The 72,089-nt window shown below is 42.3% G+C and overlaps 2 protein-coding genes across 10 annotated transcripts; one reads left to right on the forward strand and one right to left on the reverse strand.

Moving 5' to 3' along the window:
• The first annotated feature begins 6,054 nt into the window (after positions 1–6,054).
• LOC110533598 (ras-related protein Rab-24) lies at positions 6,055–13,909 on the forward strand. Of its 2 annotated transcripts, none has more exons than XM_021617967.3 (9): positions 6,055–6,489; positions 6,999–7,179; positions 7,296–7,364; positions 7,565–7,643; positions 9,004–9,071; positions 12,092–12,191; positions 12,295–12,345; positions 12,471–12,530; positions 12,684–13,909. In XM_021617967.3, the coding sequence occupies exons 2-9, from the start codon at positions 7,066–7,068 to the stop codon at positions 12,746–12,748; spliced, it is 606 nt and encodes a 201-aa protein (XP_021473642.1). In that variant the 5' UTR covers positions 6,055–6,489; positions 6,999–7,065; the 3' UTR covers positions 12,749–13,909. The 2 variants fall into 2 exon arrangements, with proteins under 2 accessions (XP_021473642.1, XP_021473643.1); XM_021617968.3 differs by having other exon boundaries at positions 6,056–6,236.
• A 1,186-nt stretch (positions 13,910–15,095) lies between these two features.
• On the reverse strand, positions 15,096–59,532 carry LOC110533599 (histone-lysine N-methyltransferase, H3 lysine-36 specific). 8 transcript variants are annotated; one of them, XM_036990007.2, is made up of 23 exons: positions 59,422–59,532; positions 54,812–55,638; positions 52,707–52,848; positions 52,311–52,483; positions 49,935–52,194; positions 49,592–49,704; positions 49,249–49,504; positions 48,978–49,066; positions 48,805–48,850; positions 48,381–48,583; positions 48,044–48,181; positions 47,757–47,880; positions 46,628–46,828; positions 46,174–46,353; positions 45,823–45,979; positions 45,287–45,492; positions 27,564–27,676; positions 27,173–27,442; positions 25,534–25,650; positions 19,874–20,015; positions 19,464–19,570; positions 18,995–19,196; positions 15,096–18,714 (listed from the first exon to the last, which is right to left on the reverse strand). In XM_036990007.2, exons 2-23 carry the CDS (start codon positions 55,619–55,621, stop codon positions 18,092–18,094), a joined length of 6,672 nt encoding a protein of 2,223 aa, XP_036845902.2. In that variant the 5' UTR covers positions 55,622–55,638; positions 59,422–59,532; the 3' UTR covers positions 15,096–18,091. The 8 variants fall into 8 exon arrangements, with proteins under 8 accessions (XP_036845902.2, XP_090042424.1, XP_090042421.1 ...); XM_090186298.1 differs by having other exon boundaries at positions 54,965–55,638; positions 59,422–59,491; XM_090186295.1 differs by lacking the exon at positions 59,422–59,532 and adding an exon at positions 56,920–57,980.
• Between the last annotated feature and the right edge of the window lie 12,557 nt (positions 59,533–72,089).

Raw genomic sequence — 72,089 nt, forward strand, 5'->3', positions numbered from 1 at the left:
AATGACTACAGCTCAGCGCTCAACACACTAAGCTAAGGACCCTGGGACTAAACACCTCCCTCTGCAACTGGATTCTGACGGGCCGCCCCCAGGTGGTAAGGGTAAATAACACATCTGCCACTCTGATCCTCAACACAGGGGCTCCTCAGGGGTGCGTGCTCAGTCCCCTCCTCATGACTGCATGGCCAAGCACGACTCCAACACCATCATTAAGTTTGCCGACGACAACAGTGCTTGACAACACCTATTCCCACCTCAGAAGACTGAAAAGATTTGGCATGGGTGCCCTCGCACATTGTTTCGGTACCGGTACCCCCTGTATATAGCCTTTCTACTGTTATGTTTTTGTTGATCCTGAAATTAAAACAAGGGACCGGTTTCCCAATAGAGATGGAAATTAGGCTTACAAGTGTTTGAACGATGCAGCTTTCCTACAACAGCCGAAGATGTAACATGCGTTTCCAAAAACACCACGCGGAAAGAACTTTCGCTAAGTGCGTCATCGGCGCATGTGTCGTTACTGATCAGATCGAAAGAAAAGCAGCGCTGCTGTCTGATCAGCTTCATCCATTAAAATCTTAAATTAACATTAGAATTATTACACAATACTGATGACGGATCAGCTCGTTCAGAGATAATACCACCTACGGTTACAAATATTGAGGCAGTTTTTATTAGTTATTTTTCTGTCTTATTCTTTTTTATAACTTTTTTTTTATGGTCTTTTATGTCCAACAATTTTGTCTCAGAAAACTTGGGAGGTCAGGGTTGGGGAACCCTGCAGTAGGCTATAGGCCTATGTTAAGTTAAATACACTTAATGTTCAATTAATTAATTTCTATTTTTCTATTTGTAATTTGTCACATTTGAGCAATGACGTGACAAATCTTTGATTTAGTGCATTTTCATTGGGCAAGCATTATAAAAACTGCCTCAATATTTGTAGCCATAGGTGGTAGTAGGTGGTAATATCTCTTCTGATCCATATCATGCTGGCTCCATAGTGTGTTAACAGGAAAACGGTTCCAAATGTTTTTCCACCATTCCCATAGGACATTTTAGAAACACTTAAATAATGGCTGTGCTTCGTGTAGACTTACCCTGGTGTGACGATAACCATGTAAATCTCTTGGACAAGGTGACTTTTACCAATATATTCAGCTCTATTTATTCTCGGATTCAAACATGTTAATTAGCATTCAAGTAGACATCATGCAAGACTACAAATCCCTGCCAGCTCCTACACATCATCTCTAGCTGACAACTTTGCTAACAGTTATTGTGTCATAATAAAACTTGCACAAGACAGTTCACAGAATTGTCAATTTAAAGACATTTAGCCAATTTATTAATGACAAAATGTAACTAACATTAGATAGTTAATCCAGAGATTCTTAACTGGCGCCTCCAGAGATGCAACCTCTCTCATCTTCACTCTAATGCCTATGTTTACCCCACTGTACCTGAATCTATCCTACCACGCCCAGAAATCTGCTCCTTTTATTCTCTGTTCCCAAAGCACTAGATGACTAGATTGCCTTTAAATATCCTTTAGCCATACCCTCCTCCTACTCCTCCTCTGTTCTTCTGGTGATGTAGAGGTTAACCCCGGCCCTGTGTCCCCCCAGGCGCTCTCATTTGTTGACTTCTGCAACCGTAAAAAGCCTTGGGTTCATGCATGTTAACATCAGAAGCCTCCTCCCTAAGTTTGCTTTATTCACTGCTTTAGCACACTCCGCCAACCCTGATGTCTTAGCCGTGTCTGAATCCGGGCTTAGGAAGGCCACCAAAAATTTGGAAATCCCCAATTACAACATTTTCCGTCAATTGAAAACTGCTAAAGGGGGCGGAATTGCAATCTACTGTAGAGAGAGCCTGCAGAGTTCTGTCATACTATCCAGGTCGATGCCCAAACAGTTCGAGCTTCTACTTTTAAAGATCCATCTCTCCAGAAATAAGTCCCTCATTGTTGCCGTTTTTATAGACCCCCCTCAGCTCCCAGCTGTGCCGTGGACACCTTATGTGAATTGATTGCCCCCCATCTACCACCAGAGTTTGTATTGCTAGGTGACCTAAATTGGGATATGCTTAACACCCTGGCCGTCCTACAAGCTAAGCTAGATGCCCTAAATCGCACACAAATTATGAAGGAACCTACCATGTACAACCCCAAATCCTTAAACATGGGCACCCTCATACAGTTGAAGTCAGAAGTTTACATACACTTAGGTTGGACTCATTAAAACTAGTTTTTCAACCACTCCACAAATTTCTTGTTAACAAACTATAGTTTTGGCAAGTCGGTTAGGACATCTACTTTGTGCACGACACAAGTCATTTTTCCAAAAATTGTTTACAGACAGATTATTTCACTGTATCACAATTCCAGTGGGTCAGAGGTTTACATACACTAAGTTGACTGTGCCTTGAAACAGCTTTGAAAATTCCAGAAAATGATGTCAATTGGAGGTGTACCTGTGGATGTATTTCAAGGCCTACCTTCAAACTCAGTGCCCCTCTGCTTGTTATCATGGGAAAATCAAATGAAATCAGCCAAGACCTCAGTTAATTTTTTGTTGACCTCCACATGTCTGGTTCATCCTTGGGAGCAATTTCCAAACGCCTGAAGGTACCACATTCATCTGTACAAACAATAGTACGCAAGTATAAACACCATGGGACCACGCAGCCGTTATACCGCTCAGGAAGGAGACGCGTTCTGTCTCCTAGAGATGATTGTAATTTGGTGAGAAAAGTGTAAATCAATCCCAGAACAGCAAAGGACCTTGTGAAGATGCTGGAGGAAACAGGTACAAAAGTATCTATATCCACAGTCAAACGAGTCCTATATCGACATAACCTGGAAGGCCGCTCAGCAAGGAAGAAGCCACTGCTCCAAAACCGCCATAAAAAGCCAGACTACGGTTTGCAACTGCACATGGGGACAAAGATGGTACTTTTTGGAGAAATGTCCTCTGGTCTGATGAAACAAAAATAGAACTGTTTGGCCATAATGACCATTGTTATATTTGGAGGAAAAGGGGGAAGCTTGCAAGCTGAAGAACACCCTCCCAACCATGAAGCACGGGGTAGCAGCAACATGTTGTGTTGGTGCTTTGCTGCAGGAGGGACTGGTGCACTTCACAAAATAGATGGCATCATGAGGTAGGACAATTATGTAGATATGTTGAAGCAACATCTCATGACATCAGTCAGGAAGTTAAAGCTTGGTTGCAAATGGGTCTTCTAAAAGGACAATGACCACAAGCATACTTCCAAAGTTGTGGCAAAATAGCTTAAGGACAACAAAGTCACGGTATTGCCTTTAAATTATTTCACTTGGGTCAAACGTTTCGGGAAGCCTTCCACAAGCTTCCCACAAGTTGGGTGAATTTTGGACCATTCCTCCTGACAGAGTTGGGGTAACTGAGTCAGGTTTATAGGCCTCCTTGCTCGCACACGCTTTTTCAGTTCTGCCCACAAATGCTCTATAGGCTTAAGGTCATCACAAAGCCCTGACCTCAATCCTATAGAAAATTTGTGGGCAGAACTGCTAAAGCAGCTCATAGCCTGTGGCAAAAATGAGGGGACACGAACAACAGGTATAGGCCAATCAAAAAGGTTATTTATTGTAAACCAAAACTATTAACTTTAAACAAAGAAAAAGGAATGAGGTGTGAAAGTATCATAATGTAAGGTGTATGTAAAGTGCAGGTATGTGTGAATCTGTGTGTGTGAATGACTGCGTGAAAACTATGCAAAATGACAACGGAACAAACAAAACAGGTTCATACCTGGAGGAGCAGAGATAGAGAGCGAGAGCGAGAGACAAGTGATTAGTGAAGCCGTTTAAATGCCCTGAGCCCTGGTGACTCCAATCACTAACGACCCTCCTCTGCCTGCAGGAGGAACCGCCCCTGCACTGCAGAAGAGGAGCCGTGACAGTATGTAAACTTTTGACCCACTGGGAATGTGATGAAAGACATAAAAGCTGAAATAAATAAAACTGACTTTAAATGTATTTGGCTGAGGTGTATGCAAACTCCCGACTTCAACTGTAGATATCATCCTGACCAACCTGTCCTCTAAATACACCTCTGCTGTTTTCAACCAGGATCTCAGCGATCACTGCCTCATTGCATGTGTCCGTTATGGGTCCGTGGTCAAACGACCACCCTTCATCACTGTCAAATGCTCCCTAAAACACTCCTGCGAGCAGGCCTTTCTAATCGACCTGGCCCGGGTATCCTGGAAAGATATTGACCTCATCCCGTCAGTAGTGGATGCCTGGTTGTTCTTTAAAAGTGCTTTCCTCATCATCTTAAATAAGCATGCCCCTTTCAAAAAATGTAGAACTAATAACATATATAGCCCATGGTTCACCCCAGACTTGACTGTCCTTGACCAGAACAAGAACACCCGGTGGCGTACTGGATTAGCATCGAATAGCCCCCGCAATGTGTAACTTTTCAGGGAAGTCAGGAACCAATATACTCAGTCAGTTAGGAAAGCTAAGGCTAGCTTTTTCAATCAGAAATTTGTAACCTGCAGCACTATTTCCAAAAGGTTTTGGGACAGTAAAGTCCTTGGAGAATAAGAATACCTCCTCCCAGCTGCCCACTGCACTGAGACTAGGAAACACTGTCACCACTGATAAATCCACGATAATCGAGAATTTCAATAAGCATTTTTCTACGGCTGGCCATGCTTCCACCTGGCTACCCCAACCCCGGCCAACAACCCCTCGCAGCAACTGGCCCAAGCGCCTCCCCCCCGCTTCTCCTTCACCCAAATCCAGGCAGCTGATGTTCTGAAAGAGCTGCAAAACCTGGACCCGTACAAATCAGCTGGGCTAGATAATCTGGATCCTCTCTTCCTAAAATCATCCGCCGCCATTGTTGCAACCCCTATTACTAGTCTGTTCAACCTCTCTTTCTTAACGTCTGAGACTCCTAAAGTTTGGAAAGCAGCCACTGTCATCCCCCTCTTCCCCTATGCAAAAAATGTATGGTGGAAAAACGACTGGAACCATTTCCTTGATTAGTGCTAGGTTGTAAGGGAATTATGATTCATACTGTGGTAGTCTATTGCATTCCGGTTCCAGTGCAGCGTAGTGTAAACAAGCGTAATGGCAGGGTTGGTATCTTCTGGCAACTAGTTCACCATTCCCAATTCCCCAGAGTGCCCGGTTAGGGTAAAGGAGTATGGAGTGGCAAAGGTCAGGACTATTGAGCAGGTCTCTTACACAGAGGCACGTGAACTAGTTGAAGGAGCGAGGTGAGCTGAAGGTATGGTGATGGATACTCCGTAGACTGTGGAGATTCAGGGTGTTGTTCAACAGTTGAGGGAAACTGATATGCTGGTTGTGAAGAAGGTGGATTTCATTGTGTTTATCACAGATGTGATTAATTGTACTGCACAAATGAACAAAATGTCCAAGAAACCGGACATAATAGTTTATGCGGCTGAAACGTTTTTGGGGTTTCCAGGATTTCACTGACGAAACATTGCAAAGAATACTGTCCAAAGATCAGATCAAATCAAACTTTATTTGTCACCTGCACTGAATACAACATGTGTAGGCCTTACCGTGAAATGCTTACTTACAAGCTCTTAACCAACAGTGCAATTCAAGAAAGAGTTAAGAAAATATTTACCAAATAAATTCAAGTAAAGAATAATTAAAAGTAACACAATAAAATAACAATAACGAAGCTATATACAAGGGGTACCGGTACAGAGACAATGTGCGGGGGTACAGGTTAGTCGAGGTCATTTGTACATGTAGGTTGGGGTGAAGTGACTATGCATAGACAATAAACAGCGAGCAGCAGCAGTGCAAAAAACAACTGGGGGGGTCCAATGTAAATAATCCGGTGGCCATTTGATTAATTGTTCAGTTCTTCCTTGTCAGGCCCCAGAGCCTGTAGGGATGGGCATTGGCAGTAGAATCTGAATAAAGGAGTGCATTGAGTTTTGTTTAGTTCATTTTTTATTTTGTTATTTCTTTGGGCTGATGTACAGCCAAAACACTAGGTGGCGGCATGCACTACTAGCATTTGTTGGCGGACCGCAATAATATCAAAGAAGACCCCGTACAGTAGGTGGCGGCCATACACCATAGGTGTAGTCTGCCCTAAAACTTTAAAGACGAAGTAGTGGCCTCATAACAAAGCCTCTTGGATTTTTGTATTTAGCTTGATTGCTAACAAATGAGGTCTAGAAGTTCAAGTCGAGTAAGCTTTGCCATATGACATAGCAATGGCATAGGCTATATAAATGTTAGGGATGTTTCTGTAGCTTGTCATTTTAGTTTTTAGCTAAAATGTATGTTGCTGACTACACCAAGTGGCTCAAACATTGGCTGGCTAGCTAACTCTTAACGAAATGTTCATATTTTAAGAGCTATTCGACCATTTACCTATACTGTTAATCTGACTCGGCTCTGATTCTTCAATTTGAACACATTTAGCTGAGTTTATCAAGCCGGTAAGTGTTTTAGCTCGCTAGCTAGCTATCAAGTCATCATTAGCTAACGTTAGATGGCTAGCTAGCTAATAAATGCTACTGTGAAGCTAGCTAACGAAACGTTATTTTTTATTTCGTGTAATCGTTCAGGTCTGCTAATTGTGTGTACCATTTGTTGATGGTTAAGCTAATGGCAGCATTAACTATTTTTCTAGCTACACACCCATGCCCATTTTAATTTAGCTAAAGTCCACTTCTTAGAATTGTTGACATTGCCACAAATGTCATGACATGTCTTGAAATGTATCCTGCCAACTGCTCTCTTCAGACAAATTCTGCTGTGGCAACTTCGAGTGCAGTGTCTCAAACTCATTCTGTGTTATTGGTACCGTTGGTGGCTGCCAAGTCATGCTGCATCGAAGTCATGATGTCATGCCATGGACAAAGTAGAAGGAATACAGTAACTGTTTTATCGTGCCCAACTTCTTAATCATACTATCTATTATGTTTTTGTCTCATCTGTTACACAGCAATTCAGCATCCTGGTCTACCCCTCTCCAGCTCCTCCTCTCCTTTCTTGTCCTGGTCCTGTGCACTATGACCATGCGTGTGGATGCAAAAGTTGTTATGCTTGGTAAAGAGAGTGTGGGCAAGACCAGCCTTGTGGAGAGATATGTTCACCACCGGTTTCTTGTCGGCCCCTACCAGAACGTGAGTATCCGTTGATTGCCTAGGGCGGTGTTTAGGAAGTTCTCTGCTTTTGTGTGACTCTTTCTCAAAATTGTACATGCTACATATTTTTCTCGCAATCATTCTTTTTTCGATAGACTATTGGGGCTGCATTTGTTGCCAAACCAATCCAGGTTGGAGACAAGGTGGTTACACTGGGAATATGGGTGAGTGAGGATGACTGCTGGCATCCTTTATAAAATGGAAAGAAGATTTGCATAAGTCTTTATACTCCGTAGGGAGCTGTCTGGTTTATTATTATCGTTGCATAATAATTAAATTAATAAATCCATTGTAGCCCGATATGAGGCTATGTGTGGATAGACTGTGTGGATAGACTATAAGTGATTCCTTCTCTGTAACCCAGGACACGGCTGGATCAGAGCGCTACGAGGCTATGAGTAGAATCTACTACAGAGGAGCAAGGGCTGCCATTGTCTGCTATGGTAAGTTCTTATCCCTTTGGAATGACACTCAATATCACGCTACATTTTTGTTTTGCTACTATGGTGTTTAGTGATTGGGGGGAATTTATAGTTACATATTGAAATGTTATTTTTGGACTATATTATTATCGATATTTGACTCCAAGTATCAACACTGTAGGTAGCATTAGCTAGTGGTTGTCGTCTGTACCTGCTCCAAAACTACTCCTTTCATCCGATAGCTTGTTCTACATCTTCTTTAAGTAGTGAGAACCTGTTTTCAGCACTTATTTACCTGACTGATCAAAACAAATTGTCTCTTGTCTCACTGCAGCAGACATACACTGAGTATACCAAACATTAGGAACACCTTTCTAATATTGATTTGAGGCCCCCGGTTTGCTCTCAGAACTGCCTCAATTCATCGGGGCATGGACTCATCAAGGTGTCAAGCCTTCCACAGGGATGCTGGCCCATGTTTAATCCAAGCTTCCCACAGCTGTGTCAAGTTGGCCAGAGGTCCTTTGGGTGGTGGACCATTCTTGATACACATGGGAAACTGTTGAGTGTGAAAAACCCAGCAGTGTTGCAGTTCGACACAATCCGGTGCGCCTGGCACCTACTACCATTGCAGTTCATTGCAATTACTACCATTGCAATTCACCCTCTGAATGGCACACGTACACAATCAATGTCTGTTGTCTCCAGGTTTAAAAATTATTCTTTAACCTGTCTCCTCCCCTTCATTTACACTGATTTTGAAGTGGATTCAACAAGTGACATCGATAAGGGATCATAGCTTTCACCTGGATTCACCTGGTCAGTCTGTCATGGAAAGAGCAGGTGTTCTTAATGTTTGTATACTCAGTGTCGAGCAATAAGTTTTGCACATCAAATCACAGTAAAATTGCATTATCGAATCGCAATACATATAGAATCATGAGAATCACTATACATAACATATTAGCACCGAAGTATCATGATAATGTCGTATCGTGAGGTCCCTGGCAAGCACTAATGGCTTCGTTATATCCTAAATGTTTAATTGTAGAAATGATTGTTGAGTGCAATGGATGTTTCTGCATATATGAGTGTCCTCCCCTCTTATTTCCCTCATTGGGGGATTTTTTTTTACAGTTTGGAAAATAGCCACTGAGGCATTTCCCCAGTTGATGACTCATTTAAGTGTCTTTTTTTATTGTTTTTATCTGGTTCTGTTTTTAGTGTTGTTTTTATGGGCTGATTTTACATTGCAATAGTAATATTAGTACTACAAAATATTCTAGGTCAAATACACTTTCATAACTGTGAAAACATACATTGTTTTGGTTAAGTTTTATGTTGTCATTCACCTTAATTTGTGTGACTTTTTCTCCTGTAGATTTGACGGACACCAGCAGTTTCCAGCGAGCTAGATTCTGGGTGAAGGAGCTGCAAAACTGTGACAAGGTTACAGACTATCTCATAAAAACTCAACTCACTTGCCAATGGGAATTGTATGATGGGTATTGTCATATACAGTGCATTTGGAAAGTATTCAGACCCCTTGACTTTAATTATTATTATTTTTTAAACATTACAGCCTTATTCAAAACTGTATTACATACATTTTCCCCCTCATCAATCTACATACAATACCCCATAAAAACAGGTTTTTAGAAATGTGTTCAAATGGATTAAAAAGAAAAAAGATGCCTTATTTAAATTAGTATTCTGATCCTTTGCTATGAGACTAGAAATTGAGCACAGGTGCATCATGTTTCCATTGATCATCTTTGAAATGTTTCTACAGCTTGATTGGAGTCCATCTGTGGTAAATTCAATTGATTGGACATGAATTGGAACGGCACACACCTGTCTATATAAGGTCCCACAGTTGACAGTGCATGTCAGAGCAAAAACCAAGCCATGAGGTCAAAGGAATTGTCCGTAGAGCTCTGAGACAGGATTGTGTCGAGGCACAGATCTGAGTAAGGGTACCAAAAAATTTCTGCAGCATTGAAGGTCCCCAAGAATACAGTGGCCTCCATCATTCTTAAATGGAAAAAGTTTGGAACCACAAAGACTTTCTGGTGCTGGCTGCCTGTCCAAACTGAGCAATCGGGGGAGAAGCGCCTTGGTCAGGGAGGTGACACGAGAACCTGATGGTTACTCTGACAGAGATCCAGAGTTCCTCTGTGGAGATGGGAGAACCTTCCAGAAGGACAACCATCTCTGCAGCACTCCACAAATCAGGCCTTTATGGTAGAGTGGCCAGACGGAAGCCACTTCTCAGTAAAAGGAACATGACAGCCCGATTGGAGTTTGACAAAAGACACCTAAAGGACTCTCAGACCATGAGAAACAAAATTCACTGGTCTGATGAAACCAAGATTGAACCCTCTGGCCTGAATGCCAAGCGTCACATCTAGAAGAAATCTGGCAGCATCCCTATGTTGAAGCATGGTGGTGGCAGCATCATGGTGTGGGGATGTTTTTCAGCGGCAGGGAATGGGAGACTTGCCAGGATCGAGAGAAAGATGAACGGAACGAAGTACAGAGAGATCGTTGATGAAAACCTGCTCAGAACCTCAGACGGGGGTGAAGGCTCACCTTCCAACAGGACAACGACCCTAAGCACACAGCCAAGACAACGCAGTAGTGGCTTCGGGACAAGTCTCTGAATGTCCTTGAGTGGCCCGGACTTGAACCCGATCAAACATCTCTGGAGACACTTGAAAATAGCTAGGCAACCACGCTCCCCATCCAACCTGACAGAGCTTGAGAGGATCTGCAGAGAAGAATGGGAGAAACTCCCCAAATACAGGTGTGCCAAGCGTCATACCCAAGAACTTGAGGCTGTAATCGCTGCCAAAGGTGCTTCAACAAACTACTGTGTTAAATGGTCTCAATACTTTTGTAAATGTGATATTTCCCAATTTCTTAACCTGTTTTTTTTTTCTTTGTCCTTGTGGGGTATTGTGTGTAGATTTAAGGGGGGGTAATTTAATCGATAAGGCTGTAACGTAACAAAAGGTGGAAAAAGTCAAAGGGTCTGAATACTTTCCTAATGCACCGTACTAGTTTATTAGGTACACCATCTAGTACCAGGTTGGACCCCCCTTTGCCAGGTCCCGTGTGGCTTGCAATGCCAGGGTTGTGGGTTCAATTCCCACAGGGGACCAGTATGGGAAAAAAGTATGTATGCACTCTACCGTAAGTCGCTCTGGATAAGAGTTTCTGCTAAATGACTAACATGTAGATGTAGAACAGCCTAAATTCTTTAGCGCATTCTTCAAGTTGACGGAAGCATTCAACAGGTATGTTGGTCCATGCTGACGCGATGGCATCATGCAGTTGCTTCAGATTGGAGGGCAGTACATTTATGTTGTGAATAGCCTGTTCCATCTCATATTGGGTTGAGGTCTGGGGACTGACCAGGCCACTCAAGTAAACTGAACTCGCTGTCATGTTCCAGGCAATGTTTTTCCGCTCCTCAATTGTCCAGTGTTGGTGATCACGTGCCCACTGGAGCCGCTTCTTGTTCATAGTGTTGTCATCTGCTGCAATAGCCCATCCGTGAAAAGGATTGAGGAGTTTTGCATTCCGAGATGCCGTTCTGCACACCACTGTTTTACTGCACCGTTATTTGCCTGTTTGTGGCCCTCCTGTTAGCTTACACCAGGGTCCCCCAACTGTCTGCTCGCGGGCTAAATTTGGCCTACAGGTGGTTTTATTTGGCCCCCCAAGTTTCCTGTTGGAGATAAAACTGTAAAAACACAAGGAAATCAGCTCCAAGCAATTTTAGATTGGGAAATCAATTCCCAAGTATTTCTATTCATACTGGAGATGTGATCATATACAAATGTAAGCAAGGTTTGAAATTATTGTTTTAGTTAAATGTTATATCTATTTGGGATTCTTGCGGTCAATTTGCAGCCTAGAAATGATTTGTAATTATGTTCCGGCCACCCAACCATCCCCTCAAGAAAAAATCGGCACGCAGCTGAATCTAGTTGATGATCCCTGGCGTACACAATTCTTGCCATTCTCCTTCGACCTCTCATCAAGCTGTTGTCAATCCTGTGGGCGAAACTCACTGGATGTTTGTCGCACCATTCTCGGTAAACCTTAGACACTGTTGTGCGTGAAAATCCCAGGAGGGTCGGCCGTTTCTTAGATACCTGAACCGGCGCGCCTGGCACCAACGATCATACCACGCTCGAAGTCGCTTAGGTCACACGTTTTGGCCATTCTAACGTTCAATCCAACAGTAACTGAATGCCTCAATGCCTGTCTGCCTGCTTTATATAGGAAGTCATGGCCACGTAATGCACTGTCTTTAGGAGCGATCTGTGAATGAATGAGATGGTGTACCTAATAAACTGTCCGATGAGCGTATGTTATCCTATGTATGTATGTGTTATCCTATGTATGTAACTGCCCACAATGACACAGATTAGATTTTTTTTCTATGATCTCAATTGAAGCACTGCAAGATATACCTGTGTGGCACAAAGATTGACCTGATTGAGAGTGACCGGGGCCTGCGGCAAGTAGACTACCATGACGTTCAGGACTTTGCTGACGGTAAATTGCTAATGATAATCACAGACATCCTCTTGATTAGTATAAGGAAGACTGGCTGCTTTAAAGAGGCTCATGTGTCGTTTTTTTCCATTCTCGTCTACAGAGATTGGGGCTAAACATTTTGAAACATCCAGTAAAACAGGAAACAACGTGGGTAAGTGACACCTCATGGTCAGTTAATTTAAAATATAGTGTAACCTTATTTATAACCCATTCTCATAAGACAACATTTCCAAAAATGCAGATGTAGACTCATACTGTCTTTTAACCACATTCTAGATGAGCTGTTCCAAAAGGTTGCAGAGGACTACAACAGCATCTCCTTTCAATTATTGACCGGTGAGACTTTGGCTCCAATAGCTTAGCTGTCAGTGTACATTTTGTCTGCAATGGTAGTATTACTAGCATGAGTTGTCAATTTAATCTCCACTGTAGTGAATCAATGCATTCCTGAATGGGTCTGATTGACAATTCTCTGCTTTCTCTTTACAGAAGAGACCGGTGTTGACTTGGGTCAGAAGAAGGACTCTTATTTCTCTTCCTGCTGCCACAGTTAAGCCTTTACTGGATGGACAGCGATCACTTGCTGTAAAACCAACCTGGAAATGCAGGATGGATGCTACACATCCCACCTGGAGCCTGTCCATTTAAAACAGAGAAAGAAAGAGAGGAGTCCAAACAGTGTTGCTGTTTTTTTTGGTAGCTTTTTTCAGTTGTCCCATAGACGATTACATGCTCACTGCATTTAAAGGAGTCATCACAATAGTTTGATGCGACCCCTCTCCCATGACAAAGGACCTGCCAAGAGCGATATCTGAATGAAGCATACGAGGAACTAGCACCTCAACCCCACTAATTCTTTTTTGATTTCCTCAGTGTCTATCAACCCACCTTATATAAATGAATTATGCTGATGACACAAATGGCCTTCATCACTCAGTCAAATGCCTTGAGTGAGTGTGCTTCTTAATGACTTGATTTGAATAAGCATTCTGTGAACACTGTTTTCATTGTCTACTCTTCATGGTGAAATGTACTTGCCAAACTATGTACCTGAACATTTATTGTCATCTAATGTGTTTTTCTTTGCGTCATAAGTTCTGATACAGTTGAAAGTATGGAATGCAACTAGAAAGATTGCACCAACACAGGAAAAAGCTTGTGGGTAAATGTAATATGATAGTTATGTCGCCATGGCTAAAAGTACAAGATATAGCTTATGTGGTCCTCTGTAAGTCAGTTGGTAGAGCATGGCCCTTACACCGCCAGGGTTGAGGGTTTGATTCCCTGGGCCACCCATATGTAAAATATATGAACGCCTTACTGTAAGTCACTTTGGATAAAACTGTCTGCTAAATGGCTTATTTATATATATATATACTATATATATATATATATATATATATATATTGTATATACACTCAAAGAAACCCTACATACAGCTATGTTAACTAATGTTCAATGTAATCTCCAAGTCACTATTTCAATGTTACGGACGCCTCATCACCGTGGCTGACCATTGTCGTTACTCCACACAAGTTGCAATTTTCTGTGAATGTGTTGTTACTGTTTACACTTTTCAAGAAACCTTTGACCTTTTGAGACAGTCTAGCCAATGGCAGATTTTTACTTGATTTTACCAATGTGTGTGAAAATGTAGCTTAGTTAGAGCTGTTATTGCATTTGAGTACAAATATAATTGAAAGAGAATTCTGAAACCTCTGAGGGTTTATCTCAGTCCCACTGAAGTTGTGCCTGTAGGGTACTAGAAGTAAGCAGCATCAATGGGCCCACAGGCATGAATCACATATCCATCATTAGCTGTGTATAGAAGGCTCCATTCAAGTGTACATACACTTCATCAAACATGTTATTGTTTACACACACACACACAGCACCTTCTAGTGGTGCCACTCCCCAGGACGCAGACCTGGTGCCTGAGAAAGAGGACTAGTTCACACACACAGCACCTTCTAGTGGTACCACTCCCCAGGACGCAGACCTGGTGCCTGAGAAAGAGGACTAGTTCACACACACAGCACCTTCTAGTGGTACCACTCCCCAGGACGCAGACCTGGTGCCTGAGAAAGAGGACTAGTTCACACACACAGCACCTTCTAGTGGTACCACTCCCCAGGACGCAGACCTGGTGCCTGAGAAAGAGGACTAGTTCACACACACAGCACCTTCTAGTGGTACCACTCCCCAGGACGCAGACCTGGTGCCTGAGAAAGAGGACTAGTTCACACACACAGCACCTTCTAGTGGTACCACTCCCCAGGACGCAGACCTGGTGCCTGAGAAAGAGGACTAGTTCACACACACAGCTCATTTGTATGAATGGTTTACAGGACTGTTATTGCAAGGGGCACAGGCACAAAGCAAGAGGTTGTTTGCAGTCCCACGTCTATTTGATGCCTTGAAGATATTATAACATGTATATAGTCCCAACACCATTACAGGTCCACAGAGAGTCAGTCGGCTGATATGATCATTCATTGTGTGGACTGTTTTGTAGCATGTTGTAAATTGAAAAAATAAAGACTAGATTTCTGCAAGTCTGTCTGTTAGTGTGTGTCTGTGTGACACCTACACTACATTAGCCTGGTCAACCAGACTGACTGCTGCACTCACCATTGTTTTCCTTCACTTTATTGTATAGTATGTGAAGTGAAACAGTGGTTAGCACAGTTATTAACAAGGCTTATAGTACACTGAGCTATGGATGTGTTAAAGCCAGTTGCTATATCATGAGCACCTCTATAGTGGCTTATGGTAACAAATCTACCCCTGATCAATGCAATCGTGAACTGTTAATACAGTAATATGCCTACGAACTTGATTATTCAGTCGGGAAAGGTAACAATCAAACCTCTGGCCCAAATCAAAATGGCAAAAACAGAGTTGCAACGTACATTTTTTTCTTTATTATGTACAAAGGACTCCAGCACATTTCAATATCCTCACAAGGCAGCAGGATATTATTGAACTCTTCAACAGTTACAATTTGAACAGATGAATTACACAAGGCTTAATAAGGCAGAGAGGGAAGAGAGTCAGAAGCTAAGAAGCATGACAGCAACAAAAACAGCAGTAGCATGTATAAAAACATTTTACAGCCTCCCAACTCTTCCTTTGTGCCACATCAAAGAACCCTCCAAAGAGGAGGGAGGGGTAAACTGACAATGTAGAAACAGAAAATATTAAAGCAAAAAGATATACAGCTCATTATCATACCAAGTCCCAAAGGTACTGTAGTGATAGTTGAGCCTTCAATCTCCCGACTCTTCCGATTCCCAGCTCATGTCGTGACCAGAAATGACCCTCGACCTCCTCATACTGTATACTTTCATAGCCTACTATTATCTGTTTGATGACTGTGATACTGTTACATCAATATAAAGTGTTATTAACCCCGTCTGTTGACAGCAACTCAACCGTAAACAACAAATATGTATCAAAGTTGAAGTGATCCTGTTTGTGGGAATGGTTGATGACAAAGCTGAGACCAGAGAATGCATGATATCCACTGGCTCTAGACTCATTATTAGCTCTTGTTTTTTTTAATCATTCATCATATATAGCTTTCATATACAAAATGTATATACATATTATATAAGATTTTGGAAGGACAGGCTAGGCCAATCTAAAATGTACAAATACTCTTCCAACAGATCAGTTAAAACCTATCTGTGTTGTTAAAATTCGTAGGCGTTTTAGTGCTATAAATATGTTCAAGTCAGATAAATATTTACTATGGCCATGACGGTGGGTGCCTGTATCTGTATATCGGAACAACAGCAGGGGGCACCATGGCAACCTTTACAGTACAGTATATGGACAAGAAGGGACCCTTTGAACCGGTTTACTCATTTTTCAAGTCATTAAAAAAACAGGTTGGTTTTCTATTAAAATATAAGAAATTGCACATATCTTTTCATGCGCCTCATCTAACACTAAGCCAGTTAAGTTTTAATACATAAAGGCTGCTAGAGATACTTCGACATGACTAAAGTGACCAAATTGGGAGACATTAAGCAGTAAAAATAATGCTTATTATGCAGATTTGGAGTAAAGGTGTGTTATAAACTTCAGAAATGGAAACACAACATTCCCACAACTGGAAAGTGGCAAATCCACTTCATTCTGTTCTCTGGCCCTCTAGAATCAACTTCACATCCCTTCATTCACAAAAACCCAACACTGATTGACTCAATTGGAAAGGCATAAGCAGAGAAGAAAAACGGACACAACAAAGACAGTGATGTAGAGACAAGCTTCAAGAGGGAGAAAACACATAGCTGAGACAAATACATACGGTAGTGAAAACATTTTAGCAGGGGAGTGGACCAGTGTACTTTTTAGTGCTAAACTAATGGCAAGGAGTATAGCCTAGCAAACAGAAAGTATGGATTATATAAAGCGACATACAGCAATGTCACTACTAGAAGTCAGTCCCATCTTCATTTGTGCGTTATAAAAGTCAATATAAATATGTCATAGAGAATATAATACACACAAGTGAGCTAGCTGTCGTCAAGGTTACGTCAAGTAGCTTACTCAACTGCTGAGTACACTCTGGCACTTTCACATTGAAGGTTCAGTTTAGTTTGAAGGGGAAGCTAGACCATGTAAGGAAGCTTCCCACTGGGCAAAAACTGCTTGAATCAATGTTGTTTCCAAGTCAATTCAACGCAAAAAATGAAATGTGATGATGTTGAATCAATGTGGAAAACTGATTGGGTTTTGAAAAAGTCATCAACGTAAGGGAATTTCATTTTTCCCCCACCCAACTGTTAAACTAAACCCTGACATGGTGACATTTGTGGTTGATTTGACATTGAATTTACGTTAGTTGACCACTCAATCAGATTTCAGTTGTGTTCAAAGACCTACAGTACAACCAACCGCACCCCAAACAGATATCAGTACAGAGGAGCAATGCAATGCCAGGGTTAGGGGAAAACACAAAGTGCTGTCATGGATTAGGATATAGGCATGTTCAATATCAATATCACCTTGATGTACTACCCACATTTACTAACTAAGCCATTTGATTTCATGTGTATTGTCTAGGTGTCTGTATCATTTGGTGTGGTAAGGCAGATGCCAGCAGAGACGATAGATTCATCATCATCAAATAGGTATGGATATAAACTGTACACCAATGATAAGGTTGAAATGACTGATTGTATGACTAATAATTTCCATTGCTGACGCACTAATTTCACAGCATTACTCATTTGTGCCATGTAGGAGCATTGCTACAGAGAGAACCAGCTTGACAGGCCCATCTAACACACCATAGGCTACTTTCTCACGAGGGGATTTCTGTGCCTTTGACAGTACTGCTCCTCCTCTCTTCAGTCTCCCCTTTGATAAAGGTGAAGCTTCAGAAACATTAGTTGCCGTGTTCTCCAAGAGGAGGTGCAGAAATGTAAACATGTTATTAAAACCACAAACCAACAACTATGACAACGAACAAAGAAGAGATTCAAATGGACTTATCTATATGACTAGAGTTACCATCATACCCATTGTGCCCTTAGGCACAGATCTAGGATCAGTATACCTATCACAAACCCTAACTGGGACTATTAGGGGGAAAATTGACCATAAATCTGTGTCCAGGGAAAACTCCCTCCTACTCCATTTCGACCCTCCAGCTCCAGGCCACATTGTTTCATCCTGCTATTTCTCAGGGGTCTGTCTTAACAAGGCGGTGTTCAAATTCACAGATCTATAAATCATCTGTACATGGATCCTTATATACAAAGATGAGTGAATCTACATGATGCTGAGCACAGTCCCACCCTCAAGAACAAGCAGGTAGCCCTTCTCCCCACCCCCCCATGAATGATTAGCCAGGATGCAGAGTTGTTGAAAAAGGACATTGGTCTTTACTCCTCTTCTTCCTCACCCTCCTCTTCTTCTTCCTCCTCCTCTTCATCTTTCAACTTTAAGCCTGCCATCTCTCCATCCTCCAACTCTCCCTCAATCCCCTCTCCATCCCCGTCTTCATTACCAAAAGGATCCTCAACTTCTTCCTTTTCATCTCCGTAGGAAGAGATGGGTGAGTATTGGGGAAGGAATAGGTGAGAGCTATCAAGGGCCTTCGAGCTGGGTAGAGGGGTGCTGATGGGGTCAGAGAAGGGGCCAGAGATGGGGCAAGAGATGGGGAGACGGGGGAAAGACTCAGGGCCAGGGCTAGGTTGGGGGTCCCCTGTCCCCGTTGTAGTAGCAGCAGCACCAGCCACAGCAGCAGCAGGAGGGGGTACAATACCAGCCCCCGGGCCTGTTGAGAGAGCCCCAGTGTCAGGTAGGTACTCCCTGATCTCCCCTGGCTCCAGGGGGTCTGGTCCACAGGGGTCATGTTCGCTGCAGGACAGCCGTCCGTCCAGCTTTGAGATGAAGAGCATCCCGTCGCGGTGCAGTGTGCAGTAAGAGCTGGGACACATCTCACAGAAAGAGGCCGCCTCCTTACCACACAGGTCACACTGGTGCCACGGGCACTCCCACCGACCTGCAGCACAGAAAAGGCAGTCAGACGCAGTATATCAGACAGAAGCAGTCAGACACAGCCCTGCATCAACCGTAACAGAGAAGTAATCAGCACACTGAGACTGCTAACCAGTGATCTGACAGACATCAAACAGTGAAAATGCACGAAATACGTCATGTACAGTATATAATTCTCCAATCACACAATCCTACAGTAACAGCGAGGAAATAGAACAAACCCCTACAAGCTATGATAACAACTCAATAATTTCCTCTGACAGGAACCTAATTGGACCACTGACCTGCAGGCCTCTTGGTGAGGTTGAGACAGTCTGCGTGGTAAACCTTGGGACAGCCTGGTCTCTTACAGGACACAATCTGTCCCCCGTCCCCACAACTGAAGCACTCGTCCTCCCTCTCCTTGGTCACCTCCATCTTGTTCTTCCGTTTAGCCTGGACCTTTTTCTTCAGCTTGCGGCCCTTGTCGTCTGCTGGAGGGTTATTCTGGGGAAGGATGAAGAGTCAGGCTGTTAATAGAGACACAGACACCCAAACTGATGATGCCCCTGTCAATCAAATATCTCATTCCCCTTGACATTACTAATATTTTGACTACTGTATCAAGTGCCCTTGGATTTGTGGAAAGATATTTTAAAATAGCAATTAATATTGTTTCTACTATTTCATTCTACTATCTCATGTATCTTATTCATTCTGTGGATCATGTCATCAAACCCAATATCAACATCTTGTTCCAGTGTCTCCTCTCACCTTTGGCCGGACTCCTAGGAAGCCGCTGCAGTTTGGAGCTCCACATTTACACACAGTCTTCCCATTGGCCAGACACTCCAGATTGTAGTTGAACGTCAGCTCTGTGCCTGGAGACATGCAGAATGACCCATAGAGGACAGATATAAACCAGTATACACAACAAGTGATGCAGAGATGGACATGAACTGCTGATGGATTTACCTATATAATTACCTTATAATAGACTAGTACTGTAAACATACTGCCTATGGACTACTCTGTCCTGGTGAATATTATGCAACTTCCTTTCCTTCTTTAACTAGTTCAATGCTACTCTTATATTTCTCCTGCTAATGCATATGTCATGAAAAGTGTTGCCAAAGTCCAAGCTTTAACATAGCACAAACTCCTCATGCCAAATCTCCGCTCACCTGCAGGGACGTCTATTAGAGCGAAGAGCCCCACACGTGTATCTCCATTCACCGTCCACTTCTGGGTCTCACAGTTGGGCTGGCAGCTGTGGTTCATGAAGCGGGCCTGGTTCCCCTTCGGACCAGCGTCGATGATCCGATCCTGACAAACACACCGAAATTAACAACACTGTTTAATCATCAAGTCTGCTTGGGTGTCTTTGTATTACCATGCAAAGCAGATGTAATTTTCTGAGGTGAAATATATAAAACCAAGAGAATCCTCTTAAAACAAGAAACCAAGAATGGTCAATAGTAGTGATAATAACTAATAACAACCAATAGCATTAAAGATGCAATATGCAGAAATCGCTCCGCCATTTCCTGGTTGCAAAAATCTAATAGTTTGCCTAATTTCAGTTTATGTGGCTAAACAAGCAGTCATTGTGTAGAAAATCATTGTACCATCTAAACCACTGTGAAATATATTTTCCATAACCAAAAATATTATATTTTCAGCTGTTTGAAGCTGGTGTTCAAACCCGAAAGTACAACACGCAAGAATGAAACTTCAGAACGGGAAGCATAGAAATCTACTGCTTCTACGACTTGCTTTCAATGAGAATGAGAGATCTATAACTCACATTTCTATGTGAAATTTGTCAGGTCATCTAAAAAGTTACATATTGCAGCTTTAATAACCCATGACAACTTCCTGTAGCTAGTAACATAAATCATAGTTAGAGGTCATACGATTACAGAGAAAACTTCATGCCAAGAGACAGTCCCATGAGAGACTTCTGACTTATTTTCTGACTCCCAACCGCTCCCGCAAGAACTGGTCCCGAACCTGACTGCAGTCCAGTAATGTTATTTTAGGTGTTTGTGACCGGCTTGCTTTGCAGCCCTGGTCCCAGAAATTTTGCCAACCTAGTTGAGATCAAAATGCACAAAAAATAACCTAAGAAATACAGTGGCAATAAAATGTATGTGAACCCTTTGGAATTATCTGGATTTCTGCAGAAATTGGTCATAAAATGAGATCTGATCTTCATCTAAGTCACAACAACAGACAAACACAGTCTGCTTAAACTAATGACACACAAAGTATTGTATTTTTCTTGTCTATATTGAACACATAATTTAAACATTGTAGGTTGGAAAAAGTATGTGAACCCCTAGGCTAATGACTTCTCCAAAAGCTAATTGGAGTCAGGAGTCAGCTAACCTGGAGTACAATCATTGAGACAAAATTGGAGATATTGGTTAGAGCTGCCCTGCCCTATAAAAAACACTCACAAAATTTGAGTTTGCTATTCACAAGAAGCATTGCCTGATGTGAACTATGCCTTGAAAAAAAGAGATCTCAGAAGACGCAATATTAAGAATTGTTGACTTTCATAAAGCTGAAAAGGGTTACAAAAGTATCTCTAAAAGCCTTGATGTTCATCAGTCCAAGGTAAGACAAATTGTCTATAAATGGAGAAAAAGTTCAGCACTGTTGCTACTCCCTAGGAGTGGTCGTCCTGCAAAGATGACTGCAAGAGCACAGCGCAGAATTCTCAATGAGGTTAAGAAGAATCCTAGAGTGTCAGCTAAAGGCTTAAAGAAATCTCTGGAACATGCATCTCTGTTGCCGAGTCTACGATACGTAAAACACTAAACAAGAATGGTGTTTATGGTAGGAGACCACGGAAGAAGCCACTGCTGTCCAAAAAAAACATTGCTGTATGTCTGAAGTTCGCAAAAGAGCATCTGGATGTTCCACAGCGCTACTGGCAAAATATTCTGTGGACAGATGAAACTAAAGTTGAGTTGTTTGGAAGGAACACACAACACTATGTGTGGAGAAAAAAAGGCACAGCACACCAACATCAAAACCTCATCCCAACTGTAAAGTATGGTGGAGGGAGCATCATGGTTTGGGGCTGCTTTGCTGCCTCAGGGCCTGGACAGCTTGCTATCATCAACGTAAAAATTAATTCCCAAGTTTAAGATATTTTGCAGGAGAATGTAAGGCTATCTGTCCGCCAATTGAAGCTCAACAGAAGATGGGTGATGCAACAGGTCAACGACTCAAAACACAGAAGTAAATCAACAACAGAATGGCTTTAACAGAAGAAAATACGCCTTCTGGAGTGGCCCAGTCAGAGTAAAATACATGTGTTATCAATATCTATATCCAGTCAATGTCAATAGAAATCTGTCAGTTTAAGCTAGAGATATGTGTTTTGCATTGGATGCGTCTCAATCTATGTCGAAGTTCCGCATCTGCAATGAAAGGTGACAGAACTAGAGCGGTGTTTATCAGACCATGAGACATCCCGAAGAGGTGCAACAGCACCTCTTCAACCTCAGGAGGCTGAAAAAATGTGGCTTGTCATCCAAAACCCTGACAAACTTTTACAGATGCAAAATCGAGAGCATCCTGTGGTGCTGTATCACAGCCTGATACGGCAACTACACTGCCCTCAACCGCAAGGCTCTCCAGAGGTTGGTGCGGTTTGCACAACACATCATCAGGGGCAAACTATCTGCCCTCCATGACACCTTCCGATGTCACAGGAAGACCAAAAAGATCATTAAGGACAACAACCACCAGAGCCACTGCCTGTTCACCCCGCTATCATCCAGAAGGCGAGGTCAGTACAGGTGCATCAAAGCTGGGACCGAGAGACAGAAAAACAGCTTCTATCTCAAGGCCACCAGACTGCTAAACAGCAATCACTAAACTCAGAGATGCTACTGCCTACATTGAGACCCAATCACTGGACACTTGAATAAATGGATCACTAGTCACTTTAAACAATGCCACTTTAAATAATGGCACCATAATAATGTTTACATATTTTACATTACTCATATCACATGTATATACTGTATTTTTTACCATCTATTGCACCTTGCCTATGCCGCACAGCCATTGCTCATCCATATACTTACTTATATGTACATATTCTCATTCACCCCTTTATATTTGTGTGTAAAAGGTAGTTTTTGGGGAATTGTTAGATTACTTGTTAGATATTACTGCACTGTCGGAACTAGAAGCACAAACATTTCGCTACACTCACATTAACATCTGCTAACCATGTGTATGTGACCAATAACATTTGATTTGATTCGATCTTTCTTATATCTCTTAGATATGGGACAAACTTCCTTTAGATTTCTGTTGTTCCATGAAGTGAATATGTTATTCAATGCGTTTGTATGGGCTAATAGCAGTAAGGCCAAACATTTTTTTCATCAAATCATTTTTTAAATATATATTTTGTGATACCTCAAGGCGTCTCAAAATTGTAAATCAAATAGCTAAATGATCCTTGGTATAACCTTCTTCAAATAATTCCATATAATGTAGTTAAGTAGAAACCCCCCTCTCCACCCTGGCTTAGACAGGGCTATGCTGTGCTTCTCCACCCATATAGTATAGTCTACATGGTATTTAATTGACCACACATACAGGCACACTTGATTTCACACGCCCAACAAAAGAGAAGATATGTAGGCTACTGAAACTAGTCAATCAGCAAGAATTAGGTTATTAGAGTTTGTGAATATTGCAACAGAGGTGCTTTTAATACAATAGATGGCAAATAGCCAACAAAACAAAGACAACCGTTTTGAAATAATCTGGCATATATTTGATAGGACTGGGCAATTTGCAGGCAGACACAAATAAATGTGTTTTCAATATATATTTCCAGTCAATGTTGGAGCCAAAACTTTAGCCTGTCATATTTAGTAAATAAATTTCCATGGAAATTACGTATGCTATGATGCGGGTAAGGTTGTCTCTCGCACCCACAGTACTGGTCATAAAAAAAGCTAGCTAGCTGATGGATGCAAACAATGTTCTTCCCCAAAAACATAGCAAAACAACATAATATGTTTCAGTAGCTATTGTCAGCTAGCTAACTATACAGCTTGGTGTCATCATCTAAAATAACCCTAATTTATAAAACAGTTCTTATTTGATTAATGGTGGTCGGACCCATCTATGAGAAGCTAGCCACAATATGGATTAGCCACCATAGTTCACTTTGCAGTTAGCCTTCAAAATAAAAGTACGTCATTGACAGTGATGCAAATGAATACAAATAGTAGAATTATGCCATAATTGAATAGATCATAATAAACGAGGTTGGAATGTTGTTATACAAAATCAACAAAAGACAATAATTTGTTAATTTGACAAAAATCTGTTGAAATCACACTGGATGTATTAGAATATAGAATTGCATTGGGGGCATACTTATTTCATTGTACAGCCTTACCTATGAATTGTGGATCAATGACATGGGGTATCAGTCTACTCAGTGACACCCAGAGAACATTACCGTTGTAGCTCTTATTGCGTGGCTTTGAAACAACTGAATTGAGCCACATTTATTGTCAACCTACCATGTGTATTGAACATTATTCCAAAAGAAAAACAATACTGTGTGGATGTTTTGGAGTCTGATAACTCTGAGGAGGGCGTTGTGAAAAATATATTGGGTATTGAGTAGACTGATACCCCATTTCATTGATCCCCAATCCTTGGGTAAAGCTGTACAGTGCAATATGAATGTCAATACACACAATAAGCTGACTGGGGAGGTGATTTCACACAGTCACAGTCCCGCGACAAGAATTACAACACTAATATTTGCGTAACTCTTCACAGTTGTGTTCTGTGGGTGTCACCGAGTAGACTGATACCCCATTTCATTGCTTCACATTCCAACCTTGTTTAACATGATCTAGTCTAAATATGGCATGATTCCACCAATTGTAACCTGCTGCATCACTTTCAAAGAGGTACTTTTATTTTGAAGGCAAACCGCAAATTTCACTATTGTGCCTAATCCTTATTGTGGCTAGCTTCAAAACACATAACCTGGTCCGGTTGAGCCTCACTAGCCAGATGAAGCTAGCTGGGTGCTTATAACGTTAGCTTTGGGCAACTGGGTTAAGTAGTTGGCTAGCTATTTATTTTCATGAACTGAAGTTCAATTTCAGTAGGTGAACAAGTGGTTACCTAGCTAATACTTACTCACAAGGATTCCTAAATCATTGCTAAGAATAATGAAAATGACTGCAGTTTTTACTGGTCATTGTTTTCAGGCTGATTGTATTGGTGCCAGCTAGGTACCAAGCTAAAGCTAACTAGCTACCCAAGAAGTAGAGGTCAAACAAATAATGCCTTATTACCAACGCAGTATTGTAAACACATCGCTCGTGGCCGGTGTGTGCTTGTTTACAGACTTTTTTGTTCAGCTTTGACAGTGCTACTGTTAGTAGTGGGGGCACTTGGCTTGCAAATGCAAAAACATTCTATAATAGAATTGTGTTATTTGACGTGTATCTTTTTTGACACGCAAAGACCCAAACGGCGTTCCATAGTATGCTGACATCACCTGGTGGTAAATTAGTTAATAGACCAATAAGAAAGAGAGTTCCAGACCTCTCTGCCAACAGCTTCCTCTCTACGCTCAAAACACTCCCAGACAGTCCTAGAAAATTTTTTTGCTTGAGAAATTGCCCTTTGCTAAGAAGCTATTTTTGTTTGCTTTTGACCATTTTAATTGAAAACAATCACAGTAAGGTACTAAATTGTTACCCAGAAATGATTTGATATTGAGATAAAAACAGCTGACCTTTAAGACCTTTAAGTCCTGACTCCTGAACCCTACCTTGTCCAGGGTCAGCATGTAGAAGTTACAGATGTCGTTATCCTGGGCGTGTTTGATCCTGGCCCGACACTCCTCCTCATCGATCACCTCTCCTACATACTCATTCACAAACTCCCCCTGAGAACACACAACCATGACAGTCAGCAGGAGAGATACGGTGGAACACTCATTGTAATATTAATCATCAGGTATGAAAGTAAGGCGGTACAGACCAGTACGGCGTCCCGGCAAAATAAATTGTGGGGGTACACTGCTGGTAAAACATGAGCCTATCACAATTAATACAACATGCCAAAAAACCTATAGTCAATCACGTCATTACTTAACATTACTGCATGTCAGAATTGACTGTATACGCTCCAAATTGTGTTGTGGTTCGAGGAGAACACTTACATTTAGTCAAGGCAGAGATGAGTAGCCGAGACCAAAGCGCGCGTGGATAACAGTGGATGCATCAATTCAGGCTACAAGCGTAGGCCTAATGACAATCGCAGAATGTCATTACAATACATGTACTGTAGGTGTTTTGTAACAGATGTCTCTTTCCATTCATCAAATTTCAGGTGCACAGTGCACTGTTGGGGTTTGGATGCTGAAATGTTCCTACAGGAGCACCTTTGTTAAGTGATTGTTTGACAATCAGATGAAAAAAATCATGATTGCTTGTGTTTATGCCACATTAAAATGGATAGGGCTAAGGGAAACTAAGTTTTCCCTAAAATAAATGTAATAAACATTATATAACCTAATTAGCTTACTCTTGTCTATACAGCAATAAAGAAAATGATTCAACATAGGCTACTACAACAGAAAGCATGATTTGACCACAGAGGATCATTAACTTCTTAAAAATAAAAGCTGTGGATGGTTTTAAATCGCATAGCCTACAGTCGGAAGGGCCCGCATTTTGGGCAGCACGTGCTGCAAATACCAAATAAATTGTTGAGTTGTGACTGTCAGTGAAAAGCAGAGAGACCCAGCCAGGCATATCGCAATATTTAAAATACAATCGCGTAAAAGCTTGAACAGCAAATGGCTATTGGAAAGTTTGGAAAGCAAATGGCTATTGCTGTATAGAGATAACAATGAAAAGACACCAATCTGTCTTTTAGTTATCAAAATTCTTAACTTTATTGATTGAACAGAAGCCTATCTTATTGGCACCAGCGGAGAACATCAGCCATATCCCCAGTGAGTGTGCATATTCACTGTCTTTATCATTGGGTCAGTGTTACTTTTGTTTGTTTTTGGAAAATAATTTCCTCCTCCAGGTTAGATGGATGTCATATTGTTTTTGTGTCTCCCTTTTTCGTAGGCCGATTATATGAATCAGACAATATAGTTTTTATGGATCTGTTTGTCAGTGTCAGCAGAGTAGGCTACCCTGTAATTTTTGTAGTATACTTGGGGGGGTCCCGTACCGGTAAGAAATTAAATCCATGATTTCTTGAACAGCCAAAAGATTGTGCATATTTTCTAGAAAAAAGTCTGCTGGGACTGAAATCTGTCGGGATTGAAGAAGAATCAAAGTCCCTTTCAATTCCATAGCTTTTTGAAAATAGTTTTAGCCCCAGGGGATACAGTTTCATGGCGGCACATTGATCTCTACTTAATTTACTCTATAGTTGACATGTATTACCTTCTTGATGTCGTGGGCACAGCGGAGGCCCCAGCCTCGTGCCAGCGTCCTGAAGATCTCCACCTGGCTGTACTGGCGCTTGGTGAAGGCCTGGTTAAGACAGCCCTCCCCTGCTGGGCACACTTGGGGGTGGCACTCATACATCAGCATGCGGTTGATACACTCAGAGTCAATGCCACAAGGGTTCTCGTCCGATGCCTTGCAGTTACAGCGCGGGATCTCTGATAGGTCGGCCGTAATGAACTGCACCTTCCCGATTGGCCTATTCACCTGAGGGGTAGGAGAGTGATGTCAGAGGAATTAAGATGTCAAGGGGATGTTCTAATACTTCTACAGCTCAAAACTTAAACTTCATATATACATTTTGTGTGGCAAGAGGTGAGGCAGTTACCTTGATGTGTCTGTATGGCGGGGGTTTCTTGTCGTTCCTCCTGTCCTCCTGAAGCTGTCTCAGTTCTTTCTCTGCCTGCAGTTTCAAAAACCTGCTAGCAGCTTCCTCCAAAGCTGGGGAAAGATTAACATTAAGTCAACAACAATCCTTTTAACTTTGCTTTGTGGAAAGTAAAAAATGTTTACGTGGGAACAAATAGTTACTTTGGAGGCGACAACAACTATTTGAATACAGATCCCCCCAAATTACTACTTTTAAAACTATCTGAATATAGATCTCAGAAAATAACTACTTTTGTAAACTATTTGAATGCAGATCTGAGGAAGTGACAACTTTTCTTAAACTATTGGATTGGCCGCCTTCAACTAATGGCAGGCCTGTATCGGGAAGTATATGTTGAAAATAGAATGAATAGAGCACACACAATCTCCTATACTATTCCAATCTGTCTGACAGTCATATTTTATTTACACAATACATTTCTATCTGAACATTTTTGCAAATATCCATTCTCCTGAATGTCCATTGCCCCAGGTATAAATAATCAACTCAAACCTATTAACCAATGCTATTTTGTACAGATAAGTATGAATAGGTTGGGATGCTCAACTACTGTATGACTCTTTCAACATGCCACTGAGAAGGTTGAAAGTTGCAATTCATTTTATGATACCTTAAAATACTGCAGAGGTTGGCATCTGAGGGTAAATGTTCTTGTTTCAAACACACACTATAACATCTTCAAAGGAATAGTTTACTCAGCATCAGGGGAGCAACTTTGGTTTTAGAAGTGGGGGAGACATAATTATTATAATACATTTTTTTCATTCGGATAAACACTCCAAACCGCCTACCGACCGCTCAGAGGCATCCGCATGGTCTTAAAGCACACCCGTCCTCGTTTTGTATCACATTCCTATGATAAAACTGTGGGGGGGGGGTAAAAATTATATTTCAGAATGTGTGAAAGTTGCGCCCCTGCTCAGAGTGCAAACTAACATGATTTTCAACCCACCTTGGCTGTAGTTGATTCAAGAAGGCAGTTTTGGGATATTTTGTTTACTTTCGACACTTAATAGCAATATATTGTTACGCTTAATATTAAACTGTTCTTGAGCCTGTGTAATAACACTGTAATTACTTTTGGAGCAACATTTTATTAGAATTTTATTACACACACTTTGGTAATTGCATTTTAATTCCTCTTGTAACTACTGTACACAAGATAAATAGTGACTGTTCCTTATTCCACACACATGTCATAACTCCATTATTATGAAATCTGTATTTATTTTACCAAGTATGTTGACTGAGAAAATGTTCTCATTTAAGGTAGGCTAGTTAAGAACAAGTTCTCATTTACAATTGCGACCTGGCCAAGATAAAGCAAAGCAGTACGACACAAACAATAAGACAGAGATACACATGGAATAAACAAACATACAATCAATAACACAATGCTTTCTGTGGTGGTGGGGCAGCCAGCGGAAAATATGGAGTGTAGGGGTTTGTAATGTTCTCTAGTTGCGCCATGATTGGCTCAGTGTTCTGTCGCCCAGGAAGATTAGCTAACGTTACGGCTTTAGCTAATGGGGATCCTAATAAAAATTCACAAATTCACTCATGGGCACACTACATCACCGAAAAATCTGCTAGAAAATTCAAGCCCCTTGGATGCTGTCGTGGAGTTACAATAGAAGCGCCCATCCAAGAAGGCTCAAATTCATTGGACACAGATAATATCACGTCAAATTACGTTATATTTACAGTAGCTTGGATTGGACTGATCATGTCAACATCATACTTTCCTAATCTTAGCTACCAAGCTTGCAGTCATCCTCATGAATCAAGTTGACAATCTACCGGTAAATACTTTTCAATCCTTGTCATATGAAGAGAAATAATGAAGACGTATCGGTGCTCATCGGCCATTGGACATAAACATTACAAAACAAGTTGGAAATGGCAAATTCAACATTGAGTTGTTTGGAAAGAATCAGTGGCTAACTGCAAGCATTGCAAAGCAATCACTAGCCTGCTATTCAGTGGAGTGGGGGTGTGGTTTCAAGTCTGGGTTTAAGGGTCTCTTTTCCAAGCTTAAAAAGATAAACTTTCAACATTGGCCATGCTGTCAATCCAGCATGACTTATGCTGTGCTCAAAACAACTGGAAACTCGGAACTGGGAAATCTCAGACTTCAGTGAGTTCAAGACCACTGGTAACTCGGATAAATCTAGCTCCGACTGGGAAAATTCTGAAAAAATGTGGGGGCTCTTTCTAGAGCCAACAAGAAGAACAACCGTGCCGTGCCACCTTCCTGTTCAAGTGAGCACAGCACAACAAGGTGAACTATAGTAAGATGGCGCCGACAGACATGGCAGCTCTGCTTCTCACTCCTAAGCAACTTTGCAGTATGTTTGCAGTATGTGTTTTGTGTTTTATTTCTTACACTATTAGCCCAAAACTTTTTTTTGTTGTTGTTGTGTTATTACATACAGCCGGAAATAACTTTTGAATATCAGAGCGGCGGTAACACACCAGCATTACAACCAGGAATACGACTTTCCCGAATTGGATCCTTTGTTCGCACCCCCCAGGGCAATTTAACCTATCCCTGAGGATGCTCAAAGACGCCGCCAGCGGAGAAGAGGTATTTGGAGTATACTTCTAGTTCAACTCAGGAGGCGGGCACACCATCCACCACTTACGAGTATGTTACTCGCTAATGTTCAGTCTCTAGACAATAAAGTAGACGAGCTCAAGGCGAGGATCTCCTTCCAGAGAGACATCAGTCCCCATCCATACAGCCAGCTGGGTTCTCAGTACATTACGCAGACAGGATTAAATAACTCTCCGGAAAGAAAAAGGATGGTGGTGTATGTTTCATGATTAATCACTCATGGTGTGATTGTCATAACGTACAGAAACTCAAGTCCTTTTGTTCACCTGACCTAGAATACCTAACAATCAAATGCAGATCGTATTACCTCCCAAGAGAATTATCTTCGGTTATAGTCACAGCCGTGTATATTCCCCCTCAAGCCGATACCACAACGGCCCTCAAGTAACTCCACTGGACTTCATGCAAACTGGAAACCACATATCCAGAGGCCGCATTTATTGGAGCTGGGGATTTTAACAAAGCAAATTTGAGGAAAACGCTACTGAAGTTCTATCAACAAATTGACTGTGGGTACTCGCGCTGGGAGAACACTCGACCACTGCTATTCTCTCTTCCGGGGGCCTTCCGGGAAGGCCCTCCCCCACCCACCCTTCAGCAAATCAGATCACGACTCCATTTTGCTCCTCCCTTCCTACAGGCAGGAACTCAAACAGGAAGTACCCGTGCTAAGATCGATTCAATGCTGATCTGAGCAATCGGAATCCATGCTTCAAGATTGTTTTGATCACGCGGACTGGGATATGTTTCCCGGGGAGCCTCGGATAAAAACATTGATGTGTACACGGACACAGTGACAGAGTTCATTAGGAAGTGTATAGGGGATGTTGTTCCCACTGTGACGACTAAAACCTACCCAAACCAGAAACCATGGATAGATGACAGCATTTACGCTAAACTGAAAGCGCGAACCACTGCATTTAACCATGGCAAGGTGACTGGGAATATGGTGGAATACCAAAAGTGCAGTTTTTCCCCCATAAGGCAATCAAACAGGCAAACCGTCAGTACAGACACAAAGCGGAGTCGCAATTCAACGGCTCAGACACAAGACGTATGTGGCAGGGTCTACAGACAATCACGGAATACAAAGGGAAAACCAGCCATGTCACGGACACCAACGTCTTGCTCCCGGACAAGCTAAACACCTTCTTCGCCCGCTTTGAGGATAACACAGTTCTATCGATGCAGCCCCTTCCCAAGGACTGTGGGCTCTCGTTAAGCGTATTAACCCTCGCAAGACTGCCGGTCCAGGCGGCATCCCTAGCCGCGTCCTCAGAGCATGCATGTTTATGGACATATCCAATCTCTCCCGATCTCAGGCTGTTGTTCGCACTTGCTTCAAGACGTGCACCATTATTCCTGTACCCAAGAAAGAAAAGGTAACTGAACTAAATGACTATCGCCCCGTCGCACTCACTTCTGTCATCATGAAGTGCTTTGAGAGGCTAGTTAAGGATCATATCACCACTACCTTACCTGACACCCTAGACCCACTTCAATTTGCTTACTGCCCCAATAGATCCACGGACGATGCAATCCCTATTGCACTCCACATTGCCCTATCCCACCTGGACAAGAGGAATACCTATGTAAGAATGACTACAGCTCAGCCTTGAACACCATAGTGCCCTCCAAGTTCATCATCAAGCTCGGGGCCCTGGGTTGGAACCCCACCCTGTGCAACCGGGTCCTGGACTTCCTGAAGGGTTGTCCCCAGGTGGTGAAGGTAGGAAACAACACCTCCCTTTCACTGATCATCAACACAGGGGCCTCACGAGGGAGCGTGCTCAGCCACCTCCTGTACGCCCTGTTCACCCATGACTGCATGGCTAAACACACCTCCAACTCAATCGTCAAGTTTGCAGGCGACACAACATTAGTGGGCCTGATTACCAACAATGACGAGACAGCCTACAGGGACATGGTAGGGGTCCTGGCGGAGTGGTGCCAAGAAAATACCCCTCCCCCAACGTCAACAAAACGAAGGAGCAGATCGTGAACTTCAGGAAAAGGCACAGGGAGCATGCCCTTATCCATATTGACGGGACTGCAGTGGAGAAGGTTGAAAGCTTCAAGTCCTCAGCGTACACATCACTGACGATCATCTGAAATGGTCCACGCACACAGACAGTGTGGTGAAGGAAGCGCAACAGTGCCTCTTCAACCTCAGGAGGCTGTAGAAATTTGGCTTGGCCCCTAAGACCCTCACAAACTTTTACAGATGCACAATCGAGAGCATCCTCTCGGGCTGTTTCACCGCCTGTTATGGCAACTTGATTGCCAGCAACCGCAGAGCTCTCCAGACGGTGGTATGGTCTGCCCAGACTGCCTGCCCTCCAGAACACCTACAACACCCGATGTCACAGGAAGGCCAAAAAGATCATCATGAACATCAACCACCTGTGCCACAGCCTGTTAAACCAACTATCATCCAGAAGGCGACGTCAGTACAGGTGCATCAAAGCAGGGACTGAGAGACTGAAATACAGCTTCTATCTCAAGGCCATCAGACTGTTAAATAGCCATCACTAGCCGGCTACCACCAAGTTATTCAAACCTGCACCTTAGAGGCTGCTACCCTATATACATAGACATCGGAATCACCGGTCACTTTAATAAAGGAACACTAGTCACTTTTATAATGTTTACATATTGCTCTGCTCATTTCATATGTATATACTGTATTATATTGTACTGCATTTTAGTCAATGCCACTCCTACATTGCTCTTCCTAATATTTATATATTTCTTAATTCCATTATTATACTTTTAGATTTGTTTGTATTGTTGTGAATTGTTAGATATTACTGCACTGTTGGAGCTAGGAACACAAGCATTTCACTACACCCGCAATAACATCTGCTAAATATCGTTTATGTGACCAATAAAATTTGATTTGATTTCGAGTCCAAAAATGATGTAATATGCCAGGGAGATATGTAAACTGCAGCTAAGAAAGTAATACTAAGTGTATGTTATGTAGTAAGCTGTTAGTAGCCCATGTGCCTCACCCTAATAATTTGTTCCCGTTTCCCTTCATAATTTAGCTTACTGTTCTGACTTGGTGGTGCACATGTAGCCTATAGCATTTTAGAGAAATGTCATCATCGAAATATTGTAAGAGCTTTCATTTTCTGATTATTTGCCCCCTTTATTTATCCTACGGTTCTGACTTGGTGTACAGGGAGAATACTGTAAGAATGGCCCATGTTCTGAATTCTGTTGCTGTACATTTCAAAAGTGCTGAACAAATAGTTATATTGACTACGTCCATCCTAACTCGCTCATGAATGTCTTAATCGAAATTACGGATTGCCTCTTATCTGCTAGTCGTCTCCTCATGCCATAGTTTGTACATTATATTATATTCCAATTCATGTTTTGTTTAGTGTTGTGTTGTGTAGTGGCTTTGCTGGCATGCATCTAAACATGTTTTTGTTTTGTTTGCCCCAGCAAGATTTACATGCTAAAATCGCCACTGCTAGAGACTTCCAGTCGGGCAATGTAAGAAGACGTGTTTCAGAGAGGTCCCCAATTAAACTTACATTTTTATGTTTTTTACACGCCTCTGTTAGTGTTTATGTGGATGTATCAGTTGGTTATATTATTTGAATCACTTTTCATGGTACCAAGACCAACCCGAAGAGAACTGCTTCGACTAACACATCGTCGAAGGCCGAAACAACTACTCAAACACCGAAAATGGCTGCCGCGGCCAACCCTGCTGCAGAGTTGGAGGCCTTGTCTATGACCACGCTTGTAGGTGAGCTAGCTAAACAAAGAGGTAGCCTAAAAGAGGATATGGGTTCTCTCATCAGCACTTCACTGGCAACTTTCCAAACTTCCATTGACACTTTTCGAGAAACAGTCAACATGTTTGAGCGAAGCCTCACTACACTAGAAGGTTTCTCCACTGACAACACTGAGCGGATTGCCGAGCTAGAGGCAGCTGTCTCTCATATGAAAATGGCCAACACAGCTTTACTTTCCAAGGTAGATTCTGTCTGAGAATTATACCAGAACGGAAAACATCTGGATTGTTGGCATCATGGAGGGAATTGAGACTGGAGTCAACCCTGTGAAATGTGTCTTCAACATGCTGGTGAAAGTGATGGGTAACGGTGTCTTTGACAAGCCGCCAAACTTCGACCGAGCGCACAGATCCCCCCCATACCCAATTCAGGGGAGAGTAAAGTTGATAGAGGAAGCGGCCCGGCTGGCTAGCTATGGCGGGAGGAATATGTGGCTGGCTACTTTGCTAGCTGGCAACGAACTGATTTTCAAGACATCCACTTGGATATTACTTTTCACATGAAAGCAATGTTATTTAATTTTTTTTGGTGAGAGCCCCCGATGACATCTTTATTTGATTTAGTTTAATTTGACTGAGATTAGTGGCAATGTTAGCCAATACATCACAATCAAATTGGCTGGCTAGCGGGAGCTGGCTGGACATACTTGACTGTTTATTATCTGGCTGGCTAGCTAATGCCCCATTTTAAAAAAATGCAATTTTACATGGCAACAAGATGAATGCTGAACTCCAGGTGCACACATGGATATCTGTATTTCATCTATACTTGGCTGAGAAGATTTGAGACAACAGCAAAATTGTGCTGACTTGCTAGCATGGCTAGCTACGCACAACAAAAACCAGAGTGCTCAAGCACTGACTGAATGTGGAGGTGGATTTAGCTAGGCACTTCTCCACCATTTCTAGCAGCTAGCTAGCTGAGATAGCTTGACATTTGGACAACTACCTAGCTAGCTACAGCTAGAATTGGCTAAACGAAGACCTGTATTCATGTAAGTAACATTGGCTGGCTGAATAGCTTAGCTGGTACTAGTAACACATGTTAAATATCCAACGTGAACGTGTTATGTTTTTGTTTCAGATAAGTTGGCATTAGCTAGTCATTTAACGTTACCTTTCTAAAGACTATTTGTTAATGCTACAATCTCAGGGTTTGATTCGGGTTACTTTCTTGTTGGTAAATTTATTTCATGCGACTGTAATGCCTTTGTTTGTTTGAGTGGGTGTTTGGATATATTTTGCTTTTGCCTCTACTGAGATTCATTGACGTTTTCATATTTTGGCATTCATGCTTGTGGGGTGCATTCCCTGCTGTAGTCTTTGTGGTTGCGCTGTGCCTGAGTATCATATTTTACTCCCTGTGGTTGTGGATACAGTTGCGCGGTGTGGCTGCGGGAGCGTGGCGTGGAGTGCACCCCTAACACAACCCATGGGCCTATTTGCATTTGTTAAAGTCAATGGATGTAACTGACCGACTATTGAGTGACACTTAATATTTGAGTTTAAACTATTAAAAACTGGCATTGTAAATAATTATGTTGGGGCGGCAGGGTAGCCTATTGGTTAGAGCGTTGGACTAGTAACTCAAAGGTTGCAAGTTCAAATCCCCAAGCTGACAAAGTAAAAATCTGTTGTTCTGCCCCTGAACAGGCAGTTAACCCACTGTTCCTAGGCTGTCATTGAAAATAAGAATTTGTTCTTAACTGACTTTTGTAGTAAAATAAAACATGTTAATTATTGGGAGCTCTCTTGTGTAGGGTAAGTTAAGTGGGAGTTTGACCCTATTTGGGGAGGCCTGCGGTCTGACTTAGAGGCGAGCATAGGACAGTGTTATTTTGTGCTGTGTTTATTTTGTTGTGCTATATTGAGGGTTTTATGTCAGGGGAGTGGGGGGGAGTTGTTTGCCTTCATTAACCATTTGATTGCTACATAACAGTATTTTGCCTAACTTTTCATGACATGCTTTTTATTTTGTCACAAGATATGACGCTTTGTCTTATACAGGGTTTTCATGTCTATTCTAGTTTAGTAATCTCAACTTTTAATAACTGGTCATTCAGATATTGGGGTGGGAGTTGAGAGGTCAGCTATTAGGTTTACAAGCTGGAACGTCAAGGCAATGAACGGCCCGGTTAAACAGACTAGAGTATTTGCTCATCTTAAGAATTTAAAAACCGATATAGCATCCTTACAAGAAACACATGTTTGTGCAGCAGATCATGGAAGACTCCGTAAAGCATGGGTAGGACAAATATTACGTTCAAAATTCAATGCTAAGGCAAGGGGAAGAGCTATACTTATTCATAAGAAAGTACAATTTACCGCTGCTGACATAATCTGACAAATTTCCAGCACTTTGTCTGCATTTAAGAGCCAGGCAGTATGTGGTGATCCATGGAGATTCCTTTTTCCCAGTAACAAAGAATTATCTTTCTTTTCACGTGCACAACTCCTATTCTAGAATAGACTACTTTTTCGGTGATAAAGCCCTTCTCTCCTCTGTTAAAAAAGTAGAATCGTCTGCCATTGTTATTAGTGACGATGCTCCTCTGTCGCTCGACCTCTCATTCAGATCGCCCCCCATGGAGACTTAACTCATCTTTACTTTCAAACAATTAATTCTGCACCATTCTATCGAATGCAATTGATGTCTTTATTGAGACAAATAAAACAGAATCGATCTCTCCATCTACACTTTGGGAAACAATTAAAGTTGTTCTTAGAGGCAAAATAATCTCCTATTACTCTCTTCTCAATAAACAACGGAAAATTAAACAACAACAGCTGATCGACGCAATTCTGAAATTAGACCAACAATACTCCGCCTCTCCATCACCAGAACTTTACAAAGAAAGGCTGATTCTTCAAACTCAGTACAATTTACTATCCACAGATAAGGCTGAGCAGCAGCTACTCCGCACCCGTTTTTATTTTTTACGAACATGGAGAAAAGGCTGGTCGACTTCCAGCTCATCAACTAAAGTGCAAATCTGCCTCACAGCTGATCCCTCGAATTCACAACACTTCAGGTGTCTTAACAGTTAGTCCTATTGAAATAGAAAAATACCTTCAAAAAAATGTATTCAGATCTTTACACGTCAGAATAACCTGAAGACAATTCAATTATGAATGATTTTCTTGACAATTTGGAAACTCTTACCATTAGTACGTTTTTGTTTTTTTTAAACATTTTTAATTTTTACATTTAACCTTTATTTAAGTCAGTTAACAACAAATTCCTATTTACAATGACGGCCTACACTGGCCAAACCCGGACGATGCTGGGCCAACTGTGAGCCGCCCTATGGGACTCTCAATCACGTCTGGTTGTGATACAGCCTGGACTTGAACCAGGGTGTCTCTAGTGACACCTCAAGCACTGAGATGCAGTGCCTTAGACTGCTGCGAAACTCGGGAGTACAGAGAAGAGAGAGGAAATTGATCAACCTTCGCAGTTAGAGGAGATTATTAATTCAATTACAGCAATGCAAAGTGGGAAATCCCCTGGCCAAGATGGCTACCCAATCGAATTCTACAATAACTTTTCTGCCAATGTTTGAAAACGCACTGGACCAGGGTGTTTTACCCAAACCCCGTGGGAGACTCCCCAAACATATGGAAGAAGGAACTCGGGTAAGATGAGACTAAAATTGAGCTTTTTGGCCATCAAGGAAAACGCTGTCAGGCGCAAACCCAACACCTTTCATCAAGAACACCATTCCTACAGGGAAGCATGGTGGTGGCAGCATCATGCTGTGGGGATGTTTTTCATCAGCAGGGACTGGGAAACTGGTCAGAATTGAAGGAATGATGGATGGCGCTAAATACAGGGAAATTCTTGAGGGAAACCTGTTTCAGTCATCCAGAGATTTGAGACTGGAATGAAGGTTCACCTTACAGCAGGACAATGACCCTAAGCATACTGCTAAAGCAACACTTGAGTGGTTTAAGGGGAAACATTTAAATGTCTTGGAATGGCCTAGTCAAAGCCCAGACCTCAATCCAATTGAGAATCTGTGATATGATTTAAAGATTGCTGTTCACCAGCGGAACCCATCCAACTTCAAGGAGCTGGAGCAGTTTTGCATTGAAGAATCTCAAAAATCCCAGTGGCAAGATGTGCCAAGCTTAGAGAGACATACCCCAAGAGACTTCCATCTGCAATTGCTGCAAAAGGTGGCTCTCCAAGTATTCACTTTTGAGGGGTGAATAGTTATGCATGCTCAAGTTTCTGTTTTTTTGTCTGATTTCTTGTTTGTTTCACAATAAATAAAAACAATTGCATATTCAAAGTGGCATGCATGTTGTGTAAATAAAATGATACAACCCACCCAAAAATCAATTATATCCAGGTTGCAAGGCAACAAAATACGAAAAATGTCAAGCGGGTTGATACTTTCACAAGCCACTGTATGTAATAATCACCTCTTCCTTCCAGGCAAACTGGATTCAGCTTTCAGGCTGTGGCAGAGGAATGTTTAATGACCTTGAAATTGATGGCACCTTTGCCAATTTCAAAAATCTCACTATCAAATGTAATCTACCCCATTCAAGTTTATTTTGGTATTTCCAAATACACCAGTTTATTCGCACTCAAAGCCCAAGCTTTCCAATTCTATCACCGGAGCTGGTCTGGATGCCCTTTTGAAAACACCTTTCCAACTAAAGGGACTTATAGCCCATATTTTTTAGATAATCATGTCCCTTGATAATCCGTCAGTCAGTAAAATCCGATCTGAGTGTGAAAGGGAACTTGGTGGAGATCTCTGATGAAGTCTGGAATGGTACTTAGGGTAAATGGAAGCTCCTCCTCCGGGTCAGCCTTCTACAGTTTAAGGTACTTCACCGTATCCATTTCAGTAAGGCCAGATTGTCCAAATTCTACCCAAATATTGATGGTACATGTGACAGGTGTAAAGGCTCTTTGGCGGACTTGACCCACATGTTCTGGTCCTGTCCCTGTCTGGCAGATTATTGGTCCACTATATTTAAAACACTATCTGAAGCATTTGATATAAAGTTGCAGCCTAGTGCAGAAATAGCTATTTCTTGAGTACCAAACAACAATTGTTCTCCCTTATAGCCCGCAGAAGGATTGGAAATGGAAGTCGATCAATTCTCCCTTAGCCTCTCTTTGGCTCAAAGATCTGATGCTGTTCCTAAAATAAATAAATAAACAAACAAGTATACCATTCGAGGGTCAACCAACTCATTTTGTTCCACCTGAGACCCGATGCTATCCTATTTTGAACAGCTCCAAGGCTATTACATTTTTCCTTGTATTGAAGTAACATTGTTGTATACCTTTGTTTTGTCTTCTGATATGTAAGTTTGCCTTTCTTTTTAAATGTGTTTGGAGACATTCTGTGGCGGGGGGTCGAAGGGGGACAAAAGGGGGAACAATTTACAATGTCTACATTTTATCTTTCATTCATAGTTAATAAAAATATTATATATATATAACAAAAAAAATTATATTGTTAGTGAAGTGCAACATTGTATCAAATCATCAACTGGATCAGGCCTAGAAGCTGTTGCTAGCAAACTTGCAACATTGCATCAACTAGTCTATTCAGGCCTCTCTGAGCCAGTGAGCTCAGGACAGACAGCAGATTTGTAATGATATTTCCAATGGATATATGCGATCATCAGGTCATGATATTTTTCTCTTTCACACCGAGGCTTGGTGATTATCAAGGCCAGGAGTGTTGGGAAGATTTTTAAAATACTGAGGAACTATCATTTGCAATGGATGTTAAAACAACAAACTTTGATTACAATGTGTTAGGTGACAAAAAAATTACTGAGAAGCTCTAACTTATTAGTGGTGAACGTGGTGAGTTAAGACAATCAGAAATCAGACATTACTGAATGGGCTCTTTCCTACACTTGCATGCAACAGGCCAGGTAGGCCTACTTCTATGCATGCTCAGGCACACGCACTCCCTCAACGTTATCAGGACAGAGAAACCTGACACATGCTTATTGCTCATGGAGGACTCCAAACAAACACAATGAAAAGATTGACAAAACTCGTAATTGTTATGGAATAAACCAAAACATGTTTCTCACAAGTGTAGCAGGTTGTGACATCCGCAAACATTTCCACTCCAAGAATGAGAATGGTAAATGACTGTAATTATTACATGCATTAACAGAAATGTATGTAACCAAATGACGAGGGATTAACGGTACATTTACTAAGCCTACTGGTGACATATAAAATGAGGAAAATAAACAATCAACCAACAATTCATACAATGAAACAAAAAAATTGCAATAATTGGTGTGAGACAACGCATTCTGGAGAGATGACAGCATGCATTCTGGAGAGATGAGAGCATGCATTCTGGAGAGATGAGAGCATGCATTCTGGAGAGATGAGAGCATGCATTCTGGAGAGCTGAGAGCATGCATTCTGGAGAGCTGAGAGCGTGCATTATGGAGAGCTGAGAGCATGTATTCTGGAGAGCTGAGAGCATGCATTCTGGAGAGCTGAGAGCATGCATTCTGGAGAGCTGAGAGCGTGCATTCTGGAGAGCTGAGAGCATGCATTCTGGAGAGCTGAGAGCGTGCATTCTGGAGAGCTGAGAGCATGCACTCTGGAGAGAAAAACGCCATGTCTTCGCCACACACCCTTCCCCTTCTTCTTGTTGGAACATTTTTAATTATACTCAAGACAAATTATCTTCACATATATTTTAGATGCTTTTCAATGACAGCCGCAACTTAATCAGCTAGACATATTGCCATGGGCACTGCCCAAATTGCGGGATTCCCAAATAGGCATAGGCCTACAAACTTGTGATTTGAAACAATCCACAGCTATTTAAAAAATAAAACGCTAATGATTCTATGAGGTTTAGTCATTTTGAATGTTTTTATTCAGACAGGAGAAATTATATTATTTTGCTAAATTTACTTTAGGGAAAGCCAGTGTCCTAATTGTGCACTGTGCACCTGCCAGTTTTCTTTCCAATTCGCAAGAGGCAAAAACCTGAGATGTGTATATAATGACGAGATGTTCATGTTTCCACCCTAACAATGAGAGTCGTTGTCCCAAAGGCGGGAAGTCAGACGACAAGCTTAGGTCTGCATATTATGCCCATAGAAACGCATTGGGCTTATTCTGGACAGATTTTGGCGAGAGTGAGCCCTCTCGCTTCGCCTCTTCCTCTCTGCTGAAACTCTCACCGGAGAAAGCATCCGAGTGAGCGAAACAGCACCCCTCGGTCTTACTATATGTAGCCCATGTATCTAATCCAGTCTGGCTAGAAATAGTATGACCTGCCATACACTTTTGGTCCAGAGAGCATCAGCTATATATGGTCTAAACATACAGACAGAAGCCGTGTCTAGCTAGACCTGACAGTTCATGACGCTTTTGTATTCTGATCATGGAGTTCTGATCATAAAATTCCGAACACGTCATGCGTCTACATTTACATTTAAATATGTCCACCTTGCCCACATTGTATCCATTCCCGCACTATATTCAAATGCCAGTATGCATTCTATAAAAGGTGGAATAGGCAAAACAACAGCTGATGGCAGTATCTAACTACTGTAGCTAAGTAGCCAGCTAAACTCTGTAGCCAGCCAGCAAGCTGGCTGTAACGTTCTTCGTCCTCCTCGTCTGAGGAGGAGTAGGAGAGATCGGACCAATATGCAGCGTGGTACATGTCCATGTTAATTTATTCAACAGAACACTAAACAAAATAACAACGGAGAATGAAACGAAACAGTTCTGAAAGGTGACATACACTAAACAGAAAACATTCACCCACAAAACACAGGTGGGAAAAGGCTACCTAAGTATGATTCTCAATCAGAGACAACGAACGGCACCTGCCTCTGATTGAGAACCATACCAGGCCAAACACATAAACACAACCTAGAAAAACGAACATAGACTGCCCACCCCAACTCACGCCCTGACCATACTAACACAAAGACAAAATAAAGGAACTAGGGTCAGAACGTGACAGTACCCCCCCCCCCCCCCCAAAGGTGCAGACTCCAGCCACAAAACCTGAACCTATAGGGGAGGGTCTGGGTGGGCGTCTGTCCGCGGTGGAGGCTCTGGCGTGGGACGTGGACCCCACTCCCTCATAGTCTCGGCCCACTTAAGTGGCGCCCCTGGCGTGGCGACCCCCGCCGCCGACCTCAAACTGGGGACCCCTGCAGCGGGCCCCGAATGGACAGGAGATTCCGGCAGCACCGGACAGGCGGGAGACTCCGGCAGCGCCGGAGAGAAGGGCGATTCCGGCAGCACCGGAGTGAAGGGCTCTGGCAGCTCCTGACTGACGGCTCTGGCAGCTCCTGACTGACGGGCGGCTCTGGCAGCTCAGGACAGATGGGCGGCTCTGGCAGCTCAGGACAGACGGGCGGCTCTGGCAGCTCAGGACAGACGGGAGACTCTGGCAGCGCTGGAAAGGAGAGAGACTCTGGCAACGCTGGACAGGAGGGAGACTCTGGCAGCGCTGGACAGGCGGGAGCACTCAGAGGAAGGAGACGGAGAGACAGCCTGGTGCGTGGGGCTGCCACTGGAAGTCTGGTGCGTGGAGGAGGCACCTGATAGACCGGACCGTGAAGGCGCACTGGAGGTCTCGAGCACCGAGCCTGCACAACCTTTCCTGGCTGGATACTCCCCGTAGCCCGGCCAGCGCAGCGGGGTGGAACAGACCGCAACGGGCTGTGCTGGCGAACCGGGGACACCGTGCGTAGGGCTGGTGCCATGTACCCCGACCCGAGGAGACGCTCTGTAGACCAGATGCGCTGAGCCGGCTTCAGAGCACCTGGCTCGATGCCCACTCTAGCCCGGCCGATACGAGGAGCACCGTAACGCACCGGGCTATGCCTGCGCACTGGGGACACCGTGCGCCTCACGGCATAACACGGTGCCTGCCCGGTCCACCTCTGGCCACGGTAAGCACGGGGAAAACAAAAAATTAACACCCCAACTCACACCCTCACCATACTAACACAAAGACAATTTATTTTTTATTTTTTTTATTCTAAATATTAGCTCGCTGGCTAGCATTTATGAGACCAGCAAACACTTTCCCCACACCCTAGGAACGTATTTCCGCCAACATTATAATGAAAAGGTGCCTCTGTCCCAAAAACACACATTTTATGACTTGTGGGAGGAGTACTGATGACGTCGCCCACTGTATGAGCTTTCGGTAGCCTGACTGCGTCCAGACTGAGGAAAAATCGGCACAAAATGCATCCCTGACCACCTCCTGAAGTGGTCAGGCAGAACACAATCAGACCACAAAGCTGTTGGCGTGCGTCTCGGTCAAATAAACGATCAATATTTCAATATTTTATTTGGACGGGCAAGGAGGTAGGTAGGGTGGGCCAGGCCCCCTAAGGCCCTCACATAATGCTGACCCTGCATGGCTCCCAAAGTTTTCATACTTATTCTCGGTAATACCAATTACCCCATGAATACATTCTTTAATAACCTTTTACTGCAGGGTCACACAGTGTTTGTTGGTAGTCTTAAACAAATCTATTTTGAAACAAAAGTATACACCTCATACACAATGTTATGGTCTTAAAAAAAGAAGACACCTACACCATGTCAGAAATAGAGTTCAAATGTAACTCTTCTGCATCCCAATAGTTTGCATCCCAATAGTACACTTTATATACATCACAGAAGACTGAAATATAACAAAACCGTTTGACATAGAAACACCATATTTTCTGCATATTTAAAAAAAAAAAAAGTTTTTTAAATTAATTATGAGATAATGAAATATATTAATAACATTCCACACATGAGGCCACTAGGTGATTTAAACTGCAGGAAAGGGCTACAAAAGTATACTCGGTAATAACAGACTTCAGAGGGGCAAATAAAACTCATAGAATTCAAAGGAAAGTATTACATCTTCTAAAGTCTGAGGGTGGTTTTAACCTTCCAGACTTGGATTTGTATCAACTCACCACCCAAGGCTTTTACTTGAGACATATAGTTAAATGCACTAAAGAGGAACAATGGGTACATATTGAAGATGTGCATTCTCATCCCTCAGAATATTTTTATGTGTCAATTTTCAAAGATAGAGCTAAGAATATTAACAACTTCATAGTTAAGAACATGGAAGAAAATGTTGTTATAACACAACCCTATGGAACAATCCTTGGATAGCTTTTTTTCACCGATAAATTGGTCCACTTGGAAAACTAAAGGCATAAAAACCATAAATGACTTGGTAATAGGAAATAAATGTATTTCCATGACAGCTTAACATTTTGGATTGACTAATGTAGATATTTTCAAGTACATCCAACTTAAGTTTTATATCACGAAATGTTGATTAGAAATATTTTGAACATCAGAGCAATCTTGAGGGAATCCTATTTGAGTCAGAAAAGGATATTCATATGATAGGTAAACTGTACAAAACCTTTCAGAGAGCATATCCAACTGACAATCTCTTAGAAACAAATATAAACTATTGGAATCAAGAATAAAAAAAGAACTGATGTTGGCACAAGATGGAGGGAATGTTGGAACATAACTAATGAGATTACAGTTAACGAAAATGTACTCTTAATCCTGTATAAACTAATGTATAGAATTTATTATACAAGAGACAAAATTCACAAATTCTACAGCACAACGGCAGAGTTGTCTGAAGTGTAACACTAACAATGACTCAATAATCCATGCCTTCTGGGAATGTTATAAAGTCCAAAAGCTATGGGTGGAGTTATAAAGTTGGCTGTCAGAACTATTACGATGTAAATTAACTTTCAATCCGTCTGTCTGTATATTTCAAGTCATGGCATATGAGGGCGCAGTGAGATAACCCGATGGGTTGGACGTTACTTTTCTTGTCAATCAAAAACTGGAAATCAACCAATCTTCCATTGATAATGCAATGGGAAGTTCAAATGCTTTATTATCTAAAAATGTAAATTGCGTGGGCGAGGGAGAGAAACAAAATGGTGCATTTTGAGACCATGTGGCATAGAGTGATGGGAGCGCTGGAGATGGGTGTGTGTGCTAGTGGGTCTGTGCAGGTATTATGTAGTTGATGTTTGTATGATGTTGTGGTTTGTATGTGTATGTTTTATATTGTTTATAAAATATCAAATAAGTTTCCTTTTAGTTGAAACTCTATTCGACTACCTGTATTATTTTAAAAGTTGGTATTTTCAAACTATTTCTAACTATTTTCTGCCCAGGTCTGTTGGTGTGAATACCTTTCTTGTAGATGACGTCTACACCCTTCCCCATCTTCTCCTTGTTGTTGGTGTCTACGTCCATGTAGGGGAAGACTCGGGCCTGGTAGGTCCACAGGTAGTCGTTGGAGCCAAAGAAGTGCACAGGGAACTCTCCTACATTGTGTCTCATACGTAGGATGTTCTCCGGAATGTTCTTGGGATGGCTGACCTCCGCAGGCCACCACCTAGACAGAGGATAGGAAGGGAAAAGACGATATGAATAAGAAAAGAAAATGGGTCACGGCCCATGGCAGAAAGACCCTACCATTTTGCAACCACTGCCATATTGTGAAAATAAAATGCAGGTGCATTTTGGTTCTCAGTACCTTGGATGTTTAGTAATGTCAGAACACTTCAGAGTTAGGATATTTTAGCATTGGGAATGTGGTTAAGGCAGGGGAGGACTTTTACTAATATACTGGATGCCCAATCTGCTTCTGCTTTAGCCATCTTCTTGTTGTTTTGCCAAAACAATGCTGAGCCAGTAAGGTTGGTACCCAGGCGGCTGTACTGACCTGTATCGGCCCACTTTGACCCACAGGATGTCCTTATAGTGGGGCTTCTTCCCGGCCAGGCAGTCATTGCAGAACCAACTGCCCTCGGGCATGTCGATGTTCAGACACTCCTGGTGGAAGGCAGCAGGACACGACTCACAGCACAGCAGACTGCCCCCTGTAGCATGGGAGAAGAATAACAGTTTGGCTACTGAACTGGTCTACGGGATTGAAAACACACGAGTAAACAGAGATGTAACTGGGATCTAGTGTTTAAGAAAATTGGACGCTGATCATGTAATGTACATGACATAATAGCGTACCTATGCATATCTGACTCTAACAACACAACATATGTGGAGGCCGGCGTACCTTCGGAGCAGACAAAGCACCAGCTGACATTGACATGTTCATGGTTGCGGAAGCCCCTGCGGGGGGTGAAGTGGTTGGGACACAGGAAGCTGTTGTTGGCCAGGACCACACTGCCCGCTGCCATGCAGTAGTCATTGGCATGGTACGCCACAGGGCAGCGCACACAGCGTGTCAGACGACCTACAGGACACACAACACAGGGGAGACGGGCAGAATGAGCTGTTAGTTAGAATACCTGGTATACATTTTCTTCCCACAGCTCACTTCAATTAGTTTGTCTTTCTATCATGCTGTTGAAATAAACTGAATTGCTGTGCAAAAATGTTTCTACATATTAACTCCAACATCATAATTTCTCCTGTGGAGTTCCCAATATACCGGGATTTCAATTGAGCAGAATTGCATAAAACAAAGCTAAACTAAACTGTGCTGGGTGAAGCAGAGCAGCACCCACCTTTGGAGACGGAGGGGTTGACAGGGTTGGTGATGAAGCAGGACAGACAGACGTGGAGAGAGCAGCGGAGACCCCGGTGCAGGGGGGCAGCGGGAGCGTGGTTGGCTATACACTCTCCATGGTAGAACTTCCCACACACTGGGATCATACAGCGCATCACGTCCTCCCCGGGCTTCTTACACGCAAAACAGGTGTGGACACCTAGCAACAAACAAATCAGCTTTAATCAATGGATTTGCTTTTACTAGCCAGAGAGATTTATGGATGCTAGGATGAGAGGATGACAGGGGAGAGAATCAGCAAAATAGTGTGTGAAACAATCAGAGAGAACACTTATAAGTCTATGTGCAACTAATAATAGTCTTTCCATAATTTTGTCTGAGCAGGAATGGGGCTTAAAAACATGACACTTTCATTGAAGTGGCTTCCATTGAATTGGCGACAAGATTTTCATACAAATATTCTAAAATCCGCATAAAAACAATATGCAAATTTTCCCAGTAGAGATGTGTTTCATTCAAATTGACTTGTTGCTGATCAAAGGTTGTGTGTGATGACGTAGTGCACATAAAAATAGCTTCTGCGGTTAAATTCCCATGTACCGAATAACAAATACAAGATCAAATGGATTTCCTTCGCATTTTCAACTCTACGCACGTATAGCCTACATGATGAGATTATTATGGACAAAAGAGCAAGATTATTTTTATTTGTCAAATGGCAGCCAAGCATCGATGATCATGTCACCAGAATAAGACCATCAATAATTATTGTAAAGGAGCATCAAGATCATCACCTTGCACCTCATCTCCCTGGGGAGTTTAAGTCCACACAACATGTGTGACTCCAGGTTTACTTCGCTAAGATGGTTATTATATCAATACTTGTGCATTAAAAGCGTTTCCACTGACATTTCTCACATAAATCATTTTACAGACACAAAACATTCCCACCTTTTTTGACGCATTTTGTTTTGTCAACATTTGAACATTTAACTGAAAAATGTTCTGTTTCCATCAGACCTGTAATAACATTTTTTATCCGACATGTACTTTACTCCCATAAAAAGGTTGGATGGAAACCTGGTTAATAAGTGGTTGTGTTTTTACAGAATATGTGCTTGACCCACCAGACTTGCACTCCTGGCAGACGAACTTCCCTATAGGAGGGTCTGTGAGGCCGATACACTGGAGGTGGAAGGCCCCACAACACTGGCCCTCACATAGCAGCAGCTCCCCAGTCTTCTCACACACCTACCATACAGTCCAGAAACATTTAGACAACATGACAACAACATTTACACGACTATCTGAAACAATGAGTAAAGAGCAAGTGCAGTCAGTCCATAATCACATATTGCACATTAAAACAACACAAGGTAACCACTCCTACATTGGTGATGCGAGGCCTACTCACCTGACACACATTCTCTTTCAATGAGGCAGCGCCCCCTCTGTCCCCTATGATCTTCTTATTGGGGGAGAGTGGGCCATCGCACAGTGAAGACTCCTCCCTCATGGATGAAAAGCTGTCATCCAAACTGGATGTAAAACCCTGAGGAGCAAAGAAGAGGAAAATCAGCAGGAGAGTTCAAACACTGTAACACGATTCCATGTAGAAACATTTTTTACATTTGTATTTTCATTATTAGATTATTATTGAGTAATGTCTATTTTACCATGTACTTTCTATGTTATTATCGGGTCAAAAATGGACCATAAAATAGAGCTTGAGATTTGACCTATTGTCTGACCTCTGGGTCTAGGGTATCCCTCCCATCGTCATGAAGATCAGTTTCCTCACTGGGGGGCTTGGTGACATCACAGTCTGGCCCCTTCTCCAGGCTGCTCTGGGTCAGGGGGCAGGGTGCAGGGGTGCAGGGTGTAAATGTGGAGGGTGCAGGGGTAGCTGTGGTAAGTTGTTTGATCTTTGATTTAGAAAAGAGTTGTCCAGAGCCTGGGAACAAAAACAGTCAACTTTGACCCCAAGACCAGACAGCCATTTGAATTGACAATCATTAAGTAAATGACAGCAGTATGACAAAGAATTGTGATAAACAGTGTATAGTCTCAAATGTATTGATGCTATTTCCATACTCATCTTACTCAAAAGTGAGAAAGACTCTTAAAAAGTGTGTAATATGGGCAGTTTGAGGGAGCCTTCCTGTGTAGACTGACCTGAAGGAAGAGGATGACTTGATAAGATGGTCTTCAGGGACTTGACCTGTAATAGATAATTCACCAGTCAACCCGTTTTAAGGCCTTCATTACTGTGAAGATAAATGGAACCATCAGATACAAAAAAAAGTATTTATTGAACAAAGCACGACCATTCCCTAACACCTCCATACCCTCTTCTTTGGAATTGTGGCAGTCTCCATAATCTTCTGAGTTGGTTTCCTCTGTCTCTTACGGATTGTTTCCAAGTAAGAAACGTCACCTGCCACAAGACAACAGTGTTACTATGGACCTTTACACACATCTGGGATAATGACTACTACTACAGAGGAGTAATGTAATAAAAACAGCAATTACTTGGTTTCACGGCACACTGCACTGTGAAAACATTTTGTAATTGTTTGCAATCCAACCAAAGTATACATTTTATATATAGTTTCTCACCAACATTCTTTGTCAGAACGTCACTCAGCAGCGAAGAGTCTCCTTCAGGAGGTGGGGTTAGAGTATCTATGGACAGGATAGGTGCATCCTGAGGGGGAGTATTCTCTATTGGGGGAGGGGCTTGTCCAGTGGGGGTCTTGGATGGTTCGTCTGGGGGCAGAGTTTGTATTTCAGGAAGTGGGTTCAGAAGGGCGTGGTCATGTGTGGTTTTCCCTGATGGTAGGGGATCTGGTTTGTTGCTGTTGGAATGTGCCACCTGGAATAACATGAAGAGGGTATAGAGCTGGGATCATAATACAAAATCCTGAAAATCCAAGAGATGTAATATGTTTGAGTGAGCTACCTTTCCCAAAGGCTGGAGGGGCTTTTTCTGTTTCTTCCTTGCGCAGATTATCTGACTGTACTCTTCTGTCCATTCTATGAGTCTTTTGCTTGGTTTTCGAATTCGTTTATGTGCTGTGGAGGATAAATGTGCAAAAAGTATGACTAGTATACAAGACACATGTTAAATCATTACATGTCATGATCTACAGAAGTTCATGGCCCTGCATCAGACACTTTTACTTCATAGCTGTTGATATTTTCATTATGGTATGACATCAGAAGCAAAGTTAATGCATTGATCAGTAATTATCTCCTTTAGGATACCCTTCAATAAAGCCAAGGAAATAACAAAAATGATTTACCTGTGGGAGCCTCCTGGCCTTCCCCAGTACTTTGTGTAGTGTTTGCAGAAATTGTGGCGGCGATAGTCTGCTGGTCCATCACTATCTTTGGCTGAAAGGACACTGATGGTTCTGCACCACCCTGCTCCAAAGGCACCATGTTCTGTAATCTCTCATTCGTTAGCCTACTGCAGCCCTCCCCCACCCCTCCTAATGTCTCTAAATCCTGGTCAAACTTCTCCCAAGAATTGCTCGGAAGGTGGTGCAAGGCTTCCATCCCAAGGTAGCCAGGTCCAGGAGACCTCTTACCAAAAGGCACTTTTCCATTCGGTTTCTTTTTAGTTTCAGATGAGGCTCTGTTTTTGGATAGCCTTTTCATGACCTGGTTTGTGCTGCCTTCAAGTTGTGGGATTTCTACTTTCAGAGAAGACTTGGGTTTGAGCTTGGCCTTGGTTTTGCTCTTGCCTTGTTTACTTTTACCGAGACACGGGCCTTGACCGAGTGACTCCTCTCCCAGTAAGGGTGGAATCATGGAAGGCTCCTCTTTTACATGAGCACTAGGTGGTCCGATTTCCAGCTCCAAGGGAGTTCCATCTTTCTCCCTGGTATCGTGCATGTCCTTCAGCAGCATGAGGAAAGTACTGAACTTGTAGTTAGTGTCTGGTTTAAAAGACACAGGTTTCCCATCACCCTCACTTGATTCCAGGGACTTGAAAGATAACTCTTTAATGTCTTTGAAGGCGTCCATGGGAGAGAAGCATGGCGAGGAACAGGACGACATGTCAGACACACAATTATTTTTCTTTGCCTTCACAGATGTCAGAGGTATAAAGTCCACAGGCATCTGGGATATCAAGAAGCCCTCATCTTCAGTCTTAACCTCTGCTTCAAAGTCCTCCGACCTGGTGAACTTTGAGGAGGACCAATTTGGTAAACCAGTGATCTGATTATCGTTGTCAACCTTTAAAGGTTTTTCCTCTGTATAACAGTCTGTTTTGGTCTCTGGTTTATCAGAAGGAGTGTTTGTGGAAGATGACACCTCCTCCTCTGTCTTGTTGATAGGAAGGAAACAGCCAGGCTTTGGACTGGAGAACAGATTCTGTTTCCGCACTGCTAACTCCATAGCTTTAAGAGCTCTGGTCATCAGGCGGTTGCTAGCAGGCAGATGTGCAGGCTGCTTGCCCAGGGCCTTCGACTCATCAGGAGGCTTGGGCACACTTGAGACTGGAGGCTTCAATTGATCAACAGGACGTTCTTTGACTGTTACACTATACCCTGGAGTCTTCGACTGATCACCAGTAATATCTTTGAATGTTGCATTGGACACTGGAGTCTTCAACTGATCAGCAGGGTGTTCTTTTACTATTACGCTGGACACTGGAGTCTTCAACTGATCAGCAGGGTGTTCTTTTACTATTACGCTGGACACTGGAGTCTTCAACTGATCAGCAGGGTGTTCTTTTACTATTACGCTGGACACTGGAGTCTTCAACTGATCAGCAGGATGTTCTTTTACTATTACGCTGGACACTGGAGTCTTCAACTGATCAGCAGGGTGTTCTTTTACTATTACGCTGGACACTGGAGTCTTCAACTGATCAATAGAGCATCCCTTGATGGCCGCACTGGACGCTTGAGTCTTTCTGTTGACAGTAGCTGCAGTTTGAGTCTTTTTCTTGCAGGGACCCTTGCTGAAGGCAATGTGGTTAGATAAGGAGGTGGTAGTGTTGAGACGCCTGTCTTTTCCTGGTTTGCTGAACCACAGGCGACTGTGTCCTTCAGGCTGCTTCTTCACCTCTTTTACTACTGGAACTGAGGGCTGAGTCTGAGCATGCTTGGATTGACGCTCAAGTGCTTTAGGACATAAAATATTGGGGATAGAGTCAAGGTCTGAATACGGACATTCTTTTATGTCCCCCTCTGGCTTGTCAGTGCTGTCAAATGTTGTTTTGGTGTTCAAGCACTCATTTTTAGCTTTAAATGCTTTACTTGGCTTCTTCTTGCTTTGAGGCTTCTTGGAAGTGCTTACTTTTGTTGGAGAATGTTTACTGTGAGGTGACAGAGATCCGTTTGTTAAGTTGCTTGGTGCAAGGGGTATACAGTTGGATGGATTGGAAGGGGGAGTTGGAAGGGCCTTGCTCTCTTTTTCTGATGTGGACCCATCATAGAGGGTTGTATTTATGGAGTCAGGTATAGAGACATCCATTTTGGGTCGCTCTGGGAGGGCAGATTCTGCTTCAGCCACACTGGTTTTCCAAGATGCATTAAACCTCTTGGGTATCTATGAAGGCAAATAAAGCTTTTCTGTAATCACAAATGTTAGTATTTTTAGGTACATTCAGGTAAAACATGATTCATTATTGTCCAACATTTGCAAAGGCTGTGCCACATATTTACAATGTATTTGTAGTCTTCGTCCCTTTGCCTTCCTCTCCTGCGCAGCAAGGGGAGCTGTTCGAACTCAAAGCCTCCATGAAATGTGTGTATAGCTTTCCCTGTGACCCAGGCCAGTTCCACAGGCAGCCCAAAGGTCCTGATGTGGTACAGCCGACAAGGCCTGTCACTGTGCTCTGCAACATCATCACACAGGAGCAAAGGACCAAGGCCACTAGGTATTAGTGTTTGTAGATGTTCTATTAATTTAACCTTTATCACAGATATAACATATATTTTGCAAGAACAAGATATGACAAGTGGATTGCTAAACACAAGACTTCCATGGTAGTGCAAATCTGTTCAACAAGATCAACTCAAACCAAACAACGGCTTATAATATCCAGGACCAGGTCCTACCTTTCATTTTGTGATAGGTTCCCTGTAGTGGGTCAACAGTCACCTCACAAGGCCACCAGGGTCTTCGGTTGAACTTTGCCCATATAACTTCACCTTTTAAAAACTTTACAGGTGGTAAGGACTTCTTCTTTGGGCTGCCCATCTGTTGACAGACACCAAATAAGACAATATTTAAATTACTTCAAGTCATGTTTCAAAAGGTTTACAATTCATGTTATGTATTACATTACTATATCAGAATGTACACGCTCTTTCACATATGCAAATATGCCTGTAAAAATCTGGTCAAAATCTTTATCTTCAAACACATACAAGCATTCCAATATTTTCCAAGACTATACGTTGCCAAGTGGCCAGGACCACAGTCATTTAACATCTACAACCAATCTGGTTGGTATTGAGGTAAATTAGGTTAGGTAAAGTTTAACCTCGTCCCCAGTCTCAAATTGCTGGCGCATGAGAGAGCCGGCGTCAATAGGCAAAGTTAAATCCTTGCAACTCTATTCTAATTTTTACCAGATACAACATAGTGCAAACCAATATTACATAATCAACTATCTTTTAAAATGTTTAAGAAACTTTCTTTAAACACTCTAAATGCATATATCAGCTCTGTACACACTCTCTGGCCTAGATGTCAGTCAACCTTCCTCACGAAACTATACAGAATAAAACCGACCATGATTTGGGGGATTTTCACTCAATTAAATCAATAGGAGAGTTCTTTGGAGGAAGGATTGTTGACATACAGTATATTTTATATTTGTATCTTAAAACATAATTGAGACATAATTAATATATGTTGGAATATTTATGACATTTTGGCCTTACCCAGGTGTATGGTGTCATATGAAGCTTTACCCCATTCTCTGTAATATGAGTAGTATTTTGATTTCAATAACAATGTTCTTACATTAATTTATGAATTTTGAAAATATAAAACTTTTGATTTGGCAAACAAATATACAAATATATTGTTGAACATAATAAACTCTACAGGCATTGAAGGTTCCAGAGTGGGATCTCTGCTACTTTTAGTTATGATCCAATTTGTAAGCATTACCAACACAGTGAATGTGAAAATAGATTTAAAAATATTCGCCCTCTGCTCATGAATTGCAGGATGTGCAACGATACAAGGAGGGCTGTGGTTACATTGCCTACTATGCCAATTTCTCTCTATAAAATGGGCCATAACTTTAAAACTAGCAGAGATTCCTCTCTAGAACTTTGATATGCCCATAGAATATATTATGTTCAACAATATATATATTTTTAAATGTGCCAAATCAAATATGGTTCATTTTCAATATTCATGTTTATATGTTTCAATATTCAGAAATGAATGTAATATATTTTTTCTTGAAATCAAAATACTACTGATATTACAGAGCAAGACGTAAAGCTTCATATGACACAATTTTTTGCTTTGTAGCACCTACAGATTAAACATTATGGGGTCTGAAAATGAGGCCTGGGCCTATGCTTTTAGATACAAATGTCAAATATATGTCAATACAAATGTCAAATATATGTCAAGAATCCTTCCTCTAAAGAACCCTTCTATGGATAACATTTTGTGAAATCCCCAAAATCATGCTCATTTTTTGTTCTAGTTTTGCGAGGAATCCCACTAACCTTGTATCAACTGATCATGCAAACATGAACAAAGCTCTGGATATGGACTGACTAATGACATTTCTCTGTGCACATCTTTTATTGATTGCAAAAGGTAGAACTATTGACTATAATTTACCATGAGATGCTGGCGTATACTGAGCCAAACAGCAACTGAATGACATGGATCCTCTCCAGCTACAGTATGAGGAGCTTATCGATTATAGAGGAAGTGATCTTGCTTGACCTTTCTGGCTAATTAACCAGAATTTAGGCCTCTCACTATCTTCATTAACATTTCACATATAATCAAATCCCATAAGCTTGACAATTTATGTTGCATAGTAAAACAGGTGATCTGGACTGACAAGGAAGTACCCAGGCCAGAACTGTGACATGTTACAGGATTTAAATATGGGGGCTGTTTGGTACTGTATGATGTTGCTGTGAATAGCCATGTTATGTAAAAGCTCAGTAGTAGGACTTGCCATTGCAGGCCCAGAGGGGCTATTCCCAAGAGAGAGAGGCTTACAGTCACTCCCCCAGTCCTCGTCTGACCCATCATGTGCTGTAAATGGGGGGACACCAGGGGACTGCAAGTCTTTACCCACAGACAGCCCTGGCTCTGGTACATTTTTTACCTTCAAGTTTAAAAGTCCAGGAAGAGGTTCAGGTGACTTTCCAACTTTTCTCTCTCTGTCTGTCAGAGGCAACGCTATATCCTCATCATCCTCTGCATTATCATCATCATTCTCATCATCAAACAAAGTGGACTCAAAGTGCAGGTAGCCATTTGCAAAGGGGCTGTTGCTATCCAGTGAGAAAGCTGGACTGGGTGGGTCAGAGAAGCAACAGTCACTCTTCTTCTCCACACTATGATTAGTCTTACTATTGTCTGTGTCTCTGCTGCCTGGCTGGGTAGCTGTGGGGACCAAGGAATTGCCGATGTCAGTTTTCCCAACAGCATTCCGGGTATGCAAGTCTTCCCTGGAGCCCTGGGAGGCCCTCTCCCCGACTCCAGGTAGGACCAGGTCCGGGTGGCTGACCATGGTGGTCAGGTGCTGTAGCCTTCTCAGAGGGCTGTAGGAGGAAGATAGGTCCTTGATGAACCCATAGGTGGATGTAGATTTCAGGGCAGGGGCGGTGGACAGCTGCATGGCACGTGGAGGGTCTAGTCTTGAATTGCGGTTATGGTGCTTTGAGCAGGAGGAGACAGGGTCATTGGGGGCAGAGGTCAATGTTGGGTCAGAGCAGCAGGCCTGAGCATCTTTGATGGGCAGTTCATAGGGCTGACTCATGCTGCCATGTCTCCACCCTAAACATAAAAGTAAAACAGAAATAGGTTTAAAAAAGTGATAGCAACTTTAATTGGATGGATTTTCAATTATTGATCACATACATTTTGTTGTCTATAATTATAGCCTATTTATTGTGGGCTATCAAAGAGCATGGCAAAAAAAATATGATAAAAAGTTATTATTACTGAGCTTCATTATCTATTAAAGTGTGACATAGTTATCTTGCCCCACCTCAAAAAAAAAGATGAAGAATGAAAATAGGTATCAGGCAGCCACAATATTGGTCATCATTCCACCCCTCGATCCCGCCAAGAACGTGGAATCGTGGCAACCTACTGCACGTTTGGAAGGCCAACGGTCATATTAAAATTAGACCAGCATAACTGTAATGACACGCTGTCCTTCCCAGCGTCAACGAAGGGTTAAATGGATTTCAAAAGGCTGATGTAGAAATCGCGAATGCCCATGAATAAAATGGACAGCTCTTGACAGCGCCTGCCGCCTGTGCATCAACTCTGTGTGCCATGGCTCACGAGGCACCAGAGATAGTGCATAGCTGGCACGCTACAATACAGTATGGACACACAAGTTCACACAGCCACACATTCGTACAGACTTAACATCGACCGATGTCTACTGTACATACACAATCACGGAATGTGTAAACAACAAAAGCGGATGTCAATGATATACCGCAATAATCTTACCATTGAAATGTCCGTCACCGCAAAAACAACTGTCAACCCTTTAATTTATATAATTAAATGTGCTGTTTTCCAATTTTGTGAAAGCGGATAAGGAGAATCCCAGTAGCAGCAATACTAGGCCAGGATCCTGTGGACATACACTGTCTCTACTTGCGATAGCTGTTACTCCACCGGCGGCCCCTTCAAAAGATAAATATATGCATGCATTTCACTTACTGAGAGAACCACCCCTTTACAGCGACATATCATAGTGTGCTATAAGTTTCTAATTCCATGTTACCTCATATTCAATGCATATTCTAATAAATGATTACTATTTCCTAGCTGTCGACCTGCCCCTTGCAGCCCCTGACTGCCCGTGTCTGTCTGTGAGAGCGGACCAATCGTCACTACCTCCCAACCCCCAGCATGAAGTATTTCTGAGGCTTTGAGTGCCACCAAAAATCCTAAAGATATGTGGGATGGAAGAAAGACGCACATATTCCTCTCTACTGGTCCAATCCTCGATACATGATCACATTAATTTCTAATTACTGTCATTCACATTTATCAACTTGTGCCAACAATGCCAACAATGGCATAATATCATACCCCAAATGGAAACCTCATGCGCTTTATAAATTAAAGGATTATGTCTTCTTGTAGATGCATTCTAATATGGCTATACCCGGAAAACAGATGGCTTCATTTCCTTTAGACGAGTTGCAAAGCCTTATTTCCTCTGCTCACCGGGTCCTTCAAAATGGAGTCTGTTCACAAAAAACAGGCCACAAAGTGTTAAAATATGCTCGATATAAAGTTCACATCAAAGCGCACAAAATGTAACCGTAATTACGCACACGTTTCCAATCCATCCAAAACATTCCAAAGCCTCAATGCAAAGCTGCATTAATTACACACCTTCGAAGAAACTACATTCCACAATAATATTTTGTCAAAGCTATTTAGTGTATATGCTATAACATGACAGGTTACAGAAGACTCACGACGGGCAAATGTAACTGGTGTGTGTAGGGGGACAGTGTGCCATAATGCTCATTTCCATAGTGAATCCATCTTGCCCTGAACATCAAAAGATGGTTTTAATCACGTATTGGCTTATTTGCTTGTTGCAAAGGAAATGATACAATGGTAGAGACCGTGGATACGCAGTGTGCTGTCCAATAATAACCCTCTGAAAGTACACATCTATTGGGCGGTCGTCCTAGATAAATACACAACCATCAAATATGCAAAGCAGTTAATCAAATAACAGTTCTGTATTTCGAAAAGGCGACATATGTCTTCACACTCTCTATAAGATGAATATGCGGTATTTTTCGTCGAGTGGAAAAACTGAAGCCTACGGAAGAACTGCGCTGCCTGCTCAGCCTCGCTCGCATGAGCCTGGTGGGAGAGGGCCTGCAGTACACCGCAAACACACAGTCAAAATAGCGCCCCGACAGATCAAACACATTCATGCGTCTCCAAGCCCTAATAAACCAATCTTTCTTTCGTTTTTAGACAGATTTGTAAAGAGAAAAATACCATAACATGATCTAAAGCATCTCTATTTACATATCCGTCAAGAAATCGAGTTGAAGTAAACTGTTGAATCATCATCTTGCTATACAGTATGTGAAGTGTGTTCCTCTATGCTGTGCTGTGTCTGTGCAGTTCGTAATGTCGGCAGTCAGTCAGAACAGCACTTCAGTTGCACAATACTCAGCTATATGTACCACTCTATTCTTATCTCCTTTTACACAACATGCTTACCTGTCATGCCTGGTTTATAGACCTGTGCTCCTCCATCTTTACCCAAGCGGTGTTTTCACTATTCACCCCTACAATGTGGACCCTTAGGAGTATCTTACCTGTACACAAGTCTCCATCATGTCTTCTTGTGGCAGAGTGATTGACAAGCCCATTATAAAGTATGTCACTGTCCATTAGTCTACTTACTGACAGCTCAATTTTGTCACTTATGTTAATGGCTCTGTCCATGACATGACTATAATGTATTTCAGTCATTTGTCAGCCTTCATACTCATACTTTATTTGGTAACACTTTACTTAAATGAAGTCTCTGTTAAAAGGGCTACACTGGTAGGCCTATAACACTGTTATAACACTGCCATTTGTTATAAACAATAGTCAGCTTATGATTTATGATGGCATATGCCATGATCAGATAATTGGCTAGGTTTAAAATGACCCAACTGGCTTAGCTAATTAACATTGTCATGACATTAAATGATATATATATCATGTATTTTTACATCAGTGTTATGTAGCCCTTATGATTGAACGTTTACGTAAAGTTGAATTATCTGTTCAATACACTACTAAAAGTATAGAAAACTGTAATTGGCCCATTGATAATTTGAGGTCAGTGGGTCAATCAGATCTAACCCTACATGACCTCTAACCCTACAGTTATTGGTGGTGAATACAAAAAACCCTGTAAACTAAGTCACTAACCCTGGAAACTAAACAACTAAGTCATGATGCATTGATTATACATAATACAACTTCATGATTGTGTGACTTTAATTGTGTAACAGAAAAGTATCATGTTTTATAGTATTTACTGGTTCATTTGGGTTTTGTGCTCTGAGGATGGTGACAGTCAACCCTTCAAATCCACTGTAACACTGTCACCTCAATGTAGATGCCACACCCCTCCCTCCCTACCCACCATCACCTTCAAATCAAATCAAACCAACCTGCTTATGAGTTATGACTCATCTGGCAAAAAACAGAAACTGTCCTTATTACTACTAAATGAGATGTCTCAGAGGAGTGACAGTATCTATTTCTGTCATCTCATCTATCACATTGCTACTAGTGTCTTTGAACAAAACAACCTTTCTTTCTCCTGAATAAGAATGAGTGCTTCAGCAAAGCCATTGGAGCATAATACCATGCAGTGTTCCTCAAGCAGACACTTATTCAGGTGGGGAAGGAAGAGGGCAGAACCACCAAACTACCGTAACATGTTTTTGTGTGTTGAAATCAAATCAAAATTATCACGATGCATGCATTGCATTATCTTCGTGGTCTGTTTGTGCGGTGGATGCAGCAGTGAGTTAAAGCCCTGGTTGGTATACTCACAGGCTCGCGCCAGGCTCTGTTGTTGGAAGCCAGAGAGAGAGGAGGGAAGAAGGGTGGAGGGAGGGCGGCTGTTTCCCGCGGCCCTGGGAACAGGAACTAGGCTGCCCGCTACCCCCCCCCCCCCCCCCCCCCCACCCCCACCCCCACATGCAGCATTATGTATGAGACAGGAGCCAATTGGCTCAGAGGATATGCAGCTGAACATGGCTACACCCACTTATTAAAGATGTTAGAATCAAGAGGGCCTAAGAAAGCCCTACAACTCCAAGTCTTAAATATTTAAACATCCAAGGGAATTCATCTTTAGATAAGATAATTAAAAAAACGTGTTTGCACTTTATGTTGGTTACATAGAAAGCACTATATTTTCTCTCTAGAACGTGTTTACGGTAAATTACACTATTATAATACGATTTCAACTACATTGACAAATACAACCTCTCTCTGTGCACCCCAAAAAAGAAACAGACTATAGAAGAACTGGTATACTGTACTTGTATGGCGTTTGTATGGCATATAATTCAGGTCACAAAAAAATAATTTAATTCAAGTGTGGCGGCCAAATGTCCCAGACGTTCATTCGGTTGTCACTAGTTAACACAGCCTCAAAATAAAAATGGGCTATATCATGAAAAATTCATGAAAACAAAAGTTGGGTTTTTGGTCTTCATTTAAGGCCAGGATTATGCATAACGTTAGCAGTGTGGTTACGGTTTGGGTAAAGGTAATGGTTAGGTTTAAAATCAGATTTTAAGAAAGATAAATTATAGAAATGGGCGGGATTTTGCCATAAGTATGACTTTGTAGCTGTAGTAAAGATGGTCTATTATATTGTCAAGATAGTCAAGTCACCGCTCTGACAATGAAAATACATGTTCTCAAAGATGGAATGCAGGTGGGAGGAGGAGAGATCAGGTGGGAACATTCTAGCCAATGAAAGGGCAGATACGTGTGAAAAGGCCCTAGAGATAGATAGAGGACTCATCTTTCTATCTGTGCCATTATAGTGTATGTGACTGAATGGGCAGCGCCATTGAGGCTATCTCCATTTTAAAGTAGTCAATTTTCTTCTTATTATTCAATGGCCCAACTCAAAGGAATCCCCAGTCAGCTGACTACTTTAAAATGGTGGAAGCCCTCAATTAGTATATTTACATGCACACGAATTATTCAATATTAAACTAATTATGGCAGTAGGACGAGTATAGAAATAGTCATGTAAACACCCTACTCTGCTTATCTTAATCGGTGTAAGGTCAAAATTGAAGTAAGCATACACCGATAAAAACATCGGGTTTTCTGAGCAAACCTTTGAATGATTAGGAAATATAAACAGTTTAATCTCATCCCAGCTGTGTATTTAATCTGCACATGTGCCAGCACCAGTAGAGCAAACCTCGCTCTTATGCGTGAGTAAGTATGCGCCTTACAAATAGTTTTCACATACAAACTTTATATGTCCAAGCTACCAAGTTGTGCAGTGGTCTAAGGCACTGCATCTCAGTGCAAGAGGTGTCACTACAGTCCCTGGTTCGAATCCAGGCTGTATTACATCCGGCCGTGATTTGGAGTCCCATAGGTCGGCGCACAACTGGCCCAGCATCGTCTGGGATAGGCTGTCATTGAAAATAAGAATTTGTACTTGACTAGTTAAATATTTTGTTTAATAATAAAGTAAATTAAAACTCAGAATCAAATAGGTTTCACAAAAATAACATAGTCACTGTGGTAGAACGCTTATTTTTGATTGCCAATTTTCTGCATTAACAAATAGCCTCACGTTGCCTGATTTCAGAGGTGTCCATCAGAAGAGCTTGGTTGGCAGAGCTATATGTGGACAGGCTCATTGTAATGGCTGGAATGTATTAATGGAACGGAGTCAAACTTGATTTCCATATGTTTGATGTGTTTGATACCGTTCTATCGATTCCATTCCAGCCATTACAATGAGCCTGTCCTCCTATAGCCCTTTCCACCAGCTTCCTCTGGTGTCCATGTAAACACGATTATTAGGGAAATTGTTCTTATTGCAAAGCATGTAAACATTTTAAACTATTATAGTAATCTGACTGTCGACCATAATCATATTTTTGTGTGCATGTAACCATGCTTGTTGGCAATATCCATGCTAAAATCGGTCATATGCATGATGAGTCCTCTATCTATCTCTATGAAAACAAGCACACCTCTGATGTAAAGTTATTTTTTCAAAGTTGCCGAATTGCCACGTGCATCCACTTATATCGGGTGTTTGTAACAACCTAACCATTACGAAACTCCTATTTGATCCAATAAGCCTCTTAGCAAATTAGCAATTACATTTTTTGTTGACAAAATTCGACACTCTCGTTAACCTAACGTAGCAGGCATAGAAAGACTCTCTCATTGACCTCCGTACAAAAATTCCTCACTTCGTGGGCTTATTTTCGGTAGAGATTTTGGGCAGTGAAACATCTCGCTTCGCCTCTTCTTCTCTGGCTGTACAGACGACTCTACCGGGCCTGCTGCCAACAGGCGCCACTGCACAACTCACTCCTTACTCCACCTAGTGGTCACATATAAGCTTGAACTCTGCCACCCAAAAGCGACTTTTATTGTTTCAGTATGCTGTAATAGGTTCTACAAGGGATGAATAGATATGGCTTTGTTCAGTAAAAACAAAAGCATTCAATATGATATTATTACATTAGCATAATGCATGTAAAGATAATTAGAGGTACAGTAATGGTAAATGTTTAGACATTTAAAATATAATTTCCTGATTAACCATTAACATTGACCTACAGCAGAAGTAGGTTGAATCTTGGGCCTTCACTGAAAACATTTAAATAAAAAGCAATACAATACATAGGCCAACTAAACTCAGCAAAAAAAAGAAACATCCCTTTTTCAGGACCCTGTCTTTCAAAGATAACTCATAAAAATCCAAATAACTTCACAGATCTTCATTGGAAAGGGTTTAAACACTGTTTCCCATGCTTGTTCAATGAACCATGAACAATTAATGAACATGCACCTGTGGAATGGTGTTAAGACACTAACAGCTTACAGACTGTAGGTAATTTAGGTCACAGTTATGAAAAATTAGGACACTAAATAGGCCTTTCTACTGACTCTGAAGAACACCAAAAGAAAGATGCCCAGGGTCCCTGCTCATCTGCGTGAACGTGCCTTAGGCATGCTCCAAGGAGTCATGAGGATTGCAGATGTGTCCAGGGCAATAAATTGCAATGTCCGTACTATGAGACGCCTAAGACAGGGAGACAGGACGGACAGCTGATCGTCCTCGCAGTGGCAGACCATGTGCAACAACACCTGCTCAGGATCGGTACATCCGAACATCACACCTGCGGGACAGGTACAGGATGGCAACAACAACTGCCCGAGTTACACAAGGACAATCCCACACAATCCCTCCATCAGTGCTCAGACTGTCCACAATAGGCTGAGAGAGGCTGGACTGAGGGCTTGTAGGCCTGTTGTAAGGCAGGTCCTCACCAGACATCACCGGCAACAACGTTGCCTATGGGCACAAACCCACCGTCGGTGGACCAGACAGGACTGGCAAAAAGTGCTCTTCACTGACGAGTCACGGTTTTGTTTCACCAGGGGTGATGGTCGGATTCACGTTTATCGTAGAAGGAATGAGTGTTACACAGGATCGATTTGGAGGTGGAGGGTCCGTCATGGTCTGGGGCGATGTGTCACAGCATCATTGGACTGAGGTTGTTGTCGTTGTAGGCCATCTTAATGCTGTGTATTACAGGAAAGACATCCTCCTCCCTCATGTGGTACCCGTCCTGCAGGCTCATCCTGACATGACCCTCCAACATGACAATGCCACCAGCCATACTGCTCGTTCTGTGCAAGATTTCCTGCAAGGCAGGAATGTCAGTGTTCTGCCATCGCCTATCGAAGAGCCCGGATCTCAATCCCATTGAGCATGTCTGGGACCTGTTGGATCGGAGGGTGAGGGCTAGGGCCATTCTCCCCAGAAATGTCCGGGAACTTACAGGTGCCTTGGTGGAAGAGTGGGGTAACATCTCACAGCAAGAACTGGCAGATCTGGTGCAGTCCATGAGGAGATGCACTGCAGTACTTAATGCAGCTGGTGGCCACACCAGATACTGACTGTTACTTTTGTCCATTTGTTCAGGGACACATTACTTCATTTCTGTTAGTCACATGTCTGTGGAACTTGCTCAGTTTATGTCTCAGTTGTTGAATCTTATTATGTACATACAAATATTTGCACATGTTAAGTTTGCAGAAAATAAATGCAGTTGACAGTGAGAGAGCTGAGTTTAGATTGTTTTTGCTTTGAAATAAACCTGTGGTGACATGATTCTACCACCAAGGGGCAGCACATCTTTCGTGTTTTTCATGTCACATGGACAAGTACAGTGAAATGCCTTTCTTACAAACTCAAAACCCAACAATGCAGTAATCATGGCAAAGGCGGAGGACAATGTTCCATCTGTTGCATGTCGCTTATACTGGTCCAGTGATATGAGGGACACAACATGATGATGAAACATGAATTAAATTAACGTTAATTATTTCAAACCTATCTAGCTACACATTGACTTGATCTCATTGGCAAATATGGATGATCTTCACTTTAAAGTTCTACACTTTTGCTATTAAAAACAATACATAAATATGTTTATGTAACAACACAGACATATCTCAAGAAGTTAGTTAAAAATATATATTTCAGGTTGTTATTGTAAAAGAGAATGTGTTCTCAATTACTTACTTGGTTTAATTATTGCAAATACATAAATATTTTAAATATATTACTTTAATTTGGTCACCATATTGAATCCAGATATGTGTAGCACCTGTGTTATGTCTTATGTGTAATAATGCAATTTAACATTGTAACAAATGAAGAGAATATGGAATACATATGTATTTTACATGTAGATTGATTAGAAAAGGAAATTATAGATCTCACATCAGGAATTGTTTGAATAAGGCCCCATTGAATTCCTCAATTCACAAATGACAGAAACATAATTTCCAACAGGACAATATCTGAAAGTTTAAACTTTCCATCATTCGGCACCGAATAGCAGCTATAGCATTAACCTTTGTACCGACTGGGGTGATAATTGGGTGTGTGTAGGCGTGTATGCATAATTATGTATGTGTGTGTATACTTATTTGTGTTTTTGTATGTTCATACAGTGGGGAGAACAAGTATTTGTTCTGATAGGTAAATCACATGGTGTGATTTTTAAGTAATTAATTTGCATTTTATTGCATGACATAAGTATTTGACACATCAGAAAAGCAGAACTTAATATTTGGTACAAAAACCTTTGTTTGCAATTACAGAGATTAAAGGTTTCCTGTAGTTCTTGACCAGGTTTGCACACACTGCAGCAGGGATTTTGTCCCACTCCTCCATACAGACCTTCTCCAGATCCTTCAGGTTTCGGGGCTGTCGCTGGGCAATACAGACTTTCAGCTCCCTCCAAAGATTTTCTATTGGGTTCAGGTCTGGAGACTGGCTAGGCCACTCCAGGACCTTGAGATGCTTCTTACAGAGCAACTCCTTAGTTGCCCTGGCTGTGTGTTTCGGGTCGTTGTCATGCTGGAAGACCCAGCCACGACCCATCTTCAATGCTCTTACTGAGGGAAGGAGGTTGTTGGCCAAGATCTCGCGATACATGGCCCCATCCATCCTCCCCTCAATACGGTGCAGTCGTCCTGTCCCCTTTGCAGAAAAGCACCCCCAAAGAATGAGAAGAACCGCTTCACGGTTGGGATGGTGTTCTTGGTGTTGTACTCATCCTTCTTCTTCCTTCAAACATGGCGAGTGGAGTTTAGACCAAAAAGCTCTATTTTTGTCTCATCAGACCACATGACCTTCTCCCATTCCTCCTTTGGATCATCCAGATGGTCATTGGCAAACTTCAGACGGTCCTGGACATGCGCTAGCTTGAGCAGGGGGACCTTGAGTGTGCTGCAGGATTTAAATCCATGACAGCGTAGTGTGTTACTAATGGTATTCTTTGAGACTGTGGTCCCAGCTCTCTTCAGGTCATTGACCAGGTCCTGCCGTGTAGTTCTGGGCTGATTCCTCACCTTCCTCATGATCATTGGTGCCCCACGAGGTGAGATCTTGCATGGAGCCCCAGACCGAGGGTGATTGACCGTCGTCTTGAACTTCTTCCATTTTCTAATAATTGCTCCAACAGTTGTTGCCTTCTCACCAAGCTGCTTGCCTATTGTCCTGTAGCCCATCCCGGCCCTGTGCAGGTCTACAATTGTATCCCTGAAGTCCTTACACAGCTCTCTGGTCTTGGCCATTGTGGAGCGGTTGGAGTATGTTTGATTGAGTGTGTGGACAGGTGTCTTTTATACCGGTAACGAGTTCAAACAGGTGCAGTTAATACAGGTAATGAGTGGAGAACAGGAGGGCTTCTTAAAGAAAAACTAACAGGTCTGTGAGAGCCGGAATTCTTACTGGTTGGTAGGTGATCAAATACTTATGTCATGCAATGTCATTTTCTGGATTTTTGTTTTAGATTCCGTCTCTCAAAGTTGAAGTGTGATACGTATGATAAAAATTACAGACCTCTACATGCTTTGAAAGTGGGAAAACCTGCAAAATCGGCAGTGTATCAAATACTTGTTCTCCCCACTGTATGTGTGTGTGTGGGGGGGTCGCTCGCTGATTAAGTTTTAGGCGTCTCTGTCCCTATCTCACAAAGGAGAGTTTCCGGAGGCCCACGCTATCCCCTCTCCCTCCCGGAACTCAGTATGTGGAATACTCTTCCTGTTGTTTTAAATTCCGCTCCACTCCCCCGCTGCTTCCACCCCCGACCTTTCACCTCCCCGATCTCAGCTGTCAGCTGTCCTTGCCTGTGACAGCTCTCTCCTCTTTCTTTCCGTCTATCTCTCTATCCCATTCTGTTTCTATCACGCTCTCTATCTTTCTCTATCGCGCTCTCTCTCTCTCTCTCTCTCTCTCTCTCTCTCTCTCTCTCTCTCTCTCTCTCTTTCTACTCTCTCTCTATACTCTCACTCTCTCTCTCTTTATTGCCCTATTATTCTACCCATCTCTCCACACAGAGAGTATAGAGAGAGAGAGACCTTGATTTACAAAGATAGTTTCATGTAAACTGGGATTTGGGGACTGATTTGATTGCATCATGGCGAATTCATAGAGAACATGATGAGTGAAAGGAACATATGGACCCTCTCCCATCAAATCTGTTGACAGGACTCAAGTAACTTGCCTCTGACCCATTCATTCCTACATATCCCAATGGGCACAGTATTACGCACAGCTGATAAATGAACTGTAATGTGAGGAGCTGCAGTTTGTTGTGGCAGTCTCTTCTCTAACATAGGCCAACGTTGTTAGCCAGTTAGGAAAACAAATAATACACTGTCTGTGTTTGTAGCCCACATGCGGATAGCCCATGTTGAAATTCTTCAGGATTTATGCTGCTCAATCGCTTGCTGTTAACAAGATTGCTTTTAACTTTCTCCTGTAGGTACGTTAACACCCTTAAGGGGAGGTAAGGGAATCTCTTATACAGTAGCTGTGTTTGCAAAATGACATGCACTATTTATGGGGATAACAGAGGGGGATCTGAGCACTCCATCAACTCCATTGGTACTATATAATCTAAACACAGTTTTTCAGATTTATTTTCAAAATCTGTCTAAAACAACATTCAAAGCTTGTAGTTTTAAACAATGGTAACAGACTGGGATGGACAGGACACATCAACCTACCTATGTAATGTATAATTACAATAAAACAAGAAGGGATTTGATATTACACTGTTCATAATTCATAATTGTAAAATTAACTAGATCAATCATCATCTTTGAGATTTTGAAAAATTACGTTTTTACATCAGTAAAAAGTTAGAAGTAATGACGCCCTCGGCTGAATCACTAGCCAGATATGTTTTTAAAGACTGCCTTGAACATCCTCTCTGCCTTTCACAGAGCTCTTCACTCTCTCCATACACATGCATTGAGTATATCTCTAACTTGAGAACAAGGCACCAAAAAACCTATTGTTTGATATGAATGTCCGGATGAATCCGTCCTCGCTACTTCCACACCAAATATCTTAGGAAACCATAAAAAAATGTCACTTCAATTACTCTTTTCTCTCCAACCCAAGGTTTGGGCCCTTCCACACACCCACACACCCACACTCACACACCCACACACCCACACACACACACATTCACACATTAAAATAGAGTGAAAAGAAGAGGAAATCTTGAGTGGCTTTGAAAAGAGCGATTGGGAGATAGGTGCCGGGAGATAGGGAAGATGTGAATAACAAGCATTGGGAAACAGCAGCCGACACAAAGTGGACTGGAGTAGCCATTCTCTCTGCCCGGGTTGAGTCTCCTCAAGGGGGGGCCGGGGTCTTCAGGAGCCCGAGACCTGCGCTTAATGAGAAATTCCTGGGGATTTAGAGGGGAGCAGAGGTCTTCATTTTCTCACTGCGCACATGGCCCCCAATACCGGGAGGTGCAGGCTCCTTTTGAGGAGCTCTGGGCCCTAAAGGAGGGGAGCCCCTATTCAGAGAGCTGGGGGCCTGCTGGATTATGTATATGAGCTGTGTCTCATAGGGCCACAGCCTGCCACATCGCTAAAGGAACCTGTGTAGGCGAGTGGAGAGGGGGCTGTGCCTGCGTTGCCTACCGCAGCTGCATGCGTGATGGTGAGTGCCCAGCGCTGGCCCTGGGGGCCCCTGACTGAAAGGCCCCTACAGCTGGCCCCTTGGCTCGGCCCCCGAACCAGCAGGCTGGACACTGTGCCAGATCTTTGCTGTGGACCGACTCAGACCCGTCACAAACAACCCACTGGGCTGCTGACGGCTGCATTGCTGGGCCTGGAGCTGGAGACAGTGTCCCGCCAGGACCCTGCTCCTCAGGACCCCAGAGAGAAGGCCGGGGCTGGCCTACATGGGGCCTGTCCAGTCCAAACCGCCTGTCAGGACTAGAGCACAAAGCACAGTGAGGGGCTATGCCAGAAGAATTTGCTCCACTCTTTCACCGTGGACAGGGATGCCTCTGAATTAACAGTAGAGAGTTTAGCTAGGGGTGCTTTTACATGGATCAGGCACAAAAAGAGTGTTGATAAGATGTTGAAAATCAAACCTTTATGTTAAAAATGTTAGAATACAATATTTTCGGCCTATACATAAAGGCATTTATGTTTACATGTATACTCATGGCTCTATTCAATCAGACCCGCTTTAGCCAACATCCACACAGAGGTTGTTTTGGCGGTGTCGGAGGTGGAACTGAGTTAGAGCTGCCAAATCAACAAGTGGCTCCTGGCATTATACCTAAAGCAGACATTGCCATTGGCTGCATGGAGTCGCATGAACAGATGTCCCATGCAGCCTTGTTTACAAGTTCAAACACTGGAATGTGAGACGTAATCTACACCTCCATTAGGCTGATGGAAATACAAACGATTTTGTTGAATGATTTTTCAATTTGAGCGTAATTTTTCTACATAGCATTTTCTCGTTCTGAACTTCAAACTCAAGTTCGGCGGGTGTGGCTTCGTGATAGTGATCGCAAGAGCAGCTACTCACCGATTTGACGGCTTCAACGCAGTTCCACCTCTGACACAGCCAAAACATCTACTATACGCGTGATTGCTATCGCCGGTTAATGCTTGATCTGATTGAATCTAGGCCTTAGACCCCACACATAGACACAGTCATCTTACTTTTAGCTATGGAATGTACCATTTATGGAATTGGAATTGACCCCAACTCTGATTAGCTTCATAAACTCTGAAATAAACGGTCTCTTTAACAGACACTCTTTTACTGCTCTGTTTCCTCAGTGACCAGCACAAAAGCGTATGGCGTCTCTGAGACCAAGGTGTCCTCCACAGACCAGTCAGCCTTCAACGAGTCTATTACCACCCACACCAAGACGAGAAAACCCAAATCTCAATCTGGAGCCAGACAAAGGCACAGATAGAGACATAGCACTATGCTATCTCTCTCTGGTAAAACAATAAACATCCTATTTATTTAGAGGATACGTTTTACCATCGGGTACAAATAAAGAGATTTGCACTAAGAGGTCCTTCTTCTAGAAACCCATAGTCTATTTCATTTGTTTATTAAGGAGAGAGAAAAAAAGGTTTTGGCCTCCTTTCCTTTTGCTTATTTCCAGTCAGGTTTAATGTGCATTTTGGCCTGGACAATGGCTGGCCAATACATATGCAAAGGCAAGGTATATGGAGCGAGCCAGTTTTGCAGCCAGTTACACAGACTCTGATTGAGGGGCACTGGGTCATGACGGTGTCCCCTCCAACCTCACCCCGCACTCCCCTTCAGCCTGTGGTCACCTCCCACCCCTCTGAACCCCTCAAAAACGGAGGTTCTGCCCAGAGGGGCGCGGGGGGACAAAGCCTGCAGCCGTGAAATGGTCCTTGTAAAAGACTGGCGCTGTCCTGTCATTGAGATGTCAATCTGCATCGCAGCACTGTGAGATGAGCTCTGTCATAGCTTGAGATAGACTAATAGTAGGGAGTCTAGATTGGGGGGTGATGGGGGCTGGTGTGTAAAGGGGGAGGGGGAGTGATGACCTAATACTAACCAAGTCCCTCTCTATTCTTCCCTCTGGCTCTGCTAAAGAGGCCTAACTGACACTCCCCCACCCCTAAATACGATCCCTGCAGCACCATGGTTACAGACCCATCAAGTCCAAATGTGGGGAATGGAGGAGAAGAAGAAGAGGCAGATTGTATTGCAACCATACAGAGCCTTTCTCTTTATTCATGTCTGTATCCAATAACATACTGCATTAAAACTCAGCATCATGGGAACATACTTGGGAGATAAGCAAAGAAATATTCCAAGATCGTATCGATTGATATTATTATCTATTACATTATTATTTTTTAAACATCCTAAATATACAAAAATGCCATGACAAAAATATGGTTAAGCCACCTGGATGTATATGTTTGGCTGATAAGCACTAGTCTGAGAGAAGTCTAACCATCTTTTAGGTTTCAGTAGCTAGATTAAGGTTAAGGGGTTAATTCATGACCATAGAGTTTAGCTGCTGCAGGGTTAAATCTTCATCATGGTTGTCAAAACTGATTGACATGAACGTCTGTCAGATGCCAGACCATTGGACTTGCTGAAGTTGTGACAGGAGGGCAGCAGTGCATGTGTGTGTGTGTGTGTGTGTGTGTGTGTGTGTGTGTGTGTGTGTGACCGAGAGAGAGGGCACGAGAGAGAAAGAGAGAGTGACCGAAAGAGAGGGCATGAGAGAGAAAGAGAGATGTCAAAATCCCACATCTATCAGGACAATAAGGCTGGCTGGGAATAGAATGTGGGAGCGACAGAGAGACAGAGAGAGACAAAGAGATAGTGTGGGAGATGGAGACACATAGAATTAAGACGTGACGGAGACAGGGAGACAGAGGGAGAATTAAACGAAAGCAGGGACACAAGATTAGAGGAAAATCCTAGTGACAGAGAAAGTATGGGACACAAGATTAGAGGAAAATCCTAGTGACAGAGAAAGTATGGGAGATAGAGACATATATTTGTTTATTTGATCCCCATTAGCTTTTGCAGAAGCATCAGCAACTATTCCTGGGGTCCATAAAAAATGTAACATGAGAAGTAACAAAACACTGATCCACTGATAGACAAGAACAGTCACACAAACTTAAAATACAACGATACACAACAAATACAACTAAAAAACAATATAAATAATACAACAAAAAACTGATGTGTGTGTTAGTGTGTCTGTGTTTGTGTGTGTCCCCTCACAGTCCCCGCTGTTCCAGGAGATGTTGTTTAATCTGTTTTTTAAAGGTAATTTTGCTGTTTGCTTCAGTAATTGGTTATGGATAGGAGTTTTGTGTGATCAAGGCTCTGTATAATACTGTGCGAGTCCATGAATTAGTTTTGGACTTGGATGAGACCCCTGGTGCATGTCTTGTGGGGTATGTATGGGTGTCTGGGCTGAATGTTGTTTGATTATGCAGACAATCTGGAATTCTCATCACAGTAATATTTATCATAAAAACTGGAAGAGAAGCAGTTAAAAATTATTTTCTGCAGTGGGCTAAATCAGGGTCACACAGAGTGATTCTTGGTAGTCTTAAACAAATCTACTTTGAAACAAAAGTATACACTTCACACACATGGTTAAGGCATTTAAAAAAAGAAGATACCTGTACAATGTCAGATATAGAGTTAAAATGTATTTCATTTTGAGTTTGCACCAAAGACTGAAATGTAACTGTTTGACATAGAAACACTGGATTTTCGTCTGTAAAAAAAATAAACATGATTAATTATGAAATTATGAAAAATATTAATAACATTGCACCCATGAGGCCTAAGAGGGCACTTTTGGTCATTGACAACAAGAAAACGCTACTCTCTCATCAACCCTCAACTAGGAAAGACTGGCATACATCTTGTTGATGTTAGTTCTGTAGGTGCAGTTAAGGGCAAGGTGTGCTGTTCTGTTTTGAGCCAGCTGCAGGTCTTTCTGTGCTGGACCATACCATATTACAGGACAGTAATCAAGATAGGACAACACCAGAACCTGAACAACTAGTACAGTTGATTTTTGTGTCAAAAATGCTATCATATTTTTATAACAGACATACCCCTCCCC

This window comes from Oncorhynchus mykiss, chromosome 10 (assembly GCF_057628025.1).
Source record: "Oncorhynchus mykiss isolate SJ-2025 chromosome 10, ASM5762802v1, whole genome shotgun sequence".
NCBI classification, from domain to species: Eukaryota; Metazoa; Chordata; class Actinopteri; order Salmoniformes; family Salmonidae; genus Oncorhynchus; species Oncorhynchus mykiss.

Bases quoted from the DNA above. Each gene is read 5' to 3' on its own strand.
- LOC110533598 (XM_021617967.3), top strand. From the start codon at position 7,066: ATGACCATGCGTGTGGATGCAAAAGTTGTTATGCTTGGTAAAGAGAGT. The intron at 7,644-9,003 runs GTAAGTTCTTAT...TTTCTCCTGTAG, and splicing joins GGCTGCCATTGTCTGCTATG to ATTTGACGGACACCAGCAGT. The intron at 9,072-12,091 runs GTTACAGACTAT...TCTCAATTGAAG, and splicing joins AGCTGCAAAACTGTGACAAG to CACTGCAAGATATACCTGTG.
- LOC110533599 (XM_036990007.2), bottom strand. From the start codon at position 55,621: ATGAGTCAGCCCTATGAACTGCCCATCAAAGATGCTCAGGCCTGCTGC. The intron at 48,182-48,380 runs GTCAGACAATAG...TTTGCTCCTCAG, and splicing joins GGGATACCCTAGACCCAGAG to GGTTTTACATCCAGTTTGGA. The intron at 46,354-46,627 runs GTGGGTGCTGCT...TGTGTCCTGTAG, and splicing joins CAACCCCTCCGTCTCCAAAG to GTCGTCTGACACGCTGTGTG.